The sequence below is a fragment of the Lethenteron reissneri genome, chromosome 39 (assembly GCF_015708825.2).
Source record: "Lethenteron reissneri isolate LAM-NWPU_2019-01 chromosome 39, ASM1570882v1, whole genome shotgun sequence".
NCBI lineage: Eukaryota > Metazoa > Chordata > Hyperoartia > Petromyzontiformes > Petromyzontidae > Lethenteron > Lethenteron reissneri.
The window spans coordinates 10470325-10542413 of NC_083817.1; the positions used below are offsets into that span (position 1 = coordinate 10470325).

The following is a 72089-nucleotide window of genomic DNA, read 5'->3' on the forward strand; positions in this document are numbered from 1 at the left end:
CAGCGCTCTGACCTCTGACTCACGTGGCCACTCGTCTCGAGAGATTTTTTATCATCGGTTCACATGCGGCCAAAGTAACTCGGGTTATGATACTCGACATCTGCTGACAATGGCTTCTCTCACCCACTTGATCCAGTATGTAATATTTGACGTCTCTCTACGCAGTATTTTAATATTCTCCATCATCATATTTGTCCACAGGTGTTATAGGCTGAGTGGTTGCAGGTAGCAGAGAGCAGTGCCTCGAAGTTAATTGTTGTACTGTACTCCTATGCCCGCATGAATATGCTCCACACACCTTCAGCGACCTGCACTCATCCAGCATGGTGAAGTGTTGACAAATAACCTCCATGGCGTTGTGAGGCCTTCATCCAGCAGTGGATTGATAAAGGTGTATACATGCGCACACGTAAGTAAACAAAGACCAGTATTGCTTGCTTGGCAACAAGACGAGAACAAAGGTCAACATATTTGCAATCTCAAGCGAGTGCTAGCAGGTACTCATCCTGGCAGACCTGAGCCAGTTGTAGGAAATTCCTCATTCATATGGCGTGATCATATATATCCATGGGACAATCATTAACACTGCTTTGTCTACAAAGTGGTTGCTCACGATTGGTCCCAGATGGGCTGATTGGAACCCTGTTCCAGGACTTTGAGACATTTGCGAGTCAAACGCCTTAACCACAGCGCCCCCAGCCTAATCTCGTGTGCGTGCATTCAGGTAAATACTAATATTGGTCCAGGTGGGGCCCTAGCCACTGCTCACGCTGCTTCTGGTGGAGAGGCCTCAGCGATTGAGGGCTCGGGAGAAGACCTCTACATTCAAGATAAATCAGCTCCCCATACAAAACAAGACAAATCCCCCCCCCCCCCTCAAATGGGGCAAATCAAATGAAGACCGGCACGGCACACGAGGGGGTGGGTAGCCAGCACCACGCCTGGCCGCCTTTGTCTCCCTATAGTGGAGATTTTTACACAACGTGCCAGGAATTCATTTGAGGCTGAGTCGACCTATGGGGGGGGGGTGGGTGCCTGGACCGGTTCAGATAATCGTCATTGGTGTTGGATCCCCGTTCATATCACACATTCACATAATCTTCTCTCACACACACGGTCCAGCCAGAGCACCACAGCACAATGCAGCTCTTACCTCTCCTGAGCCAACACGGACCCCTGCTGTCTACCACCTGTACTACAGAACGGGACGTTCCTCCAATTAGGCCCCCCTCAGCTAGTGTTTCAATCATCCTAATAAAGCGTACGTGGTGCCATTTTGAAGGCAAGTTATCTGTGGGGTGAGTCAATGTAACTGTTCATTCCTTTGTCAGCCAACTGCTGGATTAAGTCATCCCAATGATTGTGTGACCACGCTGGCGCTGCAGGTTGAAGAGGAGAGGAGGAGGTCAGATATAACTCGCCACTGATATTAGCCGTGACTGGAAATCAAACTCAGATCCCTAGATTAATAGTGCATTGTGCTAATCACTGCACCACCGGTCCAGGTTTAGCAGTAGAGGGCTTGCTTCATGGAAGACGTTAATAGAGGATTGATGCGTACACGAAACTGAATGCACCATCATCACCATGCCGGCGTGAATGAGACAATTACGGTGGTCTGGTATACAGGAAGGTGGTGGGTTCGATCCCGACCTTGACGCGTGCATATTTGGAGTTTGCATATCTCTCTCCCCGTGGTCGCGTGGATATTTCTCCAGGTCCTTCAGTTTTTTCTACACAAGCCACGTCATTGGGCTCTCATTTGTGGCCAGACCGCTTCTGAAAATGAGCTATGAATACAGCAGGGCCTTTGCAATGTAGTGCAGCAACAACGCGCAGTGTTTTAATTTCGTCACTGTGCATTTCGAGGTAATACAATAACTCACGGATGAGTGAGTCCATCTGTCTACATGACTTAAAGTGCCAATGATTTTCCAGCAGCTTATGTGTAAGCAGCGAATCTAGAAATGGGTGCCAACTTTTCTAGGCCTCATCAGCAATGTGTCGTCTTTTTTACGAAGTCTGACGCGGTGCTGGGTGTTATAGGAAAACACCATGGGGCCCGTTCCAAGCAGTACAGCAACAATGCCATCATCCAAGTCACGGACTCGTACAGCTACAGTGATGTGGTCAATTGCATAAAACTCGCTAAATCTTAATTTGCACAGTACCGCTTTGATATAAAATACAATGTAGAAATTCTATCCACGGTTTTTTTTATGGCAACTGCCAACAAGCGGCGTCCCAATTCTCGGGATCACAGAGCTCGCCATTAATGATCCACCCATGCAGCACTCGACTCACAATATTAAGGTTGAGAGTTCAAAATCTCTGCTTGATATCAGCTCAGCCCACCATCCCTCTATTGGTTGATAAACAATGAACACCACTTTGTGGACCATCGACGAGTGATTGTTCTCTGGATAGACTACCACCAGCCATAATAATGTGGAATTTCCACGACTGGCCTAAGAGCTGCCGAGATATATGTCGACCGACGCTCGTTTGAGCAGCGAGACGCTGACTTTTTCTGCAAATTGTGTCTTTTTAACAATTGTATCAAGGGCCTGCTATTGGGGTAAAGTCTTTAGCAGAGCCATGCATGCATCACTTGATCTTCGAGAACGGCCCACGGAGGCGAATGTCAACACAGAACTACTTACGGATCCTTTTAAGTGATCGCTGGTTCGCACAGGCGGTTGCAGCATTCTAATTACCAACTTTGCTCTCGACTAATAGTGCACGGCAGTCGAATCAATGTGTTTTTTATTGGATATCTTTTTTTAATAAACAAAAGCCCGGTACAGAGCACAAGCGGCGGAGGGAAGGGGTATATATGATGCGCAAGACGACGAACACATCAATGTTTTTAATTGTTAAAAGTTGGTATTTAGCTCAGTTAAGCGCAGAACCAAATTTTGCGTTGTGCCACTCATGGATGACCGGTCTGATATTGTCATCTAACTATATCGGGCAGCAGAGGGCATTGCCGCAAAAGCCGTTGTTCTGCTCTGCTGCAACGGTCTTCCATAATGGTCCCCACAACATCAGCATGGTGACATCAATCCCCGCACCTACTTTACCGGGAGTAGCCCCGCATTATGAGAAGGGACGCGAGGAGAAAGCTGTGGATGACGGAGGGAGCTGTGTGTGACGGAGGGAGCTGTGTGTGACGGAGGAAGCTGTGTGTGACGGAGGGAGCTATGGATGAAGGAGGGAGCTGTGTGTGACGGAGGGAGCTATGGATGACGGAGGGAGCTGTGTGTGACGGAGGGAGCTATGGATGACGGAGGGAGCTGTGGTTGAAGGAGGGAGCTGTGGATGACGGAGGGAGCTGTGGTTGAAGGAGGGAGCTATGGATGACGGAGGGAGCTGTGGTTGAAGGAGGGAGCTATGGATGACGGAGGGAGCTGTGTGTGACGGAGGGAGCTATGGATGACGGAGGGAGCTGTGGTTGAAGGAGGGAGCTGTGGATGACGGAGGGAGCTGTGGTTGAAGGAGGGAGCTATGGATGACGGAGGGAGCTGTGGTTGAAGGAGGGAGCTATGGATGACGGAGGGAGCTGTGTGTGACGAAGGTGGAATACACGGACTGGAACCGTCACCTGTCTCAGCGTGTCGGCGAGGAGAGTGTCCGTTACACTTCTGTGCCACCGCAACTTTGCCCGCTACCTTCACCAACCTGCACTGACCAGGTGAAGTATGGTCTAAAAGACCTTGACGACCCGTATGGCGTGGAGAGGCCTTCATCCAGCAGTGGATTGACAAGGGGCCGTACACTTACCTTTCCACCTATGCAAATATGCACCAACTTACATGTCTAAAAAACCACGCCTACCTATCAATCGACCAACCTTCCTAATTACCTATTAAAAAATACCTAATATTTATCCACTTACCCAAATACCGACATGCCTACCTTCATGTCGCAGCTCCAATTTGCACGGTTGGCTACGTATAATACGAAAGACGTTCAACATACACACCTATGTTCATTTACCTACCAACTTAACCAGCTAGACATAAAATTAAGTAAATCACGACGTTTCGATCGCAACATAAGCGGTGACGAAACGTCGTGATTTACTTGATTTTATTTCTAACTACGTGACTTTACCGAAAGGACCAAAGAGTATGGATTCCTGCAGTCACGAAAGCTTCAAATCAAGATTTAACCAGCTACTTTCTAATCAGCACGTACCTACCTACTTAACCACCGACCAAACAATCTGACAATTTGTCATCATCATCATCATCATCAGCAATGGTCAATCCACTGCTGCATGAAGGCCTCCCCAAGCCACCACCATCACCTCTTACGATCATTCTTTGTAATAATCGGCCCAACACCTGCACACAGACCCAGTAGACACCTTCTTGACCGCTTCTATCCCTTGGTTTCCACTCCGTTCGAAATCTTGACCATCGGCCATCATCTATTCTATTGATGTGTCCTGCCCTTGCCCCAATCACTTTTATATTTTGGTTATATTTTGTCATTAACCTGCCTACGTCTCTAATCTATGCTGTTCCTTCGTCTCCCCCTCTCTCTGTCGTTCTCACTGTAAATCCAAGCATACATCTCAACTCCCCCGTGCTTCTTTTCTTCAATTTGTCACCGATATCTCTTCGAGTGCACCTTGCTTCGGGACGAGTGGCACACGGGATAGACTGTTCTCATGTGGGGCGGAAAGCCGAGGAGCTGCTCTCGTTGCGGCTGAACACACAACGCGCACGCGCAAAGCACAGTCGTCACACGAATACGGCATCCACACATTTATTTTTGCTCTTCCACGCGGACAAACACACGCCCTTACCAATGTAATAAAAGGACTCAGACACTTCTTTCTGTCTTCGTGTCCTTTATTGGGTTCTTGTCTTCTCCCACACGGCACTCTGTTATAACTCTGTATTTATATCCCCCGGCTGTTGACTCTATTATAGCTTCCTTTCTCTTCCCGCAGACTCTCTGCTTCATCTACCGTAACCTCCTCCCTGCAGACTCGCTGCTACCCCTATGCAGACTCTCGCTGCCACCCCTATGTGCAGACCCTCTGGCTGCTACTGTATGCAGACCCGCTGCTGACTCTGTATGCAGCCCCGCTGCTGACTCTCTGTGCAGCCCCGCTGCTGACTGCAGCCTCCTCGCTGCTTCGGGTCGGTCACCGCTGGCCTACGGTGCCGATCCTCGCTCCCCCGTGTTCGTGGCGATCTCGCCACCCTCCGCTTCGCCCTTCGTGGCCTCTCTCTGTTCCTGGTTCCCCGTCACTCCCTCTCCTCTTCCGGTTCCCCTCCTTCTATAGCCTAACCCCTCACCCCCCACGTGATCTAACTCCTCCCCTCCTGACGTCACCTCCGGAGGGCCGTTTACGCCCGCATTACACCAATACAGAACACCGCCCAAGCGTCGTATCGCCTACCAGAAGAGAGACACTTGAGCCAAGCCGTCTATATAGATAACACAAACGCAGACGCACAGCTGAGGCCATCGATGATAATAGGCGTTTGTTCTCATTCATTCGTCAATTCATGCTGTTGTGTCTTTGTGTGTGTGTGTCAATTGTAACCCTGCTAGCAGTTTGACCAAAGGTTGGCTGTCCCAAGTTGAATGTGGGGATGTGTTTTACCTACAGGGTTAACGTGTCGGGAAGCAGAAGTCAGTTCAGCAAAATCCAATGTTGCTCTGTACTTCTATGGCCCCACGTCTATATGCTTTCCGCCAATAGAAACCCACAGTGACCATCGTTGTGAAGTGTGGTCAATTAACCCCCACGACCCACATGATGTGGGGAGCCCCTCGTGGGCTGCAATGTTGGGGAATTTAAGGTTGCACACCACCATGTGTTCAGACGGACATTCAGCAGCTCAGTGGTGCTGTAATTCTTTGATAAACATAGACAAACCACCCGACAGACAAACAGACCACCAAACAGACATTCCGTATTTGGTCCCTGATGAAAGTCGGACCTAGACTAAAACCGATCAAGTTTTTTTTTTATTGTTGCCACGCACTGCCTAAGGCTAGTAAACATGAAATGGCCAAATGAGCATTTTTGGCTGTAAACTCAAGGAAGAGCAGTTGTTGTGCACTGCATGAATGGGATTGATGATATAGATATTAGGGGGCACAACACTGGAATGGGTCAGATATGAAGAGATCAGGAATAAGGCGACAGTGGTGGTGTCCATTTCAGACCAGTGGAAATAAAATCGGCTCAGATGGTCAGAAGGGACATGTCGCAAGAAAAAAAGAAAACCACATCAGGAGAAAAGTGATGAACATGGAAGAGCATGGGTTGAGACCGAGAGGCAGGCCTAGACATAGATGTTTCAAGTGGTGGACCAGAGGAGCTTTATTTCAACCGGGTTTGAAAATACTACCACATCCGGCAGACCACATTTACTATTCATCTCACTCTGGCTGCGGTTGTGAGCTTACATGTCTACTCAATTTTAACGGTGACCTGGATTATATTCGGTGATTTAAAAAAAATAATCTACACCCAGAGTATGAAGGGCGATGGAGTGGACGCGGAAATTGTCCAGGACAGGTACATGTGGAGAGTCTGGTCCAGGAAGACAGATCCGAAGTGAGTGGGGAAAATATCAGGAAGATTAAATAATAATATTTGTGGCTGATACATTATTAAAAACTAGAAACAATTTTATTTTCAGATAAGGCCCACTGAGCTACATAGCTAGTTTTCAGAAGCGACCTGGCCACAAATGATATCCCATTGAATTGGTTTATCAAGTCGAAATATATAGCAGCCAAATATTCTAAACGCACGTTTCTAAATAGGAAGGGAAAACTGGAGGACCCGGAGAAAAATCCATGCGACCACGAGAAGAAATTCCAAATATGCAGGCGTCAGGGTCAGGGATCGAACCCACGAACTCCTATATAGCAGACGAGGTAGGTGTTTGTTCATAATTTTGGAAATATTTTTGGTTACCCCTGCTATGTATGGCAAGGTGATGGTTTTGATTGGATCCTCAGATGGCTCCTTTCTCACGGTTGGGGTGATGGCTTTGCGGATTGTGTAGTCAGAGTATCCATTCGCCTTGAGAGCCTGGTGTACGTGTTTGAGTCCACTGGTTAGGCGTTCATGGTCGGAGATACATTGAGCTCTATGGTGTAAAGTTTTGATGAGGGAATTCTTCTGGGGTGGATGGTGGTGGGAGTCAGGTTTTAGGTAGGCATCACTATGGGTTTCTTTCCTTTAGACAGAATGGCTCATTGAGCCATCTGGTCTCTTTTGATTAGGGAATCCAAGAAAGGTCACTTGCCATCCTTTTCTACCTCCATTGTGAATTTGATGGCTGGGTGTATGGAATTGATGTGGTTGAGGAATTGGTTCAGAGCCGTCTGGCCATGTGGCCAGATGACAAACGTGTCATCCACGTACCTCTTCCACAAGGACGGACGTTCTACATGAAAAAAATTGGCTACAACCGGAGATAAGGGAGAACCCATTGGGGTGCCTTCAGTTTGTTTGTAGAATGTTCCATTCCAGGTGAAGTATGTGTAGTGACATCGCGGATGTCACTGTGTAATGCTGGCTCTAGAGAGGCGCGGCGTGCGATGTATCGACATCGCGGGCACCACGTATATGTGGGTGCAGTACCGGCCCTAGAGGGGCTCCGTGAGCGCTGACCGACAGTGCTGGATGGCACCACGCTCTGCTTACACTTACAGTGCCGACCCCTATAGGATGGAGTGTCAGGGTGCCGCCGAGGGATTGGGGTTACTATAGGCCATGATACTCTGGTTGAACCTAGAGGACACATGACCGGTAAAGTCTACACAGAGGCCCTAAATGGGGGCGAGGGGTGGTCACGTGTCAGGGTCGAGATTCTGCTCGAGGGTTCGAGAAGGTGGTCGTGGCTAAGGGCGGAGCCAGCCCCGCCACAGAGGACGTAAGCCTGGTCCCTGACATGGACCGGCTGCAGTTGTTCATCCTCAAGAATCTACGTTCTACGTCCTACAAGAGTCACCAACACATGGACCGGGACCAAAGCTGGGGTCCGGTCCGTCGTAGCTAGTTCCAGTGTAATTCGTGCAGTTAGCCTGGTGGTCCACCACTATAGGTTGTTATCTTGTTACGGGGTAGTACCCCGTGTGTTGATTTTAATAAATTTGTCGCCTCCAAGAAGTACGTCTGCGACTCAGTTGAACGCACTACATATGTATTGGTGAGGCAGTATCTCACCAAGGCTGGTACATCACCATTCAATCCTTAGGACGCTGTCTTTCCGACAGCTCTGTTCTTCACCTGAGGACGGCTGCTTGCCTTGTGGCCGAAACGTCGTGAGAATTTGTATTATGTTCTATTCTTATCATTTTATTATTTCCTTCTACGTGACTTTACCGAAAGAACCAAGAATATACATTCAATCATTGTTGGACCAAATCTTAAATGATTGCAATGGTATCGGGCACAGGGACTTTGTTGAACTAAGAAACTACATCGAAACTAACGAGCAAATCGCCTGGGGACAGTGAAATATCCTTAATTTACGATACCAGGTCAGCTGAGCAAAGTACAGAGGAGGTGGTCTTACCAGTGAATGGCTGTAAGGTCTCAGACAGATATCGGGCCAGTTTGTAGGTGGAGACGATGGGACGAAGGGGTGTACCTTTTTTATGGATTTTTGGTAAGCCATATAATCTGGGTGGTCTAGCAGCAGAAGGTTTTAATGAAAACCGTTTGTTCTGTTCAATTAATGAAGCCGAATAGTGATGATACTGTTTGTTTTCGTAACGAGGCTGTTGGCGGGATCTCTTAAAATATTTGTATAGCTCACATCATTCTGTAGGTCCTGAATTTTGTTGTTGTACACGGTTTTGTCCATGATGACCGTGGCATTACCCTTGTCGGCTGAGAGGATGACGATATCATCCTTCTTTTTCAATTGAGATAACCTAAAACGCTCTTCCTTACTGATGTTGCTGACTGGTATCTTAGCGCTTTTGAGGGTTGCATCGATTTCAGATCTTGTCACGTCTGCAGCGATGCGTCCCAACCCTTAAGGGCTACATCGACCTGGGCAATGATGTAATCCACTGGTATATGTTTGGTCTACATTACAGACTGCCAGTACACTCGCTCAGATTAAGAACCAGGCTACAGTCTACATGATTGGTTTTTGGTTTTTATTTTTTTTATTCACTTTATTTTTCTTCTTGGTTCTTTCGGTAAAGTCACGTAGAAGGGAAGTAATAAAATAATAAAAATAAAACAATAAAATAATTCTCACGACGTTTCGGCCACAACGCAAGCAGCCGTCCTCAGGTGAAGAACATGTCTGTCGATAAGACAGAGTCTAAATTACACGTCTTAGGCTTGGAGTGTCTATTTAAGCTGTGAGGGAGGAGGAAGAGAGCCTTGACAAAAGAATTTGCATTTGAAGAGGAATTTAGCATGTTTATGGTAAATGCAGGAATGCGAATAGTGCTAATTGTGAAATGCGTGGGAGGTGGGCGGGGGGTTTTCAAAGTCATATTATGCCCGTGCATTATGTAGGATTAGCAGCATCAAAGGGAGGGGGCAGGGGCAGCACCAACAAAGGGAAGGACTGTGAATAATATGCAGCTGCAGCAACCAAACAACCACGTAAAAAACTAAAGTATAAACTTCATAGTATCATCAGTATACTAAATATACTCTCCAATAAGCTGAGCTACTAACAGTAAGTAATACATTACAATTCTATGTCGCAAAAAATATAATATGCTTCCAGCTAAACTCTTTTTCCCCTTACATCAAACAGGTCTACCCCGTACTATATGCTGCCATAGACAAACCCAACATTAAATTATATACTGTATTACCTTATACATTGTTATATTACACTATGTATTATTCTACCCACCCTAATGTATATCACACTGCTATATATTCACTATACAATTACGATACTATATATTACTTTGTACATTGTATTAAGCATATAAATGTTATACTATTTGTTATTATACACTGTACCATTGACCGTCGTGTGAAAGATACTAAGAGGCAGCAACGAAATATGACAATGGGAGAGTAGCAGAGCAAAGAATCCATTCCCTGCGGAGAATACAATGCCAGTGAGTGGAACGCGGTCTGAGAGTCACCGTAAACGTGAACACAATCAGTTAAGATCCGAAATGGTTTATTACGTCCTTCCAATGATTGCTAAGCCAGAATCCATCTTCTCGGTTGAAATTGTCTCTGTGTTTGTATATGTGGATCGCCTCATGAACGAATCTCTCATGATAGCCAGATGGCTTGCAGAGAACCTCTGTCTTGGAGAAGTCAATGTCATGTGAGCCCACTGAATTGTAACAGTGATCTGCCACGGCTGAGGTGTTTGTCCTACCGTGTTTCAGGTCTGCCTTATGTTCACGGATGCGGTCAGAGACATGCCGTTTGGTTACTCCAATGTAACTGCTACCACAGAGGCAACTTAGTTTGTAGACTCTAGGGTACTGTATGTCTGGAACCACATCTTTTACAGACGGGACCAGATCACGGATTTTATGTACTGTGTTGAATCGGACCTGGATCTTGTGTTTAATCAGGATTTTGGAGATCTTTTTTGTGACCCCAGCAATGTAGGTTAAGGTGATGGTCTTGAAAGGCTCCTCAACAGGATCCTTCTTGATGGTTGGAGTGATGGCCTTGCGGATTGTGTAGTCGGAGTAACCATTAGCCTTAAGAGCTTGGCGTACGTATTTGAATTCACTGGCAATGTGTTCCTGGTCGGAAATGCATTGGGCTCTATGGTATAGAGTCTTGATGAGGGAATTCTTCTGGGATGGATGGTGGTGGGAATCCGGTTTTAGGTAAGCATCCGTATGGGTGGCTTTCCTGTAGACAGAGTGGCCCATTGAACCATCAGGTCTCCTTTTAATTAGGACATCCAAAAAGGGTAGCTTGCCATCTTTTTCGACTTCCATGGTGAATCTGATGGCTGGGTGTATGGAATTGATGTGGTCGAGAAATTGGTCTAGAGCAGGCCGGCCATGTGGCCAGATGACAAAGGTGTCGTCTACGTACCTCTTCCATAAGGTCGGGTGTAGAGTGGCAGTCTGGATGGCGTCAGTCTCAAATTTCTCCATGAAGATGTTGGCTACAACCGGAGATAGGGGGGAGCCCATTGGGGTGCCCTCAGTTTGCTTGTAGAAAGTTCCATTCCAGGTGAAGTATGTATTGGTTAAGCAGTGTCTCACCAGGGGGGGGGGGGGGTACCCCAGCATTCAGTCCTTTACACTGCTGTTGAAAACATATCTCATTGTGGTTGTCAAGGGGGCCCCAACTCGTAGCTTTGGCCAGCAGGGGAGACAAAGGTATTGTTAATGATTGTCCCATGGATATATATGATCCATAGATTGTAAATATTTGACCTTTGTTCTCGTCTTGTTGCCAAGCAAGCCATACTGGTCTTTGTTTACTTACGTGTGCCCATGTACACACCTTTATCAATCCACTTCTGGATGAAGGCCTCCCAACGCCATGGAGGTTATTTATCAACACTTCACCATGCTGGTGAGTGCAGGTCGCTGAAGGTGTGTGGAGCATATTCTTGTGGGCATAGGAGTACAGTACAACAATGCATTTTGAGACACTGCTCTCTGCTACCTTGCAACCACGCAGCCTATAACACCTGTGGATAAACGTGATGCTGGAGAATAAGTACACTGCTGCCTATAGAGACGTGAAATATTACATACTGGATCAAGTGGGTGAGAGAAGCCATTGTCAGCAGATGTCGAGTATAATAACCTGAGTTACTTTGGCCACATGTGAACCGATGATAAAAAAATCTCTCGAGACGAGTGGCCACGTGAGTCAGGGGTCAGAGCGCTGAGCCCGCACTGCTGAGATCCTGGGTTCAAATCCCAGGTTGCAGCCAGCCGTGAATAAACAGGGTTAAGTGTAGCGAGTTAATAGTCTTTGCCCGGTCTTCAATTACTAAAGGAAACCCTTCATATTCAGTTTAGTTTGTCACTTATTAATTTACAGCCTCTCATAAGGCCACCATTTGATGAAAGAATTGCCATGCTGTGTCAGTGGTGGGTGTATCTATGTATGTTGAACTTTTTTTGTATCGTACGTAGCCAACCGTGCTAATCGGAGGTGCGGGGGGAAGGACAACAAACTAAACACACAAAACGCAATTTTAAAGATTTTAGTTTTCAATCTAAATGTGAAAGTGCATAGCTTCCAATTGTTTCCTAATATCGGAAGAGCGTTCCAGACGGCCGCATAAAAGGCGCATCTGAAAGCGCGTGATGCGGTGACCTCTTTAGTTCGACACAGCCGCTACGATTACCAACAGCAGCAGCAGCGGCTAAAACGGGGGTGGGGCGCTCCCTGTTGGCTGTAGCGCGGCTCGCCCCATTATATCGGCTGTCGCCGGCCCAGCGGGCAGTGCCGGGCGATAATGTGATCGGTAATTCGCTGTCAGCGAGTCGTCAGCGCAGCGCGTTGCCATCCTGCAACTGTTACCAGCGAGCGTAGAGGTGTGGGAGGAGGGGGGCAGCCGTGTTAAGAGATGATGAGACGCCGGCTTTTGCCAGCTGTGCGGGTGGTTCGTGGACAGATACGGAGGCACTTCACGCCCATAATCTAACAACAATCGAATACCTTGCTGGACAGAAAGGTGACGATGCAGCCCTGCAATTCGTTTTTCTGGCGGAAGTTTCAAACGCTTCCTGCATGAGAGGAAGCATTGGAGAGCCACTCTAAGACGGGTTTTTTGGCCCCACTCGCTAAACGTCTCTGAAAAGTCTTCTTGGTTCTTTCGGTAAAGTCACGTAGAAGGGAAGTAATAAAATAATAAAAATAAAACGTAATAAAATAATTCTCACGACGTTTCGGCCACAACGCAAGCAGCCGTCCTCAGGTGAAGAATGAAACACCACCAAGCTTGGAGCGTATATTTAAGCTGGGTTGGAGAGGGGGAGGTGGGAAGAAGAGCGCCTTGACAAAATAATTTGCATATCAAGAGGAATTTAGCATATGGAAAATGCGTAGGAGGTGGGCGGGGGGGTTTCAAATTAATATTATGCCCGTGCATTATGCAGGATTAGCTTTAAATCGAAAGTCTCTGAAAAGCTTGATGCATCTTATGGGTTTCATTTGGAATGTTATGCGAGCGTGCGTCGCCCTTTTGTCATTCCATTGCCGGATGAGGGCATGCCCACACCGTGCAGGTCACAGAGGTTATTTAGCATACTTCACCACGATGGTCAGTGTGGGTAGGGAATGGAGGGGCGAATGGACAGAGCATAGTACAGTCCAACAATGGATTTTGCTCCACTGTCCTCTGCTAACAATGCACCATTGCTTATACATGTTGGTCAGCTATTCAGGCGCTATCCAGGATTCATCCTAATTAGCTTCCGTAATCTGATGCGAACCGGCACATTTAACGTGATTTTATCATTGTCATGGAAATTAACACATTGGTTAAAAGCACACTCGGAAGCTAAGCAAGTTAGAGCCCAGTTAGTACTAGCATAAGTGCCTGGCTGGGAATGACAGGTGTTATAGGCTAGAGTTGCAAGGTGTACGGGAGAAGGCAGTATAGCAATAGTTTCCTGAATAAATTTGTGAGGAGCTTGGAATACTATTCCTCTGTACCATCTGAGGTTTCTCCACAAGCCAAGAGTTAATTCATGGATCTGGCCAAACATCACCATGAAGGATCCTGGATAAAAGTACGGGGTATAAATAATATTTGTTATATTAAGAGTTGGACATATTTTAACATGTAGACTGGCATTTATAAGTATCGTATGTCAAATTAAACCCATCACAATATTGACCCTTGGCAGACCTGAACATCCAGACAAACGTGTTGGTAGGTAGGCAGACAAAACAGTCGATATTCAGGGATGTAAATAGTTTGGTAGGTATGCATGCAGGTGGGTGACTAGGCACGATAGCAAGAAGATGTGCAAGTTAAGTAGATAGGAAGGCATATAACTAGGTATGCAGGCTAATTATCAGGTAGATAGTATTGGAAGTTAGATATTAGTTTGATAGTGAGGAAGGCTGAAAGTCAGTTAGGAAAACATTTTATAGAACAGGCGACGGCAGACTGATAAAAGCACACACACGCCACGCACATGAACTCAAGCACAAGTTTGATGGACGGCTTATTAGAGCGCTCATTATCACTGGCCAGTCTCGAGGCTTTGTCTGCCCCTGAGCAATTTCAGCCACTGAACACTTAGCACATGCACGAGGTGAGTTCTCTCTGGCACTTTAGGCGGCTCATCTCTCACTGCGCCAACACATGGAGCCCCCAGGGCAATGGGAAATAGGAGGCAAGACAGCAGGAGGCCGAATTGAGGTATTCACTTGTTAGCAGAAAAAAGAGCATCTTAAACGACAATTTACATAACGACAAACACTTGCCCCTAATGAATTCGGATGCCAATTTAAATCCAATTTGGGGAAACTGGGAGGTCCCAAATGAAATTCCCCAACCCCAGGAGAACCATGCCCCACCAACCCAAATTATAACGTTAACTGCCCGCACAAATCAGATGTGGAGGAGTGTATTTGATTGATGCTCCTGTTTCTCTCTCACTGTCGTTCAGTCACTCGTCGCGACTTCATTGCTACTGCTATTATCATTGTTTGCATTAACTTCACACCTTGTACAGAAACAAGCATTGTGAGAATACATTTTCACTGCAGGCCTATTTTCATTCACAAGGCTTGTGTCTGTAGATATGATCTTTGTCTGACCTGTTGTTATTACCATTGGACGATCCTAAACATCTGCGACATGTGTCTGATTGTCTTTTTATAATTCCCAGATTTCGCACACGCTTTGGACCTAAAGCATTTAATGTAGCTGCTCCAAATTTTGGAACCACCCAGTTTTGTCTCTTGGCATCGTCATTCTGCCAACTCTGTCCTCTGTCCTGCTGGACATCTGTGAAAAGAGCTTCATTGCTCATTTGATTTCTCCAGGATAAACACAGATTGTGATTCAAATTACTATTGCAATCACTCAAGTTCAAATGTGAATGTGATTTTACAATATAATTGTTCTTATTACGTTTGTTTTTATCTATAAATGTAGAATGATTTGTTGTCTGCCAGCCGAGTCGCCCTAGAAAAATATATTCTTAGCTCAATGGGCTATGCTCAGGAAATAAACGTCTGATTCTGATACCTCAGCATAGACCTATTCTATTTGATTGACTTTTTTCCCTTCATCAAAAGTTGTGTTTAACCACCATAACGCAAAACAGAATGTCGAACTGATGGGTTTTTGCAACAGTGCTATTTTAATCGTGGCAGCAGTGGCTGTGATTGTAAGTGGAGGCAGGTGACTGAGGTGTTAGTTGCTGTGCTGGCTTCCTAGCTTTCCCCGCACGGCAGTTTCAGCAATTGCCGAGTGCAGCAGTCCCCAAGATACGAACATCCGCACTTACGAACGAACAGTCATAAGATGTTATTCTTTTTAACCATCTGACTTACAAAGTTCGGTCGTACTTATGAACTGAACCGCGGGACTTTTTTGTTCGGCGGAGCAGTCCTCCGTGAGATGTAATGAGTCCCAGCATCCCACGTGATGCACAAGAGTGAACCTTGAGACTCAAGGTTAGTGAAAATACAACTTTTTTTTCATGTTACTTTATTTTAGGTTTTCTTTTATTCACTCAACAGTATTTATAACAGCATTACATGCTAATGTACAATATTTCGTCTTATTTATGAGTTTAACATAGCCTACTATTTTTGTTAAACCATGACACATTTTATATGTACAAATAACTATTGAGTTCCGAGATACAAAAACATTTAATTACGAACGGGTCTTGGGAACGCAACTCATTCGTAAACCGGAAGACTGCCTGTATCTTAAATCCCCGATGGGGCAGTTGGACACTCGTAGGCTCTCCGGCAATGGAGGAGAGAGCCATCATGCTCTGCAGGAGCAGAATGGGTGCCCAGAGAGGGGTTCCCACTGCACTGGACTGGAAGTCAGTTTTTTCAGTTTTCAGTTTCATTTATTAGGTACTAGCATAAGTACCCGGCGTTGCCCGGGTGAAAAATATATTTCTTAATAACCTTACATATATACACAGATGGGCTGCTACCCCTGCCCCCCCCAGCCACGATCTCCTCGGCCGCTGTGCAGTAATATGTACGGCCTATAGTGTGGTGGGGTGTCGAGGCCTAGTACCGTGCAGAGCCTCCGGCCTCGCCTAAATTGCCCACCCGGCTGAGGCTGGGTACTGGGGCCGTTAACCCCCCCCCCCCCCCCGCGCTACAATAATACTGTCTAATCGCTATAATTGTATTATCTACCGACCCTATAATAGTAATTGCACACATTGGGGTGGGGGGGAGTGAAGAGGACGTGAAACTTTGATGAATTTACCTCAGAGTCGCGTGTTAATGCGTGCGCATATTTTTAACGGGAATTAAAAATGGCGTCCATCCCGCAGCGAATGCGTCGCTACCCGTTGCCAGGGGCAACCGCCGTCCAATGAAACTGCGTATGGTCCGGCGACACACAGACAGACAGACAGATTTGCGATTTTATATATATAGATAACCCTATGAGCCATGCGGCTCTTGACTCGGGTGCAACCGCAACAAAACAAAAACATGAACAAGAAACAGCTTAAAGGGACTACACGCAACAGAAAAATCCTGGAAAAAACAGCAAAGTCTTCCAGAAAAAATTTACCCGTAAAAACAAAGTTTTTCACTATCAATCCTTTATATGCGTGGCGGCTAGAGTCCTCTCGTCCTCTGGCTTGAGATGGCTGCCACCTATGGGTCAGATGATTGCCTGCCACCATTAAGCAATTGGTAATTAAATATAAAAAAAATTCCTAAAAAGTGTAAAGTTATGGAAACAAATTTTCACGAAAATAAATTGTCACGCACAACGAGTCTGTGTGCAAAATGTCAGCTCGATTGGATCACGGGAAGTGGGTTAAAAAACGACCGAAAGATTTGCACGGTCGTAAGCGCGCAAGCAAGCAAGTGAACTTAATATGAAGTATTTAAAAAAATTAACCCATAAAAACAAAGTTTTTCACTATCTATCCTTTACATGCGTGGCGGCTAGAGTCCTCTCGTCCTCTGGCTTGAGATGGCTGCCACCTATGGGTCAGATGATTGTCTGCCAGCATTAAGCAATTGGTAATTAAATATTTTAAAACAATTCCCTAAACAGTGTAAAATTTAGGAAGACATTTTTCTCGAAAATTAATTGTCACGCACAACGAGTCTGTGTGGAAAATGTCAGCTCGATTGGATCACGGGAAGTGTGTTAAAAAACGACCGAAAGATTTGCACGGTCATAAGCAAGCAAGCAAGCATGCAAGTACGCAAGCAAGCAAGCACGCGAACTTAATATAAAGGATTTAATAAAGGATTTTAAAACACCGTATTTCAACGCTGTGTGCAAAAAATCCCATTGGGATGCAAGTCAGCACCAGCGCGAGGCCGGTCGCCCATGCACATGTGGCCTGACAGCACTAGGGCCACGGCAGTAGCCGGGTCTGGCCGGAGCAACCAGCCCCATCTTCAGCTGTCTTGGTGGCGCTGTGTGGGGAAAGCAGCAGAAACGGGGAGAGATGAATGATATCTCGACGGGTCCAGCCGCCACCCATTTCACCAATACACTGTGGCCAACCCAGTGAATTGTAGTCAATCAACCCCCCGCCTCCCAGCATTGGACTTGATACAATTACTTTGTTTTATCATTATTATTATACTTTTAGCTCAATGGGTTTCACAATACACGTGATGTAGAACAAGTTCACAAAACAATAGTATATATAAGACAGAACTGAAAAAACCTGGGGAAACTATTGAAAGTATGTATGTTAACTTCTTTGGCACCGTACGTAGCCAACCGTGCTCGCCGGAGGTGCAGGAAGGTGGACTGAAATCAAGGAGATTAACTGGATACGTCGAAGTGCTTTGGGAACCTGGTAATGAAAAGTAAATATTCCACTGTGCCTATAGAAGCAAGCTTTTGATCAGCTCGTGTTACCACCTGTTATGAAAAAACGGTTCAGAAACATGGTCATTCATGAAAATATAGAAGAACTTTAAAATGCGCAAAGAAGAACGGGGCTATGCATGCTTGTAATTACACTGTGAGAAAAGGAGGGACACGTGGATTTCAGAACGTATACAGGTTAATGACATCATTCAAACTTTTGATTTAAAGCTTTCGTGACTGCAGGGATTCATATTCTTGGTTCTTTTGGTAAAGTCACGTAGAAGGGAAATAATAAAATAATAAACCGAGAGGATGGATTCTGGCTTAGCAATCATTGGATGGATTTGATAAACCATTTCGGGTCTTAATTGATTGTGACCACGCTTACGGTGACTTTCAGACCACATTTCATCTCTTCTTCTCCCCCCTCCTCTTTTCCGAACATAGATGGACTCGTCCATCTGACCAACTGCCAAATCGCTGTCCGTGGTGCTGACGTTAGGAAAAAACGCCACTTTTTTCAAATTTTCTTGCTGTGGATTTCACACCTGATGATACTTGCTAGTGTTGCAATCGAAACGTCGTGAGAATTTAATTGTTTTATATTTTTATTATTTTATTATTTCCCTTCTACGTGACTTTACCGAAAGAACCAAGGATATCATTCAAACTGTAAAAAAGTGACATTGAGCAGGACACGCCATGGCTAATATATTTAAAGTAAACGGTAAAATGTTTCTTAAAAAAAAGCACGTGCCAATATTAAACAACGCAACGATTTAATAATGAACAAATTGTATTCCAACAAGGCTGTGTGTGTAGTGGGTAGCTTCGCTGTCTGAAACAGACAATCTGAGTTCAAATCCTGCAATGAACGAATAAAAGCTGGAAAAGGAGGGGACAAGGTGTCTAATAGATATGCGAGTGGGCAATTTCAGATACAGAGCACAAGGTGGAGTGGGGCATCTTGAGAAACCTCAACAATAAAGGAAAAACCTGGATTTGAAATGATAAGTACAGAGCTGACAAATAGAGATTGGAGTGAGAGAAAATGAAAGAGGCGTAAAAATATATACATATATCTCCTTTTCCTAATTTTCATAACATGTTTGACCACCTTGTTCTTCTGCCAAATTGTACAAGTGACTTGACTTAGCCACTTGTATGAATGTTGAACTTCTTTCGCATCGTACATAGCCAACCGTGTTAATAAGAGGTGTGCGGGAAGGTCTATGAACTAAACACGTAAAGCAGTTCTAAATTAATTAATTTTAAATTTATATGTAATAGTACATAGTTCTAGTGGCTTCCTGATATCGGAAGCCAATGCAACTTGGTGAGCACCGGATGGATATGTTCGGATCTTGCAGTACCCATCACGACACGTGCCAAATAATTTTGTACATGCTGCAGCTTACTAATGTTTTTGCCAGACGTCTCATAAAGTAGCGAGTTCCAACAATCGAGCCTTGTCGATACTATGCCGCCATGTTGGCTATGTAATGACTCAATAGTGGCCATGTGTCGTAGAGCCCTGATATTAAAATTACAGGACCTGACTATATTTTGCACCTGGTGCCGAGGCTCTTTTGATTAGTAGAAAGCTGAATCCTAGAGTCTGCGATCGCCACACCTGTTCTTCCCACAATTATTATTTCGTTCTTTCGGTAAAGTCACGTAGAAATAAATTTAATTAATTAATAATAGAATACGACGTTTCGATTGCAAAACAAGCAACCATCATCAGGTACAAATGAATGAGAAAACAAACATAGTAAACTTGGAAATATAATGCAATACAACACAGAGAGTCGGCCAACACAAGTCAACACCCCACCTGGTTGATTACGTTCCTCCAAAGATTGTTAAATTTGACACATAGACAGACACACAAGCAGAGAGAGACTCACACAGAGAAAAACAGAGAGATACACACAGATAGGCACACAGAAAGACAACGTCTCCTCCCACAATGTTTGTCGCCTCAGTACCAACCAGCAAAACCTCAGATTTTCCTCAATTAAGCAGAATTTCGTGTTGTGCAAAGCACACGAGCACCACTCGTGTGCAATCTTCGAAGTTACCGAGGTTCTCCATATCTAACTTTGACTTCACAGCGGTGTATAATTGTTTATCGGTATATTTATGGAGCTTGATGTCATGCGATGAGATGACATCGACCATCGGAGAGACGCATGTTGAAAATCGGAAGGGCAAACTATAATCGACCATGTAGGTATAACTTAATCCACCTCAGTGCCATTCCCGTTACACCAAACCTTGACCTTAGCCGCCCGATGGGTATCTTGTAGTCGATGGTATTGAAGGCGGCTAAGAGATCGAGGCCAACCAACACTGCGGCACACCGGTCATCAATCATCTTATAGAGGTCATCAGTGACCTTTAGTAGAGCCGTCTCAGTGGTGTGGAACTTCCAGTGCGCCGACTGCAATTGGTTGAATCTGCCCATTCCAGCGACACGGAAAAGTAACCACCTCGGACTAAGGCACTCTATGACATTTGAAAGCATACTCAGGTTTCAAATTGGGTGACAGTTTGCAGGGTCACTATAGCTCAAGCCGAACTTTTTCGAGAGTGGTGTTACCTGCGCCATTTTGAACTGGTCTGGAACACAGCCCTCGCTGAAATAAATATTTTCCAGGTTGACAATCAGCAGCGCTAGCATGTCTGAGCATAATTTGAGAATCGACGTGTGGATGTAGTCGAGAGATGATGTTTTATTTGACAGCCATGCAATGAACATCGACACCTCAGCCACTGATCTTGGTGCCAGGGTCTCGAGTTTGGCATTGGTTCCAGGTTGATCAAACTCAGATGGCAGCCCGGGAGAATGTGTTGCCTTCAAGTTAGAAACTGTCATCTTGACCATCACTATTTTATTGGCGAAGAACGTTGCAAGTACTGTGCACAGACCAGGTTGACTAGTTGATGGATGGTTGGAGTGCAGCAGACCCTTCATGATAAGCCATAGAGCACGGGGTCACGAGCTGACTCATTGACATGAAGAGCTCAGAACGATCTGCGAGACTCAATAATGAGTCAGTTGTCAGATCTGCAGGTGGCTCTGTAAGCGAGTTGGACAGACTTAAAACCAAATATGCTCCAGCCTCCTCCGGGTCTGCTTTGCTGCGATAGTCTCCGGAGACAGACAGTTACTGCACGCTTTCCCCGTTCTCTTTGTGCTTGTTCAGATGACCACGATTTCATCAAGAACAACAGTGATATAATTTTCTAATTGAGCTGCAAATGATCGACCATCGATACAGGATTTAGACACGCCAATGAAGACCGAACTTCCGATGGCAAGCATTGTAGTCCAGTCAGTGGCGTCACTAGTGGGGTGCGGGTGGTGCGGACCGCACCGGGTGACACCGTCAGAGGGGGTGACACCAAAATGACTGTCTATACAATATTTGTGCAGTGTTTCGGCAGAAATGTATTATTTTTTTATTTTAAAAAATATCCCTGTAGTTAGTTATAACAACAAAAAATTTTCGTAAGCCCAGCTTACATGTACAATATACCTACAAGGCTAAAACTGTGCTAATTTACTTTTTGAACCTTCTAATGCGCTCCAGTCGGAGCTGTCATTATTACCCAATTACAATGATGCTTCAAGTCACGTGGTTTCGTCTGCACGCGCTACAAGCACGCGCTGTTGTTTTCGTTGCTGCTCGTGTATATATAGTCGCTGATTGTCACATTTTCTGTTGTTTTAGCTACAATATTTTTGTAATTAGTATTTGTGAAACTATATGAATAACTTTTTGGAGAATTAAGTAGTAATTAAAGGAAATATTGTAATTTAAAGGTGTAATTTTATTTTGCTAGTTGTTTATGTCACTACTATTGCCATTACATTCAGTGATATACGGTTATTATGATTTACGAGTAACATTTGTACAAAAAACATTACTAAGGATTCTGTATGGTCTGAAATGGGCAGAGGTCCATGAGGGGTGACACCAACCCTAGTGACGCCACTAAGTCCAGTCGTTTCTGGTCTTTGTATGACATCATTATGACGGATGGGCGAATAATCTATTCGGTAATGCTACTCTCACGTCACGTGACTGTGATCTGAAATACCCCACGTCTCCACTAACAATGTTGGTCGCAGTTACAGCATCGGCGGATGTGAAAATATGCTCCAGTATATTTCTGAAGTTACATGTTGCACCACTAATGTGCTGGGTTAAACTGTGACTGTTGATTCTATCGGCAAGATCACTAGATTTTACCACAACAACTTGTTCGTTCGGGACAGTTCAAGTCACCGCAGATGATGTAGCAAGGGCTAAGTGACCCACAGTCTAGCAGACTGGAAAGCTGGGAAAATTAAATAAAAACATTTTAAGAAAATGGTTTAAGAAATGTATTTCGTACAGAAAATTATTAGTTGACATGGCAACTCACTGCCCCCATACAGAGAGCGCTCCCATGGCAAAGTGGCACAGAGACCTCCCCAAGTGGGCCCCGTCTGCTGACCGATGGGGGGAGACCAACCAACCGCCAATGAGCTACATTTTTGATTTACCATATAAAGTGGAGATCTTTACATATCGCGCGAGATACTGATTTGAGGCTAGGCTGACCTCGGGGAGGCCCAGGACCGGTACAGGTTATAATCGTCACTCGTGTTAGCCGTGAGCGGGAGTCGAACTCGGGTCGCTGGGTTCATAGTGCAGCACGTTAACCGCTACACCACTGCTCCCCATGCTTACGGACTACATGCACACGTGACGCCAGCCTGCCCATACAATGGGCTATTGATGATCCAAAGCCAGCAAAGAGAATTTCACAAAATGTATCTGATGAAGCCTGAATTCCCAAATGAGATTTTACCTCCAGATTTCATATTTAGGAAAATAAACTTCGGAGTGCACGTGTGCCCAACATACAAGGGCACATAAGGACACCCACAAAAATCACACGCACACTGAAACACACACAAAGACCACCCATATTGCATTTAACTGACTGTTGGGGAATGCTGTTCGCGAGCACCTATGAAGACCGGCACAGCAGACGAGCACACAAGGATGTGGGTGGTCAACACCACACCTGGCAGCTGCCTTCATCTCCGGTCCTTCTATTTACACTCTGCACCAGGTATTCATTTAAGGCTGAATCGACCTCGGGGAGGCCCAGGACCGGTGGGAATATTCGCGACTGATGTAACCTTTAACAGACTGTTGGGAGAAGCGCTGTGATCGCAAACACACACATACTGTATAGACACAAACGATGATGACAAACCCACGCAATGATACACATACATGTGTAGGACTCGTACTGATGCGACAGCTTATTTGTCTTTCTCGTCTCTTTTATTCATGCATATAGTTCACACCTCCTCCTCGTCATCACTCCATGCCTCTCCGTTCGCTCCCATGCACAACCCGCCATCAACAACACTCCATGTCTCCCCGTTCGCTCACTCCGCTCCGTGACTTTCGCTCGCTCTCCCTCTCTCCCAAGGTCCGTTACTCCGCTGCTACCCTACTCTGTACTCACTCCGTCCCATTGCTACCGTACACTGTATTCCCTCTATCCACTGCCTCCGCTGCTTCCCTACTCTGTACTCACTCCGTCCATTGCTACCGTACACTGTATTATCTCTATCCACTGCTACCGTACACTGTAATATCTCTATCCACTGCTACCGTACACTGTGTTCTCTCTATCCACTGCTACCGTACACTGTGTTCTCTCTATCTACCCTTATCGTATCTATTCTTGCTCCCTGCTGCTCCGCCTCTGTCCCGGGCACCAACCACTCCAACTCCGACTCCTACACCAACCAAGACTTCAAGACTCCCCGTCTCTCCGTTACGCTGTGCCTTTATACCCGAACCAATCAACCCTAATTAATTATCTCATCCCCCGCTTCGCTACTCGCCCCCAGGCTCCCAGCCTCACGTGACCATGTTATCGCCGCCAGCTCGGCGCCAGTCATCAGCCACTCACCCTCCTGACCAATCACCGGCCTGCATCCTCAGTTACCCCTAACACCTGTGGCGTCTCTTAACGACCTCCCCCTTAATGCCACGACAACAACAACTCTATCCTCAGTTGCCCCCACTGTACGCTGCTCGCTTTGGATAGCAACAGAACGCGTGGCGCGTGATATTTCAAGTCCTACACATGTGTACAGCCAGTCCTCTACCTACGAACATCCGCACTTACGAACACCCGCACTTACGAACCAGCTTCCTTGATATATTTTTTTACCATTAACTTAAAATGCGAACTCACACTGGCAAACTGAACCGCGGAACTATTTTGTTCAGCGGACCAATCCTTGGCGAGATGTAATGAAGAAGCCTCGCGCTGGGAGTGTTTGTGTTCGTGCGCATATGTGTGTGTGAAAGTGTGTGAGCACCTCCGGCAGGCAAGGCTGCATTGGCTGGGCCATGTAGCCCGCATGCCCAATCACCGCATGCCCAAACAGCTTTTGTTCGGCCGGATCGAGGGGGCTAAACGGGCACGGCACGGGCTAGAGAAGAGATGGAGTGACGTGGTACAGGAGGATGTGGAGCTCAGTGGACTTGCCGATGACTGGTACCAGCGGTGTCAAGATCGGCCTCTGTGGAGGAGGCTCGTGAAGGACGCTACTGGGCAGTTGGAGGCAGTCGCCCTCCAAAAACAACAAAGGGCGGAGGAGCGACGCTCACAACAACGAGCGGAGCGCCGGGTGGCTAAAGCACAGCAAGTTGGCACAGTAGGGAGCACAGTTGGTGCATCAACCAGTCATCTCAGTAATTTCAGTCAGTCGACCCGTGGCACCTGGGTCTGCCCCGTGACCTCCTGCCAGCGGGCGTTCGACACTTCACGTGGCCTCAAGGTGCACATGGCCTGGCACAAGCGTCGTGGTGACGTCAACGCCACTTAGTGGTGTATGGCGGTTGTTGTGTAGGGGTCGGTAGTGCAACAGTTAGCGCGCTGCACTACGAACCCGGGGACCCGAGTTTGATTCCCGCTCACAGCTAACACGAGTAACGAATATCTAAATGAGTCATTGGCCTCCCCTAGGTCGACTCAGCCTCAAATGAGTACCGGGTAAGGTGTGTAAACATCGCCACTGGGAAGACAAATGCGGTTGGACGATGTGCTGGTCCCCCACCCCTCATGTGCCGTGCCAGCTTTCATTGGTGCTAATTGCTAACAGCACTTGCTCCTGCGGTCTCAAAAGGCTAACAGGGTATAATGTCTTGGGTCGCCCATCTGGTATGTAGAGGGGGAGGTGTTTGTCTTTATATATTCGTGTGTTGATTGTTCATGGTAGTTTTGGCTGAAGGCGTGACCCTAATGTATAAAGGGAGGGCCAGGGACAAGGGAAAACCTCAGAGAGAATTTGGCAGGATCTCAACGCAGAAGCAAAGGCCAGATGTGCAAAGTAAGTCTGTGTGTGTATGTACCGTTCACGTGTTCTGTGATTAAACCAGGCTCAAGAAATTACATTTGGTTCTTCGTTTGACAATCCAGATTTAAAATTTAAAATAGTTTGACTGTCATGTGGCTGACATAAATTGTGTAATTATCCTGCGGAGCATTGTTGCAGTGGTTAAGGCACCGCACAATGAAGCCGAATGACCCAACTTCGATTAATGGCCATGGCTAAAATCAATAGCGAACGATATCTGATCCGTACATTAGTCACAATGGGTTGGTGAATGGTGGTGCCCAGGACCAGTTAAGATATCACTCACCGGGGTCTGGAATCGAACGGAGGTTGCATATTGCGGTGTGCTAACCACCGAGCCACTTCTCCCCATTCTAAATTACTAGAAAAATACACAGGAGGTTCTCGCTGGTCTTCACTCATCACTGGGACGAGGTGTTATGCACCAATCAACAGCTTAACACATTTTCTTCTGAAGAATATACACTTCGTTCGACTCGGATCTGGAGTTTAGGCACAGGATAAAACAAGTAGTGTTCATTCGTTCGTTAGTTCCTCAATCCGCTTGTCCTGGTGAGGGTCGCAACGGCAACATGTTGAGTAGTGGCGGTCGAGACCTCCCTTTCCCTGGCGACAGACCCCAGCTCTTGCTAGGGAATTCCCAGGCGTTTCCATGTCAGCCGAGCGACATCGTCCCGCCAGCATGTCCTGGGCCAGTCCCGGGGTCGTCTACCAAATCAAGTCATGTATATTACAAAATTGCTCTATTAATGGCATTATATGTGTATATATGGATTAAACAAAATAATTTATATTTTGATTTAAAGCTTTCGTGACTGCAGGGATTCATATTCTTGGTTCTTTCGGTAAAGTCACGTAAAAGGGAAATAATAAAATAATACAAATATAATGATGATTGCTTGTGTTGCAGTCGAAACGTCGTGAGAATTTTCATTGTTCTATCTTTTTATTATTTTATTATTTCCCTTCTACGTGACTTTACCGAACGAACCAAGAATATAACATCATTTATATTGTATCTTGTGACTAAACAATAGGTCCGAGCAAATAAATTATTTTCCTCACCAAAAAATCTACCAAAACCCTAATTTAAACCCACTGATAATAAAACCAACTTATATTTTTTATGCGAGATATTTCTGCGAAAACGACAATGCTGTGGCTCAATATACTGACTGGCCGCTCCCCCAGATGTCCGTCTTATCTCTGCTGCTCGCCTCGGCTCTGCTCTCCGTGACCACGGAGCTGGGAGAAGGAGCTGGCGCCCAGGAGGATAGAGCCGTGTGTGCGGGGATGAGCGGGATCCCGGGGACCCCTGGGCAGCACGGGGCCCCTGGGAGGGACGGCAGGGACGGGAAAGACGGTGAGGGGAATTGATTCACAGCCCACAGCTGTCATTGAGATGCGCTTCTGCAGCCGTCTGGAACGCTTTTGCTTCCGATTTTAGGACGCCACTTGAGTTATGCAATTTTGAATTGATATTGAAAACGCATTTCTTTAGAACTGCTTTTTGTGTTTAGTTTGTCATCCTTCCCCCACACTTCCGATTAGCACGGTTGACTACATAAGGTGCGAAAGACGTTCAACATATATACATACAGTGAGGGAAAAAAGTATTTGATCTCCTGCTGATTTTGTACGTTTGCCCACTGACAAATAAATGATGAGTCTATAATTTTAATGGTAGGTTTATTTGAACAGTGGGAAACAGAATAACAACAACAAAATCCAGAAAAACGCATGTCAAAAGTTTTATAAATTGATTTGCATTTTAATGAGGGAAATTAGTATTTGACCCCTCTGCAAAACATGACTTAGTACTTGGTGGCAAAACCCTTGTTGGAAATCACAGAGGTCAGACGTTTCTTGTAGTTGGCCACCAGGTTTGCACACATCTCAGGAGGGATTTTGTCCCACTCTTCTTTGCAGATCTTCTCCAAGTCATTAAGGTTTCGAGGCTGACGTTTGGCAACTCGAACCTTCAGTTCCCTAGGCCACTCCAGGACATCAATGTGCTTCTTTTTGAGCCACTCCGTTGTTGCCTTGGCCGTGTGTTTTGGGTCATTGTCATGCTAGAATACCAATCCACGACCCATTTTCAATGCCATGGCTGAGGGAAGGAGGTTCTCACACAAGATTTGACGGTACATGGCCCCGTCCATCGTCCCTTTGATGCAGTGAAGTTGTCCTGTCCCCTTAGCAGAAAAACACCCCCAAAGCATAATGTTTCCACCTCCATGTTGGACGGTGGGGATGGTGTTCTTGGGGTCATAGGCAGCATTCCTCCTCCTACAAACACGGCGAGTTGAGTTGATGCCAAATAGCTCAATTTTGGTCTCATCTGACCACAATACTTTCACCCAGTTGTCATCTGAATCATTCGGATGTTCATTGGCAAACTTCAGACGGGCATGTATATGTGCTTTCTTGAGCAGGGGGACATTGCGGGTGCTGCGGGATTTCAGTCCTTCACGGCATAGTGTGTTACCAACTGTTCTCTTGGTGACTATGGTCCCAGCTGCCTTGATTCCTCACTGTTCTCATGATCATTGCAACTCCACGAGGTGAGATCTTGCATGGAGCCCCAGGCCGAAGGAGATTGACAGTTATTTTGTGTTTCTTCCATTTGCGAATAATCGCACCAACTGTTGTCACCTTCTCACCAAGCTGCTTGGCGATGGTCTTGTAGCCCATTCCAGCCTTGTGTAGGTCTACAATCTTGTCCCTGACATCCTTGGAGAGCTCTTTGGTCTTGGCCATGGTGGAGAGTTTTGAATCTGATTGATTGATTGCTTCTGTGAACAGGTGTCTTTTATACAGGTAACAAGCTGAGATTAGGAGCACTCCCTTTAAGAGTGTGCTCCTAATCTCAGCTCATTACCTGCATAAAAGACACCTGGGAGCCAGAAATCTTTCTGATTGAGAGGGGTTAAATACTTATTTCCCTCATTAAAATGCAAATTAATTTATAACATTTTTGACATGCGTTTTTCTGGATTTTTTTGTTGTTATTCTGTCTCTCACTGTTCAAATAAACCTACCTTTAAAATTATAGACTGATCATTTCTTTGTCAGTGGGCAAACGTACAAAATCAGCAGGGGATCAAATACTTTTTTCCCTCACTGTACATGTGTGACTCGTTAATTCACTCATTCAGGTAGGAGAGTGCGTGGAGGGGAGTAGAGTGAAATGAGAGGTAGGCGGTGGCGAGTCCATAGAGAATCCTGATAACCGTGAGAGAGATCTTGTAGTTGATGTTGGATTGGATTGGGAGCCAGTGAAGGAATAGGGCAGCAGAAGACTCATAATCATAATCTTCATTCATCGTGGAAAAATCCAACGAGCTAGTAAGCTTTCTTTCACAGATGTCCAGTAGGGGTTAGTCAGAAAGTTACAACAACAATGTCTCGAGGGGTTGCTGATCCGTTCATTGTTCTTTTCGCAGGTGTGATGGGAACACCTGGAGCTAAGGGAGACCGCGGGGCTTCAGGTGACAAAGGCGTGCAAGGGGAGCCAGGTGAGCAGGGGTTTATCCAGATAGGGTGAGTCGTGCCCTGATGGCAGCAGACTTTTCTGCCACGTGGTGAGTTGTCCGCATTAAGTCAAATATGAAACGAAGCCTCTTCTTTGTTCATTAGATTCGTCACGTAACGTTAGTTTTTTTTTGTAACGTTGTTTTATCGTCATTAAAGAACCCACAATGCAATGTGGATTTAAAAAATGGAAAAAAATAACAGATAACGTGTGTAACAAACTCGACGAAATGCACGCTTAAAATCAGTGATCAAACGAGGGAGTTCGGGCTCACTGCCGATACCTCAGTAGGAGTAATCACATCACGTTTGTTGATGAATAACATCGGCTGGCCTGACATCAAACTGCAGCAGCAGCCAACAACTGTATATGGCTGAGGGAGAAAATGAGCTTCTACGTTCAGATCCTGAAGAAGCTCCTAACATGCTGAAGTTAATGCCAAACACAGGGGTCATTCTGCAAATATATATGAGGTTAAATGAAAACGTCTATTGAACCCGATGATGTGGCAATCAAGTGCCCAAGTGATTAGGACATCGACCTGTGATAGCAAACAAAAAAGTTTAAACAAAACACACCTCAATTGTGCATCTTATTAAGAAGCCACTGGAGCTATGTATTTTTAAAATATAGATGGAAAACTAATTTATTTTAAAATGTTTTTTGTGTTTTCATTTGTTGCCCCTCCCCCGGACCTCCAATTAGCATGGTTGGTGTGAAAGCAATTCAATATACATACACGTGTCGCACAGTGCCACCAACGGAGATTTGTGTCACCCATCTCTCAGTCGAGCACGTTGACATTTGACCTTGTTACCCTGTGTCTGTCTAGGTCTCCCGGGAAAGCTGGGCCCTCTTGGCCAATCAGGGCCCATGGGGCCTCCAGGAATCCCAGGTGAGAAGGGCGAACGAGGCGGCAAAACAGAGAATGGCGTGGGGCCCAGGTCAGCCTTCTCGGCAAAGATTGTGCTTTCCACACCGGCAACCGGATGCCCCATGAAGTTTGACGTCATCATCACCAACCCACAGGGGCACTACAACCCCATCACAGGAAAGTTTACTTGTGCATCCCCCGGCACCTACTACTTCACCTTGTTTATGCACTCAAGTGCCAGTGGCCATCTCGTGGTTATGATAATGAAAAATGGGCAATTGATATCCAATGTATGTGCCAGCCCAGACGAGGAAATTGGCGGTAGCGTCGTGCTGAGCCTCGAGACGGGAGATCAGGTATGGCTCGAGATGAAAGCTCCATACACCCATTTGCGAAATAACGAAAACAGGGACTCGCTGTTTAGTGGCTTTCTCCTTTTCCCCGACTGAATTGACTTCCATTGTCAGGGAATATGAAGTGAACACATGCACATCCTCATGAACATATTCACGCGTGCATAAATGCATACATCTTGACTTAAAGCATTCATGACTGCACAATTCATATTCTTTGGGTCTTTCAGTAAAGTCACGTAGATAGGTTGAAAGATCGAAACGTCGTAGTTTTTCTTGTTATTTTATTTCAAACTATCTACGTGACTTTACCGGAAGACCCAAAGAATGTAAATGCATACATATAAGATGAAGAATAGGACCCCCCCTATCGACTTTAACAGACTTTTGTTAAAAACGCTATGAGGGTCCAGAAATGTGCAGACATGTTCTTGGGGATCAGAGACTGGATCGCCATAGGGGTGGTGCTCGAATTTTTTTTTTGTATTAAAGAGTGTTGTGTTCTCATGGGCCAGCAACCCACAACCACCATGCGTAACTCGTAGAGCTGAGTGGCTCTAAGCGAACGCTTTGCTAAACCTCATTCTCGGGCATAGAATGTTGTAATCAGAGAATAGATCTGCCACTTTCTTTCAACTGGCTGCAACACCTCCTCCATGAGGATGTTTGGGGAGGTCTGGATTGGGTACCGAATGCTGTCAATGCAGCTGCACTAGCCACAGTCCTGGACCTCATCTATTTTCGATTGGCATCAGCAGAAGATGAAAAGTCTTTAATTCCTGGATACAAGTGATGATACAATTCTCGCTTCGAACTTTCAACATATAATGCAGACCGTCCCTCACATAAATGGGGTCTTTTGTGGATGCTTGCTTCCACAATGGAAGAATGGCAGGCATATCCTACAGATGAAAACCTGATGGGCAGTGGCCAGATCAGCTCCACAGTATGTCCTCATGTCAAGCAGATAAGCTCACGTTGACTGTTCCACATTGCATCGTGCAACAGATATTTCTGCTTTGACCTGACACACCCGAAGTGTTATGTGATGACAGAAAAGGATGTTGGTCGTTATGAGCCCATGGGTTGCACAGCAATCCAGCATTATTATTATTGAGATGATTTGTGGTATGCTTTTCAAAAATTCCACCTAAAGTGTTAGGCTCGTGACCCACCTTCGGCTTTAATAGAAGGCGCATTGTCCTTGGCTGCGACCCTCAATAGATGGTCATCATTAGTAGGGACTGAATCAACCAACACAATTCCTCACCACACATACACACACATTTGTAGAACACAGGCAGTTAAAAATATATATACACGTGCAGTTAATACACGCGCGAAGACAAAGCTCCCAGTATAGCCTTAACTGACTGTAGGGACAAATGCTTTTAGCGAGCACCTATTAAGGCCGGCACAGTCAACGAGGGGATGGGTGACTAGTACCACGCCCGACCGCCTTGGCTTCCCTAAGTTAGTTGTTTACACACCGCACAAGGTACTCGTTTGAGGCTGAATTGACATAAAGGAGGCCCAGGACCGGTTCATATATTCGTCATTGGTGGTGGCAGTAAGTGAGTTTCGAAATCAGGTTACGGGTTCATAGAGCCGTGCGCTAACCACTACCCTACGGCTCCCTACATACACGCATACGCACAGATACAACACAGACGACACTCAGCAGATGCTTGTTTTTTATTATTTGTGATGTTAACCATGAGACGATAGATGTTGTAAGTTCACGGGGCCCCTGCTAGCACTAGAGGCCGCTACATTTAACGCAAAAATATATTCGATTGTGTTTTTTTAACTCGTCAATGTTCAGTTTTAACCCTGTACTGCTTGTTTTTTGTTGCTTAAAGTCGTTCATTTGCGTTTCTGCTCTGCTTAATATTTAGACTCATGTGATGTTGATTTGCTCTATCATTGCGTGGCTCTGTTTTGTTTTGAATAAATTAAGAACCTGTATTCATTTATATTTGTGTAATGGGTTCAACTGAGTCGCAGACGTCGACTTTGAAGGCAACACATTTATTCAGTTCCAACACACGAGGTAAATTCCCTTTCACAGAATAACAACCTAAGGTGGTGACCACCCAGCTAACTATACTAGTTACCACGTAACTGTTACTACGGACCCAGGACTACAACATCTGCCCGGGTCCACGTGCTGGAAGACTTAAAACGGAGATCGTAGACGAAGGGTTTCTTCCCGGGATGAACAACCCTGGTCCCTCTCGGGACCCGGCTTATATTTTCTGTGGCATGGCCGACTCCGCCCTTGGCCACGTCCACCTTCCAGAATCCTCGGGAAGGATCTGGGTCCCAATCACATGACCCACCCTTCACCCCCTCTTGGGGCCCCTCTGTCAACTTAACCGGTTACGTGTCCTCCTGGGTCAACCAGAGTGCCATGGCCTCACACAACCTTATCCTTCGGTCCGTACCAAAATACCCTGTCCTGTAGGGTCGGCACTGCACTTACAGCCTGGTGCCATCCAGCACTATTATCCAGTGCACACCGTACCCCTCGAGGGCCGGCCCTATACTTACAACATGGTGGCATCCAGCGATGGCATTACATCGCACACCGTGCCCCTCTAGGGCCGGTACTGCACCCACAGCATGGTGACATCCAGCGATGTCACTACATCACCCCCCCCCCCCTTCGTAAAACTCAGCCGTCCTGGCTGTCAACTCCCCCTCAACAAATAAATACCCCATCCCATATCTATATCATTAAAAGGGAAATTCGTGAATATGTGTGTCTGTTCTAAATGTTTAGCATACTTCCCAACATGCAACAAACTTGGAATTTGGTATGTGGGTTGCTTCCAGACTGTACACAATGCAAAGAGTATAAAATAGGCTTTTGTATTTTTGCACGGTAAGTGAGTGGTGACGTCACATGATGTCACCCGCATGCGGCAGCGTTACGCAGTGTGCCTGCTGACGTCATGCATCCCCCCCCACCCTCCGCGTAGGCTGTGTATTAATCCAAGACAAGAATCCAAGTCTCGGGCGAAGCCGGGTAGTAAAGCTAGTATACAATATTTACAATATTTCCAGTGATGAATGGGGGAAGGGAACAGGGATATAGAACTCAACAATAGGCAACAACACAATGGAAAAGAGAAGGGGAGGGAGAAAGAAGAAAGAGACCGGTACAGATTATAATCATCACTCGTGTTAGCCGTGAGCGGGAGTCTAACTGTTACACCACTGCTCCCCACACGTACGGACTACTTGCACAGAGAAACACATGTGACGCCTGCCTGTTAACACAATGGGCTATTGATGATCCAAAACCAGCAAAGATAATTTCACAAAATTTCTCTGATGAAGCCTGAATTCCCAAATGAGATTTTACCTCCAGATTTCATCTTTAAGAAAATAAACTTTGGAGTGCATGTGTGCCCAACATACACGGGCACATAAGGACACGACAACAACAATAACAACCGCCACTCGCCACAAAGTGGCGGTGAAGTCACCACAATGCTTGTGCCAGGCCATGTGCACCTTGAGGCCACGAGAAGTGTCGAATGCCCGCTGGCAGGAGGTCACGGGGCAGACCTAGGTGCCACGGGTTGACTGACTGAGATGACCGAGATGACTGGCTGATGCACCACCTGTGCCCCCTACTGTGCCAACTTGCTGTGCTTTAGCCACCCGGCGCTCCGCTCGTTGTTGTGAGCATCGCTCCTCCGCCCTCCGTTTTTGCTGGAGGGCGACTGCCTCCAACTGCCCAGTAGCGTCCTTCACGAGCCTCCTCCACAGAGGTCGATCTTGACACCGCTGGTACCAGTCATCGGCAAATCCACTCAGCTCCACATCCTCCTGTACCACATCACTCCATCTCTTCTCTAGCCCGTGCCACGCCCGTTTATCCCCCTCGATCCGGCCGATTTGAAGCTTCGTGCGGAGCGATAGACCAGGTAGCTTCCACACAGTGTTACGCAACCGATGAAAAGATATTGCCGCTCGACTGATTCGGAGTGAGACCTCTGCTGTTAAACTGGAACCGGTCATAAGCACACTGCCCAGGTATGGGAAACTCTCCACTCTCTCCACTACTGCCCCATCACCGATTGGAAGTTGTGGGGGTGGCATGCTTCAGTCTCAGCAGCAGCGTCTCCAACTCCTCCTCTGAATGAGCAGCTATTATCAAATCATCGGCATACACAACGTGGTTGACCAATAGGGAGCCATCCCTTGATCGCACCCGGGCATCGATCAGCCTCCCATTATATCTGTACCAAATGGAAATTCCCCCGGTACAGCTATTGAAGGCTTCACGAACTACGTGGTAAAAATAGATGTTAAATAATGTGGGAGCCAGAGGACATTCCTGTCGCACACCAAGATGTACAGGGAAAGGCTCTGACTCCCGGCCACGTAGTTTTACCCGGGCACGCTCACCATCATGAAGGTCCTTAATGATCGTGAGCAGAGGGTCAGGGACTCCGAAAGCACGAAGAACAACCCAGAGCCCAGGCCTACTGATGGTATCATAGGCCTTGACCAGGTCAATAAAGCAGAGATGTAGGTCTTGTTGGAATTCCCTACACCTTTGCTGTAGCAGACGGACAGAAAATATGGCATCTGTGCAGGACCACCGTTTCCTGAAACCGCATTGGGGTTCCGCAAGCCTCTCCTCAGCGTGCCTAGCAAGGCGATGTTGAATAATCCTTGCCAGGACCTTTCATGGCACGCTGAGGAGTGAGATGCCCCTGTAGTTGTTACAGTCTGTGCGGTCCCCCTTCTTAAAGAGGGGGACCACCAGGGCATCCTTCCAATCCTGCGGAACCCGTCCAGCGGTCCAGACTGTTGTTATGATGTCATATAGGGCAGTCTGTGCACAAACGCCACCCTCCCTCAGCATTTCGCTTGGGAGATCATCTCTGCCCGGTGCCTTTCCTGGTCTCAGACTCCGGATCACCTTCAGTACAACAAATGGCACCTCAGCCAGCCACTCACAGGGGGTGACTTCTTCCAATATTTGAGGCACCGCAGCCTCAGCAGGGTTATCCCCACTTTGTGCCATGATGTTTTCCTGGCTGAGGGATTTCCCCTCCCCCAGGACCTCACAGAAATGCTCATCAAATCTGCAAACCTGTTCCTGGGGGTCGGAGATTGGATCGCCGTTTTTTCCCCTAATGATAGTAATAGGTGTGGCGCTGCAGGTTACTTTTTTGATGGAGTTAAATAGTGCTTTGTGATCGCAGGCCACAGAGGCAGACTCCATCTCCTCAGCAACCCGCGACCACCACCCATCCTTGCAGTGCCTTACGGCTCTCCGAACCTCCGAGCGAAGGCTGAGGTTAACCTCCTCATTCTCTGACTTGGGATGCCGTAGCCGATGAGAGTGGGCCTGTCGCTTTTTCTCAACTATCCTGAACACCTCCTCTGTCAGCCATGGTCTCCGGGGAGGTCTGGACCGCGTGCCCAAAGCAGCCATTGCAGCTGCATGAGTCACAGTCCTAAACCTCGCCCATTTACCCTCGACATCAGGAGGAGTGGGGGACGATGCCAACCCCAGCTGCAAGCAATGATGAAATTCTCACTTGCAACTTTCATCAGCTAACTGAGACCAGGCCACTTTAGGTTGGAATGGGGTCCTGGGTGTACACCCACCACCAGAGTGGAAGAATGGCAGGCGCATCTTACAGATGACTAGTCGATGGTCAGAGGGCAGATCAGCTCCATGGTAGGTCCTGGTGTCAAGGACATGGGCTCGCATCCGCTGGTCCATCACGATGTAGTCCAGCAGATGTTCTTGCTTGGACCCGGCATGCATCCATGATGTTGTGTGGATGCACCAATGCCGGAAGAGCGTGTTGGTAATTACAAGCCCATGGGCTGCACAAAAATCTAGCAGCCTCCTACCGTTGTTATTGAGCTGATCTGGCCCATGCCTTTCAATCACTCCAGACCAGGTGCCAGCATCATGCCCAACTCGGGCATTGAAGTCACCCAAAAAGATGACTCTGTCCCAAGTGGCCACTTTAGCTAGCACCTGTGACAGGAGGTCATAAAAGGCATCTGACTCATCGGCTTTTCCTGCATCCCTCCACGGATGTTGGTCTTCGGTGGGGGCATAAGAAACCACGACCACCACTCCTCGCCTCCGGTTGATGGGAAGGCGAGCCCAAAGTAGCCTGGAGCTTACAGCTTCCCACACCTCACTGCCCCGCTCCCACACCCCCTTCATTCTTTTGTTCAGAAGAAGAGCCACACCCTGTTGTTTGGTAGTCTCCTGCCCCGAGTAGAGGACTGTCCACCCCTCATGGTGGCAGGAGCCAGAACCGGTCCACCGGACCTCCTGAATGTTACAGAGATCCAGGCGGTACTGGTCCAGCTCCCGACAAATGAGTGGCAGCCTCTCCTCCGCAGTAAGCGTTCGGACATTCCACGTGGCCATCCGTAGTGGCTTATCGTTGTTTCTGGAGGAGCCCCGAGGGTGAAGATTCAATCTCCTGGCTCCGCCAATTGGGGTTTGGCCAGGATACGTCATAGACGGGGCCTCCGGCACAAGCTTATTAGTTACATATTTATATTTCGATTTAAAGCTTTCGTGACTGCAGGGATTCATCTTCTTGGTTCTTTCTGTAAAGTCACGTAGAAGGGAAAAAATAAAATAATAAAAATAAAAGGTCTGTCGGAAAGACAGCCCGCATGCCATATCACCGCATGCCCAAACAGCTTTTGTTCGGCCGGATCAAGGGGGCTAAACGGGCACACGGCACGGGCTAGAGAAGAGATGGAGTGACGTGGTACAGGAGGATGTGGAGCTGAGTGGACTTGCCGATGACTGGTACCAGCGGTGTCAAGATCGCCCTCTGTGGAGGAGGCTCGTGAAGGATGCTACTGGGCAATTGGAGGCAGTCACCCTCCAACAACAACAGAGGGCGGAGGAGCGACGCTCAAAATAACGAGCGGAGCGCCTGGTAGCTAAAGCACAGCAAGTTGGCACAGTAGGGAGCACAGGTGGTGCATCAACCAGTCATCTCGGTAATTTCAGTCAGTCGACCCGTGGGACCTGGGTCTGCCCCGTGACGTCCTGCCAGCGGGCGTTCGACACTTCACATGGCCTCAAGGTGCAGATGGCCTGCACAAGCGTCGTGGTGACGTCACCGCCACTTAGTGGCAAATGGCGGTTGTTGTTGTGTAGGGGTCAGTAGTGCAACAGTTAGCGCGCTGCACTATGAACCCGGGGACCCGAGTTTGATTCCCGCTCGCAGCTAACACGAGTAACGAATATCTAAATGGGTCATTGGCCTCCCCTAGGTCAACTCAGCCTCAAATGAGTACCGGGTAAGGTGTGTAAACATCGCCACTGGAAAGACAAATGCGGTTGGACGAGGTGCTGGCCCCCCACCCCTCATGTACCGTGCCAGCTTTCATTGGAACTAATTGCTAACAGCACATGCTCCTACAGTCTGAAAAGGCTAACAGGGTATAATGTCTTGGGTCGCCCATCTGGTATGTGGAGGGGGAGGTGTTTGTCTTTATATATTCGTGTGTTGATTGTTCATGGTAGTTTTGGCTGAAGGCGTGACCCGAATGTATAAAGGGAGGGCCAGGGACAAGGGAAAACCTCAGAGAGAATTTGGCAGGATCTCAATGCAGAAGCAAAGGCCAGATGTGCAAAGTAAGTCTGTGTGTGTGGATGTACCATTCACGTGTTCTGTAATTAAACCAGGCTCAAGTAATTACATTTGGTTCTTCGTTTGACAATCCAGATTTAAGATTTAAAATAGTTTGACTGTCATGTGGCTGACATAAATTGTGTAATTATCCTGTGGAGCATTGTCGCAGTGGTTAAGGCACTGCGCAATGAAGCCGAATGACCCAACTTCGATTAATGGCCATGGCTAAAATCAGTAGCGAACGATATCTGATCCGTACATTAGTCACAATAGGTTGGTGAATGGTGGTGCCCTGGACCAGTTAAGATATCACTCACCGGGGTCTGGAATCGAAAGGAGGTTGCTTATTGCGGTGTGCTAACCACCGAGCCACTTCTCCCCATTCGAAATTACTAGAAAAATACACGGGAGGTTCTCGCTGGTCTTCACTCATCTCTGGGACGAGGTGTTACGCACCAATCAACAGCTTACCCCCATTCTCTTCTGAAGAATATACACTTCGTTCGACTCGGATCTGGAGTTTATCCGCTTGTCGTAACGGCAGCATGTTGAGTAGTGGCGGTCCAGACCTCCCTTTCCCTGGCGACAGACCCCAGCTCTTGCTAGGGAATTCCCAGGCGTTTCCATGCCAGCCGAGCGACATCGTCCCGCCAGCATATCCTGAGCCAGTCCCTGGGTCTTCTACCAAATCAAGTCATGTATATTACAAAATTGCTCTATTAATGGCATTATATGTGTATATATGGATTGAACAACATAATTTATATTTTGATTTAAAGCTTTCGTGACTGCAGGGATTCATATTCTTGGTTCTTTCGGTAAAGTCACGTAAAAGGAAAATAATAAAATAATATAAATATAATGATGATTGCTTGTGTTGCAGTCGAAACTTCGTGAGAATTTTTATTGTTTTATATTTTTATTATTTTATTATTTCCCTTCTACGTGACTTTACCGAAAGAACCAAGAATATAACATTATTTATATTGTATCTTGTGACTAAACAATAGGTCCGAGCAAATCAATTATTTTCCTCACCAAAAAATCTACCAAAACCCTAATTTAAACCCACTGATAATAAAACCAACTTATATTTTTTATGCGAGATATTTCTGCGAAAACGACAATGCTGTGGCTCAATCAACTGACTGGCCGCTCCCCCAGATGTCCGTCTTATCTCTGCTGCTCGCCTCGGCTCTGCTCTCCGTGACCACGGAGCTGGGAGAAGGAGCTGGTGCCCAGGAGGACAGGGCCGTGTGTGCGGGGATGAGCGGGATCCCGGGGACCCCAGGGCAGCACGGGGCCCCTGGGAGGGACGGCAGGGATGGGAAAGACGGTGAGGGGAATTGATTCACAGCCCACAGCTGTCATTGAGATGCGCTTCTGCAGCCGTCTGGAACGCTTTTGCTTTCGATTTTAGGACGTCACTTGAGTTATGCACTTTTGAATTGATATTGAAAACGCATTTCTTTAGAACTGCTTTTTGTGTTTAGTTTGTCATCCTTCTCCCACACTTCCGATTAGCACGGTTGACTACATAAGGTGCGAAAGACGTTTAACATATATACATACAGTGAGGGAAAAAAGTAGTTGATCTCCTGCTGATTTTGTACGTTTGCCCACTGACAAATAAATGACCAGTCTATAATTTTAATGATAGGTTTATTTGAACAGTGGGAGACAGAATAACAACAACAAAATCCAGAAAAACGCATGTCAAAAGTTTTATAAATTGATTTGCATTTTAATGAGGGAAATAAGTATTTGACCCCTCTGCAAAACATGACTTAGTACTTGGTGGCAAAACCCTTGTTGGCAATCACAGAGGTCAGACGTTTCTTGTAGTTGGCCACCAGGTTTGCACACATCTCAGGAGGGATTTTGTCCCACTCCTCTTTGCAGATCTTCTCCAAGTCATTAAGGTTTCGAGGCTGACGTTTGGCAACTCGAACCTTCAGCTCCCTCCACAGATGTTCTATGGGATTAAGGTCTGGAGACTGGCTAGGCCACTCCAGGACCTCAATGTGCTTCTTTTTGAGCCACTCCGTTGTTGCCTTGGCCGTGTGTTTTGGGTCATTGTCATGCTAGAATACCAATCCACGACCCATTTTCAATGCCATGGCTGAGGGAAGGAGGTTATCACCCAAGATTTGACGGTACATAGCCGCGTCCATCGTCCCTTTGATGCAGTGAAGTTGTCCTGTCCCCTTAGCAGAAAAACACCCCCAAAGCATAATGTTTCCACCTCCATGTTGAACGGTGGGGATGGTGTTCTTGGGGTCATAGGCAGCATTCCTCCTCCTCCAAACACGGCGAGTTGAGTTGATGCCAAAAAGCTCAATTTTGGTCTCATCTGACCACAATACTTTCACCCAGTTGTCCTCTGAATCATTCGGATGTTCATTGGCAAACTTCAGACGGGCATGTATATGTGCTTTCTTGAGCAGGGGGACCTTGCGGGTGCTGCGGGATTTCAGTCCTTCACGGCATAGTGTGTTACCAACTGTTTTCTTGGTGACTATGGTCCAAGCTGCCTTGATTCCTCACTGTTCTCATGATCATTGCAACTCCACGATGTGAGATCTTGCATGGAGCCCCAGGCCGAAGGAGATTGACAGTTCTTTTGTGTTTCTTCCATTTGCGAATAATCGCACCAACTGTTGTCACCTTATCGCCAAGCTGGGCGATGGTTATGTAGCCCATTCCAGCCTTGTGTAGGTCTACAATCTTGTCCCTGACATCCTTGGAGAGCTCTTTGGTCTTGGCCATGGTGGAGAGTTTGGAATCTGATTGATTGCTTCTGTGAACAGGTGTCTTTTATACAGGTAACAAGCTGAGATTAGGAGCACTCCCTATAAGAGTGTGCTCCTAATCTCAGCTCGCTACCTGCATAAAAGAGACCTGGGAGCCAGAAATCTTTCTGATTGAGAGGTCAAATACTTATTTCCCTCATTAAAATGCAAATTAATTTATAACATTTTTGACATGCGTTTTTCAGGATTTTTTTGTTGTTATTCTGTCTCTCACTGTTCAAATAAACCTACCTTTAAAATTATAGACTGATCATTTCTTTGTCAGTGGGCAAACGTACAAAATCAGCAGGGGATCAAATACTTTTTTCCCTCACTGTACATGTGTGACTCGTTAATTCACTCATTCAGGTAGGAGAGTGCGTGGAGGGGAGTAGAGTGAAATGAGAGGTAGGTGGTGGCGAGTCCATGGAGAATCCTGATAACCGTGAGAGAGATCTTGTAGTTGATGTTGGATTGGGAGCCAGTGAATGAATTGGGCAGCAGAGGACTCATAATCAGAATCTTCATTCATCCTGGAAAAATCCAACGAGCTAGTAAGCTTTCTTTCACAGATGTCCAGTAGGGGTTGGTCAGAAAGTTACAACAACAATGTCTCGAGGGGTTGCTGATCCGTTCTTTGTTCTTTTCGCAGGTGTGATGGGAACACCTGGAGCTAAGGGAGACCGCGGGGCTTCAGGAGACAAAGGCGTGAAAGGGGAGCCAGGTGAGCAGGGGTTTATCCAGATAGGGTGAGTCGTGTCCTGATGGCAGCAGACTTTTCTGCCACGTGGTGATTTGTCCACAATTACGTCAAATATGAAACAAAGCCTCTTCTTTGTTCATTAGATTCGTTGTAACATTGTTTTATCGTCATTAAGAACCCATAATGCAATGTGGATATCAAAAATGGAAAAAAACAACACATAACGTGTGTAATAAACTCGACGAAATGCACGCTTAAAATCAGTGATCAAACGAGGGAGTTCGGGCTCACTGCTGATACCTCAATAGGAGTAATCACATCACGTTTGTTGATGAATAACATCGGCTGGCTTGACATCAAACTGCAGCAGCAGCCAACAACTGTATATGACTGAGGGAGAAAATGAGCTGCTACGTTCAGATGCTGAAGAAGCTCCTAACATGCTGAATTTAATGCCAAACACAGGGGTCATTCTGCAAATATATTGGAGGTGAAATGAAAACGTCTATTGAACCCGATGATGTGGCAATCAAGTGCTCAAGTGATAAGAACATCGACCTGTGAAAGCAAAAAAAAAGTTTAAACAAAACACACCTCAATTGTGCATCTTATTAAGAAGCCACTGGAGTTATGTACTTAAAAAAAATAGATTCAAAACTAATTTATTTAGAAATGTTTTTTGTGTTTTCATTTGTTGCCCCTCCCCCGGACCTCCGATTAGTATGGTTGGTGTGAAAGCAATTCAATATACATACACGTGTCACACAGTATCATCAACGGAGATTCGTGTCACCCATCTCTCACTCGAGCACGTTGACACTTGACCTTGTTACCGTGTGTCTGTCTAGGTCTCCCGGGAAAGCTGGGCCCTCTTGGCCAATCAGGGCCAATGGGGCCTCCAGGAATCCCAGGTGAGAAGGGTGGCAGAGGCGATAAAAGCGAGAATGGCGTGGGGCCCAGGTCGGCCTTCTCGGCAAAGGTGGCACTTTACAAACCGGCAATCGGATGCCCCATGAAGTTTGACGTCATCATCATCAACTCACAGGGGCACTACAACCCCATCACAGGGAAGTTTACTTGTGCATCCCCCGGCACCTACTACTTCACCTTGTTTATGCACTCAAGTGCTAGTGGCCCTCTCGTGGTTATGATAATGAAAAATGGGCAATTGATATCCAATGTATGTGGCCGCCCAGACGAGGAAATTAGCGGTAGCGTCGTGCTGAGCCTCGAGACGGAAGATCAGGTATGGCTCGAGATGAAAGCTCCGTACATCAATTTGGTAATTGACGAAAGCAGGGACGCGCTGTTTAGTGGCTTTCTCCTTTTCCCCGACTGAATTGACTTCCATTGTCAGAGAATATGAAGTGAACACATGCACATCCTCATGAACATATTCACGCGTGCATAAATGCATACATCTTGAAGATGGGAAATTTTAATTCCTGGATACAAGTGATGATCAAATTCTCACTTCGAACTTTCAACATATAATGTAGATCGTGCCTCAAATAAATGGGGTCTGTTTTTGGATGCTTGCTTCCACAATGGAAGAATGGCAGGCATATCCTACAGATAAAAAGCTGATGGTCAGTGGCCAGATCAGCTCCACAGTATGTCCTCATGTCAAGCAGATAAGCTCACGTTGACTGTTCCACATTGCATCGTGCAACATATGTTTCTGCTTGGACCTGACACACTCGAAGTGTTATGTGATGACAGAAAAGGATGTTGGCCGTTATAAGCCCATGGGCTGCACAGCAATCCAGCAGCCGACTACCATTATTATTGAGATTATTTGTGGTATGCTTTTCAATACTCCCACCTAAAGTGTTAGGGTCATGACCCACCTTCGGCTTTAATGGAAGGCGCATTGGCCTTGGCTGCGACCCTCAATAGATGTTCATCATTAGTAGGGACTGAATCAAACACATTCCTGCGGAGGGAGCTGGTAGGAACGTTGGGTTGCTGTGAGGGCGGGCACAAGCCGGCGTGAGTAGGTTAAACGTTGAGTTTTATAAGGGCACCACGGGATGACCAGCCCCTCCCCACGCAGCCCCACCCCTCCCACCCCCCACCCAGCCCCACCCAGCCCCTCCCCACCCAGCCCCTCCCTGCACGATGGTCGGACGGACACAATAATCCCCTGTGGGCTGGTGTAACAGGAGGTTCCTACCAGTAAAACTCAACGTTTAACCTACTGACTCCGGCTTGTGCCCGCCCTCACAGTCGGGCATATTTGCGGAATACACCACGCCGCCGTTGACCCTGCAGGCCATTGACCGAGCAACCCAACGTTCCTACCAGCTCCCTCCGCAGGAATGTGTTTATTAAGATGATTTGTGGTATGCTTTTCAATACTTCCACCTAAAGTGTTAGGGTCATGACCCACCTTCGGCTTCAATATAAGGCGCATTGGCCTTGGCTGCGACCCTCAATAGATGTTCATCATTAGTAGGGACTGAATCAATTATCCTGTCACTACTTAGCTTATTCCAGGCCCTCACTACAGCAAACCAAATGTTTCAACTCGTACTCACGACGCTGCATGGCCGCCACGCGCGTCCCTCGCTCGTCCTCTCTCTCGTTCCTCCCCTGTCACCTGGTTCCGCTCACCCAAGCTCCACCCACTTCTGTCAATCCGAACCCCTCACCAATCAAAGTCATCCCTCTCTGACTGCCACAGGTTAATGTATGCATGCCTGCATTATACAGTAAAGATTGATCAAACATGCTCTTGTGTCTGTGTTTTTCTGTCTACAAAATATTTGAAATAATTTTTACCCCCAAGTAAGACTAAAATCACTACACCTCCGGTCCATCACTTATCAGCTGCTCCGGGCTCAGCAGACTCAACAGCCCGGATCGTTTTTTCTCCGACACTGCAGAAGATGGCACCTCGTGTGCTTTATCCAGACGAGGTCGGATTTCCATGTGGCCTCAGGCCGCATCTCCTGCACGGGCCTCTCTCGCCCTCCCGCAGCCCAGCATCACGCTCTCCGAGCACAACTTTGTTGTCCTGAGGCACCAGCAGCACCGGCTGAGAGGGTGGAGGCGCATTACCTCAAGTTCCACCCTCTCAACATAAAATTTGAATCGTCCTCGCGGCCACCCGCACCACCACGCCACGCCAGTCTCCCTCCCCTCTCTCTCTCTCTCTTGCTCTCGGCTCCTCCTCCCCCTCCTCCTGTCACTCTCAATCGGCTCGTCTCTTCCTGTCCCTCAGACACCTCACCTCCCGCTATCCACAGCGCCGAAGGGAGGTCAGGGCATTATGAGGGGGCAGGGGATGGAAGCGGCTCACAAGGGCTTCGACAAACCCATTCGTAATTCGAGGATTGCCTGTATTTTAAATCCCCCACGGGGGCTAGTGGAAGGTCGCAGGCTTGCCGGCAGTGGAGGAGAGAGCCATCATGCTCTACAGGAGCAGAATGGGTGCCCGGAGATGGGTCCACCCTGCACTGGACTGTAAGTTGGCAACGGCGCGAGGCCGGTCGCCCATGCACATGTGGCTGACACCACCAAGGCCACGGCAGTAGCCGGATCTGGCCGAAGCAACCAGCCACATCTTCAGCTGTTCGCTGGGGCTGTGCCGAAGCAGCAGCAGAAACGGGGAGAGGGGAATGATATCTCAACAAGTCCAGCCGCTACCCCATTCACCAATGCACATTACAGGTGTATGTAGCCACCACCACCCGTTATATGTCAGTATGTGCGTGCATGTGTGTATATGTTGGTACATATGTCTTTGTACATTTGTATGCCTGCGTTTGCATGTACTTGTGTTTGTTTATATGTTTGTATAAATGTGTGTTTATATAATTAAGTGTGTGATGTTGATCTTAGTTGAATTATGCTGGCAGGGCCACTAATAGGACATAATGGTTGGCGTCGCCCGGTATGTGGGGGATCGTTATCTTTGTATATACGTGTTGATTGCTACGTTATTAATGAGTGTTTTGTTGACCGCAGGAACACGTGACCCGAATGTATAAAGGGGGAGCCATGGACAGGGGAGAACCTCAGAGAAAATTTGGAAGGACCTCGAAGCAAAATCGGAGGCCAAATGTGCAAAGTAAGTCTGTGTGTGTGTCGGTCTACCATTCACGTGTGTTGTTATCAAAACAGGTTCAACTCATTATATTTGGCTCTTTGTTTCACAATCAAGATATGATAATGAAAATATCAGTAATTATCCTGCTCGAGTTTTTAAGAATGAGCATTGGCGCAATGTTTAGGGCATTGTGTGATGAACCCAATGACCCAAGTTCGATTAATGGCTATGGCTAATTTCAGTAGCGAACGATATCTGATCCGTACATCCCCACATTAGTCATAATGGGTTGGCGAATTATGGTGCCGAGGACCAGTTAAGATATCACCGTGCTCTGAAATCTCACTAAGGTTGCATAGTGTGGTGTGCTAACTACTCTGCCACTTCTCCCCATTCTAAAATACTTGAAAAATACACGGAAGTGGTACACACAAATCAACAGCTTTCCCTCTCCTCTTCCGAACAATACACACTTTGTTTTACTCGGACCTATAGTTTAGGCACAGGATAAAACAATCAGTGTATATTACAAAGGTGCTCTATTTATGGAATAAGGCCTATCTATTTATATCTGGTTTGAACAACAGTTTATTTTGGAAATTGAGAGGCCTTAAACCACAATGGAGCACTTTTGTAACATATAATTATATTTATTTTATCCTGTGGCTAAACTATAGGTCCGAGCAAATAAAGTATTTTCCTAACCAAAAAAAATTAACGCCCTAATTTAAACCCTGTAATAATTATTTAAGTCCACCAATATATATATTTTTTTAACGACAATGTTGTGGCTCCCCAGATGTCCGTCTTATCTCTGGTGTTGGTCTTGGCTCTGCTCTCCGTGACCACGGAGCTGGGCGAAGGAGCTGGCGCCCAGGAGGATAGAGCCATGTGTGCGGGGATGAGCGGGATCCCGGGGACCCCAGGGCAGCACGGGGCCCCTGGGAGGGACGGCAGGGACGGGAAAGACGGTGAGGGGAATTGATTCACAACTCACAGCCCTCATTTTAGATGGGCTGCTGTGGCCGTCTAGTACGCTCGTCCTTCAAATATTAGGTAGCCACTAGAGCTATGCATTTTTAAATCATCTAGGTTGAAAACTAATTTCTTTAGAACTGCTTTTTGTGTTTAGTTTGACTTCCTTCCCGCAGAGGACAGAATCAGAATAGTTATATATCTTGGATAAATCCGATGAGCTATGATACTCTTTTTCACAGATTTTCAGTAGATGTGGGTCACAAAGTTGCAACAACGTCTCGATGGGTTGCTGATCAGTTCGTTGGTCCTTTCGCAGGTGTGATGGGAGCACCTGGAGCTAAGGGAGACAGCGGCACTTCAGGAGACAAAGGCATGAATGGGGAGCCAAGTCAGCAGGGGTTTACCCAGACACGGTGTGTTATGTCCTGATGGCAGCGGACTTTTCTGGCACGTGGCAATTTGTCCATATCATGTCAAATATAAATAGAAACTTCTTACTTGTTCATTAGCTTTGTCAAATCATGTTTGTTTTTTTTTGTAAAAAAAAAAATTGCCATTAAAAAACCCAGAATACAATGTGGATTTCAAAATAGAAGAAAAAGCAGAAAACGTAACAAGCTCGATGGAATACACCCTTAAAATCAGATTGAACGAGGGAGTCCGAGGTCGCTGCCCTATCACGGTCGGGGTAATCACATCACGTTTGTCGATAAATAACATCAGCTGGCCTGACATCAAACTCCAGCAGCATACAGCAACTTTATATGACTGAGTGAGAAAAGGAGCTGCTCCATTCAGTATCTGAAGAAACGCCTAACATGCTGGACATTATGCCGAACACAGGTGGTCAATCCGAAAATACATTGGAGAGGTGACATGAAAATGTCGATTGAACTCGATGATGTGGCAATCAAGTGCTTAAGTGTTTTGGATATCGACCTTTGATAGCAAACCAAAAGAAGACGTTTTAACAAAACACACCTCAGTTACGCGTGTTATTCGGAAGCCACTGGGGCTATGCACTTTTAAATCTAGATTTAAAACTAATTTCTGTAGAACTACTTTTGTGTTTAAGTTTGTTGTCCATTCCCCTGCACCTCCAATTATCACGATTGGCTAGGTACGGTGCAAAAGAAGTTCAACATACATACACGTCTGGCTAAGTGCCACCAACAGAGATTTGTGTCACCCATCTCTCAGTCGAATACGTTGACACTTGACCTTGTTACCGTGTGTCTGTCTAGGTGTCCCGGGAAAGCTGGGCCCTCTTGGCCAATCAGGGCCCATGGGGCCTCCAGGAATCCCAGGTGAGAAGGGCGAACGAGGCGGCAAAAGCGAGAATGGTGTTGGGCCCAGGTCGGCCTTCTCGGCAAAGATGGCGCTTTCCACACAGGCAACCGGATGCCCCATGAAGTTTGACATCATCATCACCAACCCACAGGGGCACTACAACCCCATCACAGGAAAGTTTACTTGTGCATCCCCCGGCACCTACTACTTCACCTTCTTTATGCACTCAAGTGCTAGTGGCCATCTCGTGGTTATGATAATGAAAAATGGGCAATTGATATCCAATGTGTGTGGCCGCCCAGACGAGGAAATTAGCGGTAGCGTCGTGCTGAGCCTCGAGACGGGAGATCAGGTATGGCTCGAGATGAAAGCTCCGTACATCAATTTATTCAATGACAAGAACAGGGACGCGCTGTTCAGCGGCTTTCTCCTGTTCCCTAACTGAATTGACTGCTATTGTCAAGGAAGACAGAGTGAACACATGCACACACTCATAAACATATTCACACGTGCATGCATGCATACAAGACAAAAATAGGCGCCCCCTATTGTCTTTAACATACTTAAGTTGAAGATGATGTTGGGGTCCAGAATATATGTGGACATGTTTCTGGGCATCAAAGATTAGATTATCATGGTGCTAGAAGTTTTTTTTTTATTATTAAAGAGTGGTGTCTGATCTTGGGGCAGCAACCCGCAACCACCACCCATATCTTACTGTGCTGAATGGCTTTCCGGACCTCTGAGCAAAAGCTTTGGTAAGCCTCCTCATTCTCGGGCATAGAATGTTGCAATCAGAGAGAATAGATCTACCACTATATTTCAGCTAGCTGGAATGCCTCCTCCTTCAGGAATTGTGTGGAGGTCTGGATTGGCTACCCAATGCTGCCAATGCAGCAGCACGAACCACAGTCTTGCAAAAGAGGGGAAGCTTCAATTTACAGCTACAAGTGATGGTCAAATTATTGCTTTTACTTTCAACATATAAATGGGGTCATTTGTGGATGCTCGCTTCCACATTGGAAGAATGGCAGGCACGTCCTACAGATGAAAAGCTGATGTTAATGATTCTAGATTTGAAGCTTTCGTGACTGCAAGGATTCATACTCTTAGTTTTTTCGGTAAAGTCACGTAGGTAAAAAAAATTAATTAAAATTAATAAGAATAAAATAATAAAAATCACGACGTTTCGGAGGCAACACAAGTCTCCGTCATCAGGTGGGACCGTCACAGCCAGATTAGCTGTATCAATTGAGGCAGGGATTCCAAGATGCAAGTTCTTAAATACAAGTTAAGGGGGAGGAGAGGGCGGGGAGCATATCAGAATGTGGTAGCCAATGAATGGAACGTATTGGGAGGGGGGGCGGGGCTAAAAGAGAGCACGAGGTGTAAGTAGACGTGGACGTGTTTGTGCGCAAGCCCCTGTTGGTGCACATGATGACGTATTGGAAGGGGGGGGGCTAAAAGAGAGCACGAGGTGTAACTGTACGTGGACCTGTTTGTGCACAAGTACCTGTTGGTGCACATGATAGAAGAGAACGAAAATGCCCATGTTGTTTTTTACCAGTGTTGGCTGACAATCAAATACGAAAAAGGAGAGTACTTTAAACGCTGGGGATGTTAACACTCGGTAAAGTAAAATAGTACCTGTCAGATAAGATGGTCCAAAAATGTGTAGTTAAATCTTTTTTGCATGGTTAATAACATCTTTCCAATTATTACTAAGTGTGTACCCATCATCACGGTTGAAATTATGTCTGTGTTTGATGTCTGATGTTAGTGGCCAGATCAGCTCAACAGTATGTTCTCATGTCAAGCACATAAGCTCACATTCACTGTTCCACATTGCATCGTGCAAAATATGTTTCTGTTTGAACTTGACACACCTTAAGTGTTACGTGATGACAGAACAGCATGTTGGTCTTTACAAGCCCATGGGCTACAGAAAAATCCTAGCAATCTTCTACCATTATTATTGAGATGACTATTCCTATGCTTTTCAATACTCCTACCAAAGTGATAGGGTTATGAGCCACCTTCGGCATTAATACAAGACATTGGCTGCGTCCCTCAACACACACTTATAAGACATACACACGTGCAGTTCACACACGTGCAAAGAAAGACAAAGGTTTCCCATGTAGCCTTATCAGGCTTTTGAGACAAGTTCTGTTAGCGAGCACCTATGAAGGCCAGCACAGTAAACAAGGAGGTGGGTGGCCAGCACCACGGCCGACCGCCTTTGTATCCCCATTGGCGATGTTTACACACCGCACCAGGTACTCATTTGAGGCTAAGTTGACATACGGGAGGCCCAAGACCGGCTCAGTTAATCGTTACTGGTGGTGGCCGTGAGTTTCTATCAAACTCGGGTTACAGGGTTGTAGTGCTGTGCGCTAACCGCTACACTACAGCTCCACACATGCAAATACAACACAGACGACACTCACAGCGGATGCTTATTTTGGATTATTTGCGATATTAACCACGAGATGATAGATGTTATAAGTTCACGTGGCCCCTGCTACCACTATAGGCCGCTACATTTAACGCAAAAATATATTCGAACATATTTTATTTTTACGTGTAAATGATCAGTTTTAACCGTGTACCGCCCAATTGCCTTTTGTTGCTGAAAGTCACATACACCTTAATTTGCGTTTCTGCTCTGCTTAATATTAGGACCCCGTGTGATATTGATTTGCTCTGTAATGGCGTGGATCTGTGTTGTTTTGAAACAGAGGCTTTAGGTTTCCATGGGATCTAACCTCAGATAAATAAACCTGTAATAATTTATATGTGTCCGTATGTATGTAGTGTGGCAACTGGTGGATTTTATTCGTTGATGTGGTCGTGCTGTGGAAGTGGCAAGAGAAGTGCCAATAAATAATAAATAGTACAATGCACCAGGAATACTCTAGCCAAAATGATTATCCATCATCATTTAGAGTATTTGATTGCTTTTAATTGTCACATGATATGCCACTTTATTGGCCTATCATTTGTGTCCAGGTCGCTACTCAAATAGCTAGTTAGCTCAGTGGGCATTACATGATAAATTAGTTTAATATTCGTCGCGACTATCGCTACCAGACATTACCACTATGGGTTCAAATGTCATTGCACTGGCATGGGCAACAAGATTATAAACCTCTTGTGCCGCAGATCATTCTGAACATGTTTCTATTATGCTACTGCGCAGGCTTTCTCGGTTGTGCTGTGATGTGTTGTCAGGTTGTACTGCGTGGTGCTCAGCATGATGTCCAGCATGTTGGGAGCTTCTTCAAAAACAAAATAAAGCGAAATGTTGGGACACCATTCTGAACAATACATGGGAAAACCCGAAAAACACGTCAGAGCCATTTGCTCCTGTCATATTTTGTAACACGAGCCCCATAGCCCATGAATCAAGGGGGGGTGCCAATATCTGGAGTGCCAAATGCTCCAAATGCTCCAAATATACACCATGAGCAGAAAGATCAGTGTAAACACTGTCCGTGTCATGGACACATTTGCTATGTATTGGCATCTTCCACAGTTGTTTCATTTTATTCCCCTCCCAAAACGATAATGTCCATCAAACCTACTTCAGATGTTGATGGGTTTTTTTATCATAAAAAGCTACCACGCTAAAATTGCTACCATACATGACGTATTTGTGATCAATAGAGAATTTTGTTTCAATAAAATGTCTGTGAGCATTTGGCACCCTATGGGAGATAAATCACAAACAGTATGCAGTATGATGAAAAAATAATATCATTTATTCTTTCCGGCATACATCTTGATTCCGGCAGAAATAGTTCCATAAACATGTACAGTATTTTGGAGACAGCTTTTGTACAGCACAGGCAATATACCAAATTTTTCACAATCATAGTCATGAGATGGCAGCCTCCATGCAGCCCACTCTGTAATGCGAGAAATCACGACCAATGCCATCAACCCAGCATATGCATATCGATCAACAATCTCCTGGTTTCAAGAGTAACAACGCAACCCTCGGTGGTACCAATTTCCAGGCCCATGGTCCAATGACCGTTAGAGCAGTGGTTCCCGACCTCTATGAACACGTGGGCCATTGTCAATCATAAAAAAATTTATTTGTGAACCACCATGCACAAATACCGTATATTTCTAAATTAAAAAGAAAGGATTTCTAAATTAAAAATACTAAAATATTGCACTGTGAAATTATACTTAAAAAGCCATAACAATTATGAACTTGCCTTTAGTGACTAATAATATGAAATTTAAACAGTTCCGTGGACCACTTCCCAACGGCGTTGGAGACCATGGTTTGTACGTGTGTACGTTGAAATTCTTTCGCACCATACATAGCCAACCGTACTAATTAGAGATGCGGGGGACAGACAACATACTCAACACAAATCGCAGTTGTGAAGAAATGCATTTCCAATCTAGATTTAAAAGTGCATAGCTCCATTGGCTTCTTAATATCGGAAGGAAGAGCGTTCCAGACGGCCGCAGAAACGCATCTAAAAGCGCGCTATGTGGTGTGATCGTTTGTTCGAGGGCTCGCCAAAAACCGCTGGGCACACCTACGTTCGGGAAGGTCTCGAGAGTGGGTAGACTATGCCACCTGCTGGATAAATAAAGTTATACATTCTGACGATCACAACAGCGTCGGCTGCCATGCTTTGCAGTAACGTATTGTCCGGAAATATTGTACAGTACATGATGACTTGTATCATGACTTAGGCTGGATCTGCATGGCTCAGAGGACTGATACTGTGTCGCAACGAATCACCACGGACTGGTCAAACAAGATATACAATTTTGGTTTTTACTTAAGCTCAAAACATTTGAATAGAGAATGAACATTTCAGTGCACTGCCATGTGATGAACACTCTTTGTGGAGCTTATACAAGTTGTGCCTCATGTGTGGTTTTAAAAAGCAATTATGACATCACTTTTCAGGATGGTTCTTCGACACAAGGTTGTGCATTGCTCACTGTAAGAGTATTGAATGGATATTTCTTCTTAAATAACGCCGATAGTTGCGTTTTTACACGCTTTTATTTAACTCACTCTCTGTTGTTGTTGTCGTATCCTCAAATCTTGTAACTCAATTTAACCCACTTTCCAATGTCGTATCGACTGCAAATTTGGTATACGTATGTCATACTGATGAAAATACTATATTCTATCATTAAAAATAAAATATTTTTAAACCATATTTTTTATGTGTTATGTTTCGGCTTGGGTCTAATTGTCCACGCTGAACTAACGTTGGCTGTAAATCACCACGGTCACGTTGTGGCAAGCCTCGGGGCCACTTCCTGGAGTCGTGGAGTTTTGCCATTACGAGTACGGTACATTTCATTAAAGCGTGTTTTTAAAAAGGTATTTTTAAACATTACTTATTTTCAACGGTTTTACTTAACTTGACTCCTATGTTTGTCGTGGTCAAATCTTGTAATCAAAATTTAGTCTACTTCCTGTTGTCCAAATCAATTGCAAATTTTGCACACGTGCTCAGATCCGGTGACAATGCATCAAATCGGCATCAATTAATCAATTATTTCTCTACTTTAAAGCAAATAACATTTTATATGGACGCCTTATTATTTATATTTCTCTGTGTAGGTAAAAAACGCCGCGGTCCCTAAACTCTCGAATCGCCTGCTCCGTGTGAACGAGTTAGGGGCCGTCCATAAATGACGTCACGCGATTTTTTACCCCCCCCCCCCATCGTCACACATCGCCCCTAGGTGCGTGACGTCATTTATGGACTGCCCCTAAAGAGTGCGTGGGTTCGATCCCGACGCATGTTTATTTGGAGTTTGCATTTCTCTCTTCCCTGGGGTCGCGTGGATTTTTTCTCTCCACATGTATAAATACGCGTTTAGAGTAGTATTTGGCTCCTATACATGTCCACGTGATAAGCCAATTCGTCGAGCTATCATTTGTGATCACGTCACTTGTGAAAAAGAGCTATATATTACAGTGGGCCTGATCTGGTAAAAAAAATGTTTTATAGTTTAGTGTAAGGGTAGTTTAACAATCCTAACAATAATTACAGCACCAGGATTGTCGGTTACGTTTATATATTGTGAAGCCAGGGCTAAAATAAAATAATATAAATCCTGTAGTGTTCTTAAACACTAAGGATATCCCTATGGCTATAGTGCTCGACGTATAATAAGGTTGCGAGTTCATATCACATTCAACTCCTCTCATTATCCCTCTGGGACCACTAAAATGGGCATCACGTTGTAGTGGATGTCAACAATTGTTTTTTTTTCTAACAGTTGACCCATGCCATAAGAATGTGAACTTTCGAATGAGCTCCACAATTGAACCAGAAGACTTGTCGACCTTGACCTAAGAGTTGCCTGGAATTCCAGAATCACACAAGTTGCCTCTACTTTATTGCAAAGTGAGGGGTTGCATTTTCTGTATCGGGCCGCATGTGTACCGTTGTGGGAAATGTTGCAAACATCCACTGTACTGTAATAAGAGCTGTACCTAGGGTGCACGGCGAATCGGGGCGACCGACCCGGGCCCCGTGCTTGGGGGGGGGGGGGCGCGCTTCAATGTCACGGTGTCAGATGTAATACTTTCGGTTTAGTTTGAAGGCGTCGGGAGGGGGCCCACAGTGTGTGAGTTGCCCCGGGTCCCGCACCCCCCACTATGGACAGCTCTGATCACTGTAAAAAAAAAGTGTTCCTGGGTAGTGTTATTTTCCAATTGCTATTATTCCCCACAAACTTTGTTTTTATGTGACCAGGACAGTGATATTTTGAAATGTACCTATTTTCAATGAGAAAAGTTGTGCATTTCTGTCACTCCTTCACATAAAGTCCTGATCACAAAGGGAAAGTTTGTGGGGCATAATATACATTTTCTATACTTTTAAAGCATAAGCAATTAGAAAATAACAATTACTGCCCAGGGAAAAAAAATCGTGTTAATTCGATGCTCCGTCGTCAAAGCACCCCACCATCGCCAACTCAGACTGACCAGCACAATTTTCACAGGGTATGGAGGCTCTCGTCCAGCAGTGGATTAACCAAGTGCTCTACATGTACTTTAAGCAAAGTGAATAGCTTATTTGTTTAATGTAGCATTGACATCAATCGTGATACCAATCTGAAAATCTTTATTGCATGTACAGTACTGTATTACAGTTTGAATGGGCACCCAGGTGACAGTTGTAATACACTGTATTTCCTGAGCAGTACAATACTTAATTTTGAAGCACTGTTGTGTTCTGTTTTGCATACTCGTTTTTATTTCCCCATCTTCCCACCACACCTGTCACGGCGTAAGGAGGCCTTTTATCCAGCGTGCAGATTGGTACAATTCTGTAAACGATCTTCGACTGACTCATTTGGAAATGTCTTCTTCCGTGTGATTAACGCTTTCGGACTAAAGTTGAAAGAGTTAATGCATGGTTGTCCGTCTGTACATCCGTTTGTAAAGTTCCCGTACAAAAAATATATACTTCCAAGGACAAGCACATGTTGAAAAGCGCCAAAGAAACCATGTGTATGAATGTTTCATTCTTTTGTTTCTAATCGGTCAGAGACAATATTTTCATAGGAAGTCTCAGACCACAAATATCCGCACGTGTGTGTGTAGGCGTATGTGTGACCTTACGTGTACGGTCGTGTGTTTTCCATTTCCTGTTTGTCAGGTACTCTATTAACCATTCCCGCGTTAACCGCTACCCGATTACACCTTGGTACGACAGCTGTTACGCCATACACAATAAACCAGCTTCCATCTCACGCAATTGTTTGAACGAGTGTCGTTTTTTTTGAGCAAACGGGGTTTGCTAAAACAAATTGTGGATATCGAGGTCTGATACGGACTCCCTCGGGGTTCTGTCCTCGGGCCCCCCGTGCGATTTTGCGGCCTTTGACGCCTCCCATTGGCCGCTTCATTGAGAGGTCAAACACCATCCCCTACGCAGGGGACGCCCGACTCCACACCTCCGTTGATTCCAACCGACGCCTCTGGACTTGGAGAGGGTCTCTCGGACCCCCCCTACCACCGGCATTGCAGCGGTGGCCCCAGAGCCGTGAAGGTCTCCGAATCCCGTAGCCGTTCCTGGTCGGCACCATGCAGCGAGCCGATTCATCGCCGGCTCCGCTGTCCGATTCTCCGATCATATCAAGTTGGTCAGCGTCACTCTCGACTCCACCTCATCCTTCAACGGCCACGCAAACCGCGTCATCAGATCTTGCGATGACAATACCACCTCATTGCCTTTCACCATTTATGTCCACTCACCGCCACCCAAATCACAAATGACCTCGCCTGCAGTATATTCGGGGCTCGCCTAACTAGTCTTAAAGTCTTAAAGTCACTTTATTGTCAAGTGTGTTACATGCATGACATACAACACAGATGAAATTACAGTCCTCTCTCTTGGTCCCACGGTGCAACCAAGCAATTAAACAATTAATCACAATTAACAGACATAAATAAACAATAAACAATCGGCGATCAACACAAGATAAATAATAAAAAATGTAATAAACTTAAAATAAACAACAGTCAAGAATTTTTAAAATGTAAAATATTATTTAAATAAAGTATTTAAAGAAATAAGATATTTAAACCAGTGCGGTAGTGCGATGTAGTGCAATGTGCAGTCCAGAGATCAGGATGTACGAGTGAATGTGTGTGTGGGGGATGGGGTCAGGGGGCAAAGGGGGGTGGGTGGGCAGAGGGGGGGGGGGGGTGATGGTAGAGCAGGGAGGGAGTGGAGTCTCCTGACAGCCTGGTGAAAGAAAGTGTCTTTGAGCCTGCTGGTCCTGGCTGGAAGACTCCGCAGTCTCCTCCCTGACGGCAGCAGGCTGAAGAGGCTGTGAGATGGGTGGGTGGGATCACCTGCAATCTTGATTGCTTTGCTGGTGATGCGGGTGTTATAAATGTCCAGAAGAGGGGGGAGAGAGACACCAATGATCCTCTCAGCTGCTCTCACTATGCGCTGCAGAGTCTTGCGGCAGGACACGGTGCAGGTGCCGTACCACACGGTGATGCAGCTCGTCAAGATGCTCTCAACGGTGCCTCTGTAGAAGGTGTGCATGATGGGGGGCGGGGCTCCTGCTCTTCTCAGTTTGCGGAGAAAATACAGGCGCTGTTGGGCTTTTTGGCCAGTGATGCAGTTTTGTGACTCCACGACAGGTCTTCAGAGATGTGCACACCCAGGAACTTGGTGCATCTCACCCTCTCCACTGCAGCACCGTTGATGGTTAGCGGAGTATGCTGGGTGTGCACTCTCCTGAAGTCCACGACAATCTCCTTCGTCTTCTCAACATTCAGGTGGAGATTGTTGTCCTTGCACCACGTGGCCAGCCTGCTCACCTCACTCCTGTAGTTTGTCTCATCACCGTTTTTGATGGCACCCACCACAGTTGTGTCATCCGCAAACTTAATGAAGAGGTTGGAGCTGAATGATGGTGTGCAGTCGTGGGTCAGCAAAGTGAAGAGGAGGGGACTCAGCACATATCCTTGGGGGACCCCTGTGTTCAGTGTGATGGTGCTGGAGGTGTTGCTGCCAACTCGAACTGCCTGTGGTCTCCCTATCAGGAAGTCCAATAGCCAGTTGCACAGGGAGGTGTTGAGCCCCAGGTGGTCTAGTTTGTAGATGAGCTGCTGGGGAATGATTGTGTTGAATGCTGAGCTAAAGTCGATGAACAGCATTCTGACGTAGGAGTCTTTAGTCTCCAGATGGGTGAGAGCTGAGTGGAGGGTAGCAAAGATGGCGTCATCGGTTGAGCGGTTAGACCGATACGCAAACTGGAAAGGGTCCAGGGCGGGGGGAAGGACAGACTTGATGTGTTGTAGGACTAGCCGCTCGAAGCACTTCATAAGGATGGGAGTGAGTGCGACCGGGCGGTAGTCATTGTGGCAGGAGGGAGATGACTTCTTCGGGACCGGGATGATGGTGGTAGCTTTGAGGCACGTGGGTACAACAGCCTGTCTCAGCGAGGTGTTAAAGATGTCGGTGAAGACATCTGTGAGCTCCTCCGCACAGTCTCTCAGGACACGACCCGGAATGTTGTCAGGGCCCTGGGCTTTCCTTGGGTTCGTCCTTCTGAGGGATCTCCTCACGCTATCTGGGGATAGCGTCAGCACCTGATCACTGGGAGGTGGTGGAGTCTTCTGTGCTGGGGTGCTGTTGTCTGCCTCAAAGCGAGCGAAGAAGTCCTTCAGCTGGTTCAGCAGAGAGGTGGAGCTGTCACAGGTCTGCGGAGAGGGTTTATAGTCCGTGATGGTCTGCATCCCTCGCCACAGGTTCCTGGTGTCTCTGCTGTCATTGAAGCGGTCGGCGATCCTCCTGGAGTACTGCCTCTTGGGCAATCTGATGCCTCGCGACAGGTTGGCCCTGGCTGTCTTCAGGCCCATCTCCTCGCCAGCTTTGAAGGCGGCGTTCCGAGCCCTCAGGAGCCTGTGGACTTCCCCTGTCAGCCATGGCTTCTGATTGGCCCGAATGGAGATGGTTCTGGTGACCGTGACATCCTCCATGCACTTCCTCATGTAGGAAGTGACGGTCTCCGTGTACTCCTGGAGGTCTACGGTGTTGTTGTAGGTGGCTGCCTTTCTGAACATGTTCCAGTCGGTGGTGGAGAAGCAGTCCTGGAGTGCCTCTGAAGACCCCTCAGGCCACACGCATATCCGCTTTATAACTGGTTTGGTGACTTTAACCAGCGGCCTGTACGCTGACGTTAGCAGAACAGTGGTGTGATCTGAGGCCCCAAGGTGGGGGAGGGGACGGGCGTTGTCGGCACCTCAGTGTGTAGTGTCGACATTGTCCAGGACATTGCTTCCTCGTGTGGGAAAGTTGATGTGTCCCTGGAGTTGTGGAAACACGATCTTGGGGTTGGCATGGTTGAAATCCCCAGCCAGAATGAGGAAGGCATCTGGGTGGGCTGTCTGCTGGTCACCGATGTGCTGATGGAGTTCATACAGTGCCTCGTTCCTGTTGTTTTCGGAGCCAGGGGGGATGTATAGTGCCTACTCGGTCAATGCTCGTTCCAAACAAAGTAACCTCAAGAAACGTAAACGGTTGCAAAGCCATTTCGTCTGTATCGTCCTCACCACCTGTCATCCTTGGCTAGATTCCCTCGCTTCCCTCCCTCTGCTGGCTATCCCATCGCCAGCAGTGTCAGCTACAATATCACCTGTCTTAAACCACGAAGCATCGACTTTCATTTGTCCGCCGTATCTTCCCTCGATCATGTCTCCCTGCACTACAGCTTACGGGAGAACTCAGCAGTGCGACTCACAACCTCCATCTCCACCTCTCAGTGCCAAGGACCCAGGACGGTCACTCCCGGGCGTCGTTTCTCCGTGGCAACCCACTGCGTCTGGAACGCCATCATCCCACTTGCCACACATTCGCAGCTGCATTCAATCCACGCAGATTTTCGAGGGACACTTGAAGGTCACCGGTCTCTTAAAGGCCCTAACCGCTCTCGTTTGGGCCTTAGGGCGACACCGAGCCTCATATCCGTGAAACATTGTGTACGCAATAAATATTGACTTTATTATGAATAATAAAAAAGTATACCTCCTTTAAAAATACCAGAATATATACGTATGTCATTTTAATGTAATTCGAGCTGGAACGATTATTCAATGAAATAAATCGACTTACATTGGTAATCGACACTTTTTTTCTGGTCAGTTGCGACCCGATTACTTAACCCGAGGGTGACGCAGCACTTGTGGCCCTGTTCTCTGTGAAACTGAACGCGTTCTTTAAACACGTTTTACAATCACACAACCTCGTCGGCCAGGTTGTTTTTCACCTGCAGAAGCCGAGCCGCTGAAGTCAAGGACGTGGGAGATCGAGCCACAAGTGGATGACACGGTGACGCGCACGTACAGACTCTCACACAGATATGCAAAGACAAAGATCTCCCGTATAGCCTTAAAATAATTTTGGGGCAAGTGCTGGACCTAGGAGAGGCCCAGGAATGGTTCAGGTAATCGTTACTGGTATTGGCAGAAATCGAACTCTAGTCACCGGATTTGTAGCACAGTGCGCTAACCGCTAATCAATGAGGTAACCGAAGCACACAGAGAAAACTCACGGGCGAGAGCTGGCAACACTTAATCCCCGTACAGATGGAAACAGATGGCGATTAGTCAACTTGCTGTCCTGCCTTCTGGCACCACGTTAAAACCCACGGGAAGGGAGTTTCACTGGACTACAGCCGTGCATAGCCACCACCGCCAGGCTGTGTTGCGATTCGGGTCTAATACGATTTTAAACCGGCCAAATTGATCCAAAGGTTGCGCAATATTTTGGAGGCAGAAAGCGGAGAAAATATGCACGTTTTACCCAAACAGCTACCCGTCGGCTTTCGTACTGCTGATTAAATACTTCCTGAGACAATCGCATAGCGAAACTCATACAACCAATACATGTGCATGATTTTATAACCTGTTAATATACCGTCATCGCTTTTTGTTTTTACCTCATCCTGTATTTAGATTTTAGCATTAATATTGCATTGCTGTTGTTTGCCCCGTGAGTCATGTCCTTTAAACAGTGACTTCTAATTTAGTTATACAGTTTTTCCTGTTTTTATTTAACTCAGTTTCAATTTTCTCTACTAAAATACATTCTCTGTTGTTATGTGTCCGTTTTACCCAGGTCTCCCTTGAAAAATAAAGTTTGGTCTCAATGTGCTCTTACCCGGCGTTTATGAAGGATTCGTGTTTTTAATTGAGACGTGTTTGCGTTATGACGTTGCCCATTCAACTCGTTCTACTGAGTTAGCGCTAAAACGACACAAGGTGAACAATTGCAAAAATAATTTAAATCAGTCTAACCTCACCACTGACTTCGTCAAACAATTCATCAGCTATGATCTATCAACTGCTGGATTGAATGCCTCTCCTATCCATCATCGTCCCTAACAAGCCTACACACGAGCTGATTTCATCCATTTTTGCAGGGGATGGGTCCCCTAACATTCAATACGATGTATTAAACTTGCGTGTATGTGTTCTCTAATTCACTCATTGCACGGTCGTGGTGGTGGTGTACAAACATCAGCGGAGATTTGGGATGGTCACGCCATCCCTTCATGCGCGGTGCCGGTCTAAATAGGTGCTTTCCAACAGTATCTGCCCCAACAGTCTGTACTGGAGAATAGGCGGAATCTGTCTTTTGTATGTATGTACGTTGAACTTCTTTCGCACCGAACGTAGCCAACCGTACTAATCGGAGGGGCAGGGGAAGGACAACAAACCAAACACAAAAAGCTGTTCTAAAGAACTGAGTGTATCTGTAGATCACATGGGGACGTGCCATGTATCAATGCAGTAAGGCGTTTTCTTTTTTAAGCGTGGCACTTTGAAAGGGCTTTATGGAAATAAAAAAATGTGCAGAAAACATTAGCTGACAAAAAAGCCCCCTTGGCTGAGAAAACTAAAATAAAAATATATGACGACAAAACCACATCCTGGCTGAGTGCAGAGTGGGTCACAAACTACCGGTGACTCACTCATTCACATCCGTATACACTTCCTAATCTCATTGACAATAACTGCCAACAGTTCACACACAAACCCACATACACTGAGCGCACAAAGACAAAGATCCCCAATGTAGTCCACGCAAGCTGCTGGGGCAAGTGCTGTTCGCACCCTATGAACTCCGGAACTGCACCAAAGGGGTGCTGCAGTCAGCCTCACGCCTGGTCACCTTATCTGCCCGTCTGGTACTCATTTAAGGCAGAGTCGACCTAGGGGAAGCACAGTTTAGGTATTCATCACTGATGTTGGTGTATAGCATAGCGCCAATTACTATAAAGACAAATATCCCCCGTATAGCATTGAACAGCCTGTCGGGCTGTAAGGGAGCATCTATGAAGGCAGGAACGGTACACGAGGGGGTTTTGGTGGCTAGCACCAACCGCCTTTGTCTCCCCCAGTGCTGATGTTTACACACTGCACCAGGCACTGATTTAAGGCTGAGTCGACATAGGGGTGGCCTAGGAAGCGGTTCAGATATTCGTCACTGATCATGGTCTCGAGCGGGAATCGAACTGGGATAGCTGGGTTCATAGGGCAGCGCGCTAACCACAGCTACCCACGCACGTACAGTGCCAGCTAGCATGCCAAGATCGTATACCATGTAGACATGGCTCACATACAAAACCCTACCATATGAGGGTTTTTTTTACAGCCATTTGACAATCTACTGCAGGATGAAGGCTCTCTCACGCAAGTGTCAGCCCTGCGAGCTCTTTAACCATCCTTGATCGCGCTGATCAGCGCAGGTTGGTTAAGCGCCGTGCATGGTATGCCCAGAACAGACTTGGGTTTGTTACTTGCTACTCGCAGTCAGCTGTGGTCGATAATTAATTAAACTCATGCAAACCTGTAGCATTACCGAGTTTTTCAAGGGTAAGGGTGGAGATGCATACAAAAAATCAGCAGGGTGCGCACAACACAATAAATGTTAAATAATCTTTAAAACAAATATTAAACTCTCAACAGAACGAGTCATGTCCTGAAGCAAACACTCCGATATTGCTCTCACGCCCTAGGTAGTATCACGGATAGCTGCGACGCAGCATAGCTTAATATTACTGGTGTTAAATTCGCTCCCAATATCTGTGTTGTATAGAAAAGACGAATTTTACAGTCACAAATGTAATGATGTTAGATGTGCCTGATGACGACTCAAGCGAGGAGCAATTAATTGTGCAGTGGAGAGGGAATGGCTTCTGCCAATACTGTACGTGCTGTTGCTTTGGCAGTGGTGCACACGCACAAATAATAGTCGTAAAAATACTCAAAGCGGTATTATTGACGAATGTGTGGAGTTTTCTGTATGTACATGTCCAGTCCTTTTGTCGATCCACTGCTGGATGCGAGCCTTCACACACATTTTAGTTCTGGGCTTACCACGTTCACTACCAATCTCAAATATTGTACTGTATGAAATAAAGACATTTATTGTTTAGCTCATTCACCTTTCCAGATAAATGTAAGTATTCAAAGTCTATAATTCTATGAGCTTTGCAGACCAACATTAATCCGGCAGCATGTTTTTTAAGCAAGCAAACTCTGCACCGGTTTCGACATTCATGGTCTCATCAGCAGTCAGGCTTCTTAAAAAATATTTTTGCTGAGTTACCGGATGTTATTGTCAAGAACATTCCCTCTAAACCAACGGGCCTCGGTCAACGTAAAAGGTAATTATGTATTTTAAAAGTCACACTGCTCATGTGTTGTATATGGACTGTGTATGTATTCTATGTATTGTATACATACACACCATATATATTTCCAAGTATATGTATGCAGACTGCTAGGGAAAGTGCTGGTTAGGGAGCACCTATTAAGGGTGGCAGGGTGCAGACAGCGTGCCGTCGTTAACAGCAGGGCCATGTTCTCATATCGCTACTCACTTTTGCTGTGTGTGACTGGGAATCAAACTCGGGTGGTGGGGATCTTCGTTTGTCGTGTGAATATCATTGTACCACCATTTCCCCCCCCTCCCATCGCACACGAAAACAAAGACAAAGTTCCGCCCGTAAAGCCTTAACAGACTGTTGGGGCAAGTGTTGTAAACGAGCACCTAGGAAGGCCGGAATGGCACATGAGGGGTTGGGTGGCCAGCACCATGCCCGGCCGCGTTTGTCTACATAGTGACAATGTTTTTACACATCGCACTAGGTAATCAATTGAGATTGATTCGACCTCGGAGAGGCCCAGGACCGGTTTAGATTATCGTCAATGGTGTTGGTTGTGATCGGGACGCGAACTCGGGTCGCTGGGTTCATAGCGCCACGCGCTAACCGCTACACTACCACTTCCCCCCACCACACTCCCACACACATCCACTTGCGGATATATGAATGAACTCTTATGAATGAAACGTTGCTAAACTGTGTTAGGATATCCTCAATCGGCAGCAGCAACAATGAGAGCTTGTGACACTCTCCACCCACCTCTCCCATCCTCCCAGTCCAGCAAGCCATGCATGGCTCTCTCCAAAAAAACATACAACCTTCCGAATAAAGCGCGCTATCAGGCGGATGGGCAACGGGCGTTCGACTGTGGGCTGTGGTCCACCGTTTCCGAAACGCCATCACAGCACACACCCTGCACAGTGTCCAGTTTCCACAGTTAAATTTATTTGTCAGCGAGTTGCAGCATTTTAACAGATAGGACCATGACTGCAGCATTCTAGCGTCAAATTAGATAAAGTTGCGACACTTCCCAAATGTGAAAGACCCAACATAAAAAGTACCTGGTTTTGATCTTCCATGAAGGTCATGGTCCACCCTTATCCACATTCTTGAAAACCATGGTAGATGCGGATACCTAATGCCCAAATGGAAAATGCAAAACTGCCCAGCGTGCGACTGTGGTTATCCAGAACAAACCGTACAACATATAACACAAATACAAAGGAGACATTGCAGCGGGGGTGGCCATTGGCTGACAGGATATAAAAAATATGTCAAAACTGTTGGGTTTTTTTTGTACAATTGTCATTTCTTAACTGGTAGAATTATACCATAATAGTTTTTAAATAAGAGAGTTTCCATTAAATGTCATGAATATCTCACAGATTGGGCCAATTGTATATTTTTACATACTGTCAGCCAAAGGCCACCCCCATTGGCAACCCTACACCTCTTCTTCTACTCCACTGCTACCCTACACTTCTTCTTCTTCTCCACTGCTACTCTATGCTTCTTCTTCTGCTCCGACCGACTCCTTTCAGCTCCCAGCACAACTCTCCGTCTTGCTCTGACGCTCGCCTATTTATCCCCCTCCTCATTAATTCCCAATTAATTAGTTGGCGTCCCCCCTAACGCCCCGCGCCCCCGGCCCCCGCTGCCACCTGTCTCCCTTCCCAGACTTGGAGGCGCCACCTTGTACTCAGCAACAACAACCGGCCAATCACTGCCCTGCCCCATAATTGCCTAACGGGCCGTCTCCAACTCACTCGTTGGCCCCCAGCAACAGCAGCATGTCCCGATTCGACCCCACTGTTCCCAACCCACACGTGTGTACAATTACCCTCCTTGGAGCGCGTTAAACCACTACATATATATGTATTCACTGCATTGCGGCTCTTGAAATATTGATTTTCGTACCGAATTACAAAAAATGTCTGTTCTTGTTATTTTGGTTACCGACCTCTGGACTAATCCCACGGAAGCGAATGCAGGGAACGCTGCTTTGCTAATCTCCGCGAGAGGAGCATCTTCCATGGCAGAGGCGCAGGCCTGGGCCACGCTCTCAGTGAATGGCGCGGTCTGCGGGTGCCCTTCCAAGGGCTCGTTCTGGGTCGCCTGGGGTAGTGGTGGTCACGGGCCCTAAGGAATACTGTGCTGTCTGGTGCACGAGCGCCACCAGAGCCGCCAGGTCCAGCAACGTGGCACCTGCTTAGCTGCTGACCCATAACAGCGGTTGTCTGCCATGAATGTACGCCATCATCCATAGCATACACCTAAATTGCACAAACACCTTCTAACAGCACACACCATCCATAGCATACACCATATTGGCACACATTAACAGCATATTCTACCCATATCACACACCCTCCAGTAATGCACGCCGAAGCTCTATGTGTTTGCACGTTATCTGCGAATAAACCATAAAGTTGAGCTATACTTACCTCGTCCGAAGTCCTTTTCAAATGGTGGCAGCGGTGGGATCCAGAAACGGCAGGAAATTTTACCAGCGGGAAAGTGGGGGACCAACTCGGCCACGTCAATTGGGTTTAATGGATACATTCCTAGCTGCTGGAGGTGATTGGCGGGCTTTTGCACGCCAGTTTGAAGAAGCATTTCAAGCACTGGACTTGCCTAAAGTACTTAATTGTTTGCCTATGGGCCTTAGAAAGGTGCCAGCTATTTTTCAGCGCCTGATGGAAATGGTTTTGGCAGGCCTCCAATGGGACGTTTGTCTCATCTATTTGGATGACGTCATTTTCTTCTGCCGCTCCTTTGAGGAGCATCTGTGTCGGCTGAGTCAGGTATTCAGTAGGGTTCGGGACACTCATCTCAAGTTGAAGCCATCTAAATTTCACGTAGTCCAGCTGTCAGTTCGTTATTTGGGCCATGTGGTCAGTTTTTTGGGTGTGGCGACTGACCCGGCAAACACAGCCTGTGTAAAGAACTGGCCCACTCCCACATAGATTTCAGAGGTCAGGAGGTTCATTGGCTTTGTGCCCTATTACCATTGGTTTGTGCCTAAGTTCGCAACTATCGCAAAGCCCTTGCACACCTTGACAGCCAAGAACGAACGGTTTTGATGGGGACCAGTGGAAGAGTCAGCTTTTTAAACGCTGCGCTCACATCTCACAGATGCATCACCCTGGCTTATCCAGATTTTTCCACTACTTTCATCTTGGATACTGATGCCAGTGATGTCGGTATCGGAGGAGGGTGCTCTCACAGATTCAGAACGGGCGAGAAGTGGCTATCGCATATGGCAGCCATGTTTTATCACCGGCTGAACGTTATTGTGTGACTCGTCGGGAACTGTTCGCGGTTGTGCACTTTTTACACCAGTACAGACCTTATCTACATGGTCAGAAATTTGCAGTACGTACTGAAAACGCCACGTTACCGTATTCCTTGAGCATTGACCAACTATCAGGACAGCTAGCAAGGTGAATAGAGTGGCTGCAGGAGTACGACATTTTACACAGGAAGGGCACGCGCCATGTGAATGAAGATGCCCTGCCATGGTTGCCCCTGTCAGGTCCTTGTTTATGTGTGGAGGAAGCAGCCGAATGCAGAAAAGCTGTGCCTGACACGCCCGACATTGTTGCTCCAGTGCAGTCTCAGCCTAAGGCAGATGCAACATTTTTGGCAGACTATGATCTGGGCTTGACACTACAGGACTGGATACGGTTGCAGGGAGAAGATGCATCCCTCACACCTCTACACGCCATTGTGCATGCTGCCGTTGATAACCCTGATTCTGCTAAAGCAATGAGTTATGTCAGCGAGAAGTGACTTTTGATGCGATGGGACACAACCTCTCAAAACTGGTGCGTAGTGGTCCCGACTGCTTTGCGTGAGAAATTATTCACAGAAATGCATGTGTGCCGTCTCTTGCATTTGGGAGACTAGAAAACTGCACTCACCTTATGCATCCGATACTTTTGGCCAGGAATCACAGCGGATGTGCGTCGGTGGGTGGCTGCTTGCTCTAAATGTGCGCACCGTAAGCCTCGCGCCCACATTCCACAAGCACCCTTGCAGTCCATCCTGGTGTCGAGAGTAAGCGAATTAGTTGCTTTTGACATTTAAGGCCCTTTTCCCCGTACTCCGGAGGGAAATACATTTTTCTTGTAGGAGTTGAGTACACTACCCAATGGCCCATGGCGTGGGCCATTGGGTAGAAAGACAGCACAATCAATAGCTGAAGTTTTTATTCAGGGATATATCGTAAACAAGGGGGCTCAGACGTATACAAGGGGCTCATACAGAAACGCACCTCACCATACCCTCCTCAGAAAGATGGTATGGTGAGGTGTGTATTTTCTTTTTACCGAGGATATTACACAACATCCTGAAGCAGTTTTGAGAACAAATGTCGTTCCTGATCAATCAGGAATAGTTCCAGAGCCCCCTTGTCTATGATTTATTCATCTTCTTGGTTCTTTCGGTAAAGTCACGTAGAAGGGAAGTAATAAAATAATAAAAATAAAACACAATAAAATAATTCTCACGACGTTTCGGCCACAACACAAGCAGCCATCCTCAGGTGAAAACCAGGTCCGTCGAGGCGACAGAGTCTGAATGAAACAGCACACGAGCTTGGAGCATATATATAAGCTGGGTGCCTTGACAAAGGAATTTGCATATCGTTGTTATTGTGTTTTATTTTTATTATTTTATTACTTCCCTTCTACGTGACTTTACCGAAAGAACCAAGAAGATGAAACAGATTGGGATTTACACGCTTCAGCAGTCTTCATGGCCTACCACCAAGCACTGAATGCGTCCAGGGGGTTTTCACCATTCTTCCTTATATATGGCCGTGATTCCGATCCACCCATCCAGAGGTAATTGGTAGATATTCCTACTCAAGCAGCTGCTTGGCCAACGGCCCTTTGTCACTCCATGACAAATTTAAAAGAGGCCCGGGAGGCCGCATTGGCAGCGTTCGCTTTGGCCTAGGCAGAGAAGGAAAAGATAAGGCAGAGAGAAGTCACTATTGCAGCTTTGCAGGCGGGGACAGTGCATAGTTGTGTAATGGGTTATACGGAGACGTACACTGTAATCTGGAGGCACCACGTTTATTATAAGACCCAACAGGGCTACTAATTTCCCATTACAACGGTTTAACGAGACCCCAACCGGGTAATTTATGGATGAACATAGGACTCCCTCCGCTATGTCATTGATAGCACTGATTGACCATACCTCAGCATGCTGTGCAGCAAAAGTTGTGAAGATAAAAGCCAGGGCCAGTTCAAAATTGACTTGATCTTTGTCGACCAATCTCCAAGAAAATGGTTTTTGGACTCGTCCGGGATTTGAACCCAGGACCTCTCACACCTTAAGCGAGAATCATACCCCTAGACCAACACTTCAATAATCTCATAAGATGTAACTTTGCTGAGAGATAATGAACATTTTTGTCACAAATAAGTTTTGAAAGTGTTCTTAATACTAAGATGTTGGTAGAAATCATTGTTATAGACTTGTACAAAAAGCAATATCACTTTGCTATAACAAAAACTGTGAAATGGAAACCAATATTTTACGAAATTTCTAACTATACTCATCACACACTCTAACACTTTATTGAGATAAATAAAACTCAGGTCGCAGGAGTCCTCATGTATTGTTCTTATAATTGTCTACTCATCCCAGAAAAAAAAAACTACCGGGCTTGGAAATCGGAACTTCTTGCATCCAAAGAGAGAACCATACCGCTAGACCAACAAGAAACCTTTGTGTCCATATAACGCATAAATACGAGTACTTGTATACGAGGCTTCATTAAAAAGCATGACTTTTGCATAGTAAACTGACAGAAGAGGACAATGAGTCAAGAATTTGCCCAGATTGAGTCAGGCACAAACCTTTCAATTATGCGATTTCTTGAATTGCTTATTTTACACCAATTTAGATTTTAATCATGATATCATCAATGGTGTCAAGATATTATCATGATTGATAATTTATGGATGAACGAAGGAGTCCCTATGCTATGTCATTGATAGCATTGATTGCCCATACCTCAGCATGCTGTGCAGCAAAAGTTGTGAAGATAAAAGCCAGGGCCAGTTCAAAATTGACCAATCCCAAAGAAAATGGTGCCTGGGCTCGTCCGGGATTTGAACCCGGGACCTCTCACACCCTAAGCGAGAATCATACCCCTAGACCAACGATCCACTCATCTTCAAGCAGTGAATAATGTATGAAAATGAGGTTCAATCAACACTTCGATTATCTCATGAGATGTAATTTTGCTGAGAGATAATGAACATTTTTGGAACAAATATGTTTTAAAAGTGTTCTTAATACAAGATGTTGGTTTGAAAATGCATGGTTATAGACTTGCACGAAAAGCAATATCACTTTTCTATAACAAAGACAATTATATGGGAACCAATATTTAATGACATTTCTAACTTGACTCACCACACACTCTAACAATCTATTGAGATGAATACAACTGAGGTCGCAGGAGTCTTCGTGTATTGTCCTTATGATGGCCGACTCATCCCAGAAAAATAAAACTACCGGGCTTGGATTCCGGAATTTCTTGCATTCAAAGCGAGAACCATACCCCGAGATCAACAATCTACCTTTGTGTCCACATAACGCATAAATACGAGTACTTGTATACGACGCTTCATGTAAAAATCATAACTTTTGAATAGTAAACTGAAAGAGCATAGGATAATGAGTCAAGAATTTGCCCAGATTGAGTCAGGCACAAACCCTTTCAATTATGCGATTTCTTTAATTGATTATTTTACACGAATTTTTATTTTAATCATGGTATCATCATTGGTGTCAATATAGTATCATGATTGCTAATTTATAGATGAACGAAGGAGTCCCTACGCTATGTCATTGATAACATTGATTGCCCATACTTCAGCATGCTGTGCAGGAAAAGTTGTGAAAATAAAAGCCAGGGCCAGTTCAAAATTGACCAATCCCCAAGAAAATGGTGCTGGGCTCGACCGGGATTTGAACCCGGGACCTCTCGCACCCGAAGCAAAACTCATACCCCTAGACCAACGAGCCACACATTTTCAACCAGTGAATAATGTATGAAAATGAGATTAAATCAACACTTTGATTATCTCATGAGATGTTACTTTGCTGAGAAATAATGAACATTTTTGACACAAATAAGTTTTGAAAATGTTCTTACTACAAGATGTTGGTTGAAAATGCATGGTTATAGACTTGCACGAAAAGCAATATCACTTTTCTATAACAAAAACAATTATATGGTAACCAATATTTAACGACATTTCTAACTTGACTCACCACACACTCTAACAATCTATTGAGATGAATACAACTGAGGTCGCAGGAGTCTTCGTGTATTGTCCTTATGATGGCCGACTCATCCCAGAAAAATAAAACTACCGGGCTTGGATTCCGGAATTTCTTGCATTCAAAGAGAGAACCATACCCCGAGATCAACAAGCTACCTTTGTGTCCACATAACGCATAAATACAAGTACTTGTATACGACGCTTCATGTAAAAATCATAACTTTTGAATAGTAAACTGAAAGAGCATAGGATAATGAGTCAAGAATTTGCACAGATTGAGTCAGGCACAAACCCTTTCAATTATGCGATTTCTTGAATTGATTATTTTACAGGAATTTTTATTTTAATCATGGTATCATCATTGGTGTCAATATAGTATCATGATTGCTACTTTATGGATGAACGGAGTCCCTACGCTATGTTTTTGATAGCACTGATTGCCCATACCACAGCATGCTGTGCAGCAAAAGTTGTGAAGATAAAAGCCAGGGCCAGTTCAAAATTGACCAGTCCCCACGAAAATGGTGCCTGGGCTAGTCCGGGATTTGAACCCGGAACCTCTCACACCCTAAGCAAGAATCATACCCCTAGACCAACGAGCCACTCATCTTCAAGCAGTGAATAATGTATGAAAATGAGGTTCAATCAACACTTCGATTATCTCATGAGATGTAACTTTGCTGAGAGATAATGAGCATTTTTGGAACAAATATGTTTTAAAAGTGTTATTAATACTAAGATGTTGGTTTGAAAATGCATGGTTATAGACTTGTACGAAAAGCAATATCACTTTTCTATAACAAAAACAATTATATGGGAACCAATATGTAAGGACATTTCTAACTTGACTCACCACACACTCTAACAATATATTGAGATGAATACAACTGAGGTCGCAGGAGTCTTCGTGTATTGTCCTTATGATGGCCGACTCATCCCAGAAAAATAAAACTACCGGGCTTGGATTCCGGAATTTCTTGCATTCAAAGCGAGAACCATACCCCGAGATCAACAAGCTACCTTTGTGTCCACATAACGCATAAATACGAGTACTTGTATATGACGCTTCATGTAAAAATCATAACTTTTGAATAGTAAACTGAAAGAGCATAGGATAATGAGTCAAGAATTTGCCCAGATTGAGTCAGGCACAAACCCTTTCAATTATGCGATTTCTTTAACTGATTATTTTACACGAATTTTTATTTTAATCATGTTATCATCATTGGTGTCAATATAGTATCATGATTGCTAATTTATGGATGAACGAAGGAGTCCCTACGCTATGTCATTGATAACATTGATTGCCCATACTTCAGCATGCTGTGCAGGAAAAGTTGTGAAAATAAAAGCCAGGGCCAGTTCAAAATTGACCAATCCCCAAGAAAATGGTGCTGGGCTCGACCGGGATTTGAACCCGGGCCCTCTCGCACCCGAAGCAAAACTCATACCCCTAGACCAACGAGCCACACATTTTCTACCAGTGAATAATGTATGAAAATGAGATTAAATCAACACTTTGATTATCTCATGAGATGTAACTTTGCTGAGAAATAATGAACATTTTTGACACAAATAAGTCTTGAAAATGTTCTTAATACAAGATGTTGGTTGAAAATGCATGGTTATAGACTTGCACGAAAAGCAATATCACTTTTCTATAACAAAAACAATTATATGGTAACCAATATTTAACGACATTTCTAACTTGACTCACCACACACTCTAACAATCTATTGAGATGAATACAACTGAGGTCGCAGGAGTCTTCGTGTATTGTCCTTATGATGGCCGACTCATCCCAGAAAAATAAAACTACCGGGCTTGGAATCCGGAACATCTTGCATTCAAAGCGAGAACCATACCCCGAGATCAACAAGCTACCTTTGTGTCCACATAGCGCATAAATACGAGTACTGGTATAC

The 72089-nt window shown here is 46.0% G+C and overlaps 2 protein-coding genes and 1 non-coding gene across 3 annotated transcripts; 2 read left to right on the forward strand and 1 right to left on the reverse strand.

Moving 5' to 3' along the window:
- The first annotated feature begins 25374 nt into the window (after positions 1 to 25374).
- Positions 25375 to 30283, forward strand: LOC133351992 (complement C1q subcomponent subunit C-like). The gene is made up of 4 exons (XM_061567665.1): positions 25375 to 25398; positions 26617 to 26788; positions 28872 to 28943; positions 29793 to 30283. The coding sequence occupies exons 1-4, from the start codon at positions 25390 to 25392 to the stop codon at positions 30281 to 30283; spliced, it is 744 nt and encodes a 247-aa protein (XP_061423649.1). The 5' UTR covers positions 25375 to 25389.
- Positions 30284 to 39003: 8720 nt separating this feature from the next.
- Positions 39004 to 48686, forward strand: LOC133351888 (collagen alpha-1(IX) chain-like). The gene is made up of 7 exons (XM_061567465.1): positions 39004 to 39175; positions 41284 to 41355; positions 42183 to 42647; positions 45348 to 45409; positions 46188 to 46359; positions 46683 to 46754; positions 47611 to 48686. Exons 1-7 carry the CDS (start codon positions 39004 to 39006, stop codon positions 48099 to 48101), a joined length of 1506 nt encoding a protein of 501 aa, XP_061423449.1. The 3' UTR covers positions 48102 to 48686.
- A 20281-nt stretch (positions 48687 to 68967) lies between these two features.
- TRNAP-AGG (transfer RNA proline (anticodon AGG)) lies at positions 68968 to 69039 on the reverse strand. The gene has a single exon. It is a non-coding gene; the product is annotated as a tRNA-Pro (tRNA).
- Positions 69040 to 72089: the final 3050 nt, after the last annotated feature.

Bases quoted from the DNA above. Each gene is read 5' to 3' on its own strand.
- LOC133351888 (XM_061567465.1), top strand. From the start codon at position 39,004: ATGTCCGTCTTATCTCTGCTGCTCGCCTCGGCTCTGCTCTCCGTGACC. The intron at 46,360-46,682 runs GTGAGGGGAATT...GTCCTTTCGCAG, and splicing joins CGGCAGGGACGGGAAAGACG to GTGTGATGGGAGCACCTGGA. The intron at 46,755-47,610 runs GTCAGCAGGGGT...GTGTCTGTCTAG, and splicing joins AGGCATGAATGGGGAGCCAA to GTGTCCCGGGAAAGCTGGGC.
- LOC133351992 (XM_061567665.1), top strand. The intron at 26,789-28,871 runs GTGAGGGGAATT...TTCTTTTCGCAG, and splicing joins CGGCAGGGACGGGAAAGACG to GTGTGATGGGAACACCTGGA. The intron at 28,944-29,792 runs GTGAGCAGGGGT...GTGTCTGTCTAG, and splicing joins AGGCGTGCAAGGGGAGCCAG to GTCTCCCGGGAAAGCTGGGC.